At 39.1% G+C, this 72,089-nt stretch overlaps 2 protein-coding genes across 2 annotated transcripts; both read left to right on the top strand.

The window, feature by feature from the left end:
• The first annotated feature begins 21,150 nt into the window (after positions 1–21,150).
• On the top strand, positions 21,151–24,392 carry LOC121970152 (aldehyde dehydrogenase family 2 member C4-like). Its single transcript, XM_042520660.1, has 9 exons — positions 21,151–21,374; positions 22,339–22,481; positions 22,570–22,953; positions 23,040–23,129; positions 23,209–23,382; positions 23,463–23,600; positions 23,675–23,812; positions 23,894–23,955; positions 24,030–24,392. The coding sequence occupies exons 1-9, from the start codon at positions 21,266–21,268 to the stop codon at positions 24,301–24,303; spliced, it is 1,512 nt and encodes a 503-aa protein (XP_042376594.1). The 5' UTR covers positions 21,151–21,265; the 3' UTR covers positions 24,304–24,392.
• A 27,729-nt stretch (positions 24,393–52,121) lies between these two features.
• On the top strand, positions 52,122–55,365 carry LOC121970151 (aldehyde dehydrogenase family 2 member C4-like). Its single transcript, XM_042520659.1, has 9 exons — positions 52,122–52,345; positions 53,314–53,456; positions 53,545–53,928; positions 54,015–54,104; positions 54,184–54,357; positions 54,438–54,575; positions 54,648–54,785; positions 54,867–54,928; positions 55,003–55,365. Exons 1-9 carry the CDS (start codon positions 52,237–52,239, stop codon positions 55,274–55,276), a joined length of 1,512 nt encoding a protein of 503 aa, XP_042376593.1. The 5' UTR covers positions 52,122–52,236; the 3' UTR covers positions 55,277–55,365.
• Positions 55,366–72,089: the final 16,724 nt, after the last annotated feature.

Below are 72,089 nucleotides of genomic sequence, written 5' to 3'. Positions count from 1 at the left end.
CATGGGGATTGAAGATCATCCTAAGAATAACAAAATATTTGGTCAAGACTTTAGAATTTAAAATAATATTGATTCCTCAAACAATATCATTTAAATTCACCAACACCTCAAACATCATGAATTTTGTATGCCACGATAGTGTGGGTGTATACAAATTCAAACATTTGTAAGAGGAGGGTTTTACCCATTAATTATCTTGTAATCCTAATTTTATGACAAATAAAATTACCTCAAACGCCGTGAATTTTGTATGCAACGATAGTGTGAACGTATACAAATTCAAACATTTTTAAGAGGGGGTTTTACCCATTAATTTTATTATCTTGTCAACCTAACTTTATGACAAATTAATAGTTGGTTTTTCTTTGGTCACACAAATAATAGCAGTGACTCCGATGGGGAGGATACTATTAAATGCGCCTAAGTGTATACCATTACTTGATACTAAGTCCATTAAATAGAATTGTACCCCTTCAGATGGAGAAGATCACACACTCCTAAATAATTTCCTATAATCATCCATTAAGGAAGTTTGATTTAGTGATCCACAAACAAACTCATCCGATGTGGAGGAAGGCATACAGAGCCAACACATAAGTTTGAATGCATCACTTACAAACTAGTAATAGAGACCGTGGAATTTAAATAAAATTCCTCTCCCACTTAGTTATTAAGAGACGAGAAATTTTAACATGCACACAAGCACACAAACACAGCACATCACAGCATAAAAGGCAATAAATATGAAAACTAATTTTCCAACTATTATGGCTTCATCCATAGCTGTCCTCCGTGTGCCGCCGTCAATGGGTCATGTCGTCGCGTCTATCTTTCTTCCTTTTTCCGCTGCGCCTCTGGTCCTCATAATAGCACTATGCCTCGCAAAGATACGATCCGCGATAAAAATAAAATTTTACATTTATCGATCATATATTCCACGAAGGAATGTACATGTAATATAGATCAAACAAAAATATAAAATCCTAAAACTAATACAGCTCTTGTTGTATTTAATAATTACAATCATGCACACATATAAAATGCCCTCGACATGTCCGAGGGTCCAATCACACACAATCACAATAAGTCATAATAGTTGGAGCCTGCAACCACAAAGTTAATCTATTTGCACATCCTACCATTATCCTGCCTAAACTTATGTATGAAAAGTGCATAATTAACTGAAAACCAAATACACAGAGGCAAAAACGTAGTTCTGATACCAATTTTTGGTTGCTACACCTGGATTCCGTTCTATTTCCCCTGTAAAAAAATTTGTACAAGCACAGAACTTAACCTAGCTACCCATGTGCTCTACTGAAGCTAAACTTGGATTGCAAACGATTCTTAACATTATTAATCCAAGTTGCTTTTCAAAAGTTAAACTTGGATTGGAAACGATACTTAACATTTTTACTCCAAATTTAACCGATGTGATCTTCCTAAGTTAAACCATATTACAAAAGTTAATTAAATATTTATTTCAAAGATTGACTTCTAGGTTAAACATGGCGAGGCGCTTGGCCTTCTTGGTTATGGGATCATCCACCACTTCCTAAACAAAGTCTTTCAAAGAAATTGGATATTTAACTTCTTAAAGTAACCCTAGGTTTAACTATAGAGACCACAATAGAAACACAAGATCGAAACGCAAAATTGAAATACAAAATCGATAGCATGAAATTGAAACATAAAATCGTTAGCCTCTTGTGTTGGTGTTTCAGAATCCATGCAAAGAAAACTAACTAATTAATTTGAAGCGTAAACCATTAATTAGTTATACCTTTCTTTGTAGCTAATGACCTCTTGATCTTCTATTGTATTCCTCTCCTTCTCTTAGACGTCATGTGGGTGACGATCTACCAAGATAACTCCACCCGAACCACTTCTTTGCCTCCAAGAAAACCGAGCCACCAAGGAATGCCAAAATAAGAAATTTCCTTCTACTTCTTCTTCCCCTCTAAACAACCAGCCACCAAGGATCTCTTCTTTTCTTTTTAAGTTTAGTACACCAAGATGAGATAGGTGCCGACCTTAGAAAGAAGAAAGGGAAGAGAAGAAGATGGTGTCGCCGTCCTAAGAGAAGAAACAAAGTGAGAAGAGGAAGGGAGAGGGTCGGCCACAAGGAAGAGAAGAGAGGAGGTAAGGCTTAGGTTGTGTGTAACATGAGGCACCCTCTCCTTCTCTTTTATAATCCTTGGTCATGGCAAAAAATGGAAAGTTTTAAACATAATTAAAACCTCCTTATTTGTGGCCTCCCTTTAAAAAAGGGAATTTTAACAACAATTAAAATCTCTCTTTTCTAAATTTCCTATTGTACATGGCAATAAAGGAAAGTTTTAAAATTAATCTCTCTCTTTTAAAACATGTAGACAACTATAAAAAATGAAATATTAATTAAAACTTCTCCTTTTAAATCATGGTTACAAAAAAAAAAGTTTTATCAAAAATTAAAATCTTTCTTTTAAACATTATAGATATCTACAAATAAGGAAGGATTTTAACAAAATTAAAATCTCTCTTTAATCTTTTGTAGATAGCTATAAAAGGAAAGATTTTAAAATTTTAAAACTCTCTTTTAAAACCACAAGGATGGCTATAAAAGGAAATTTTAAAATTAAAATTTCTCTTTTAAATCCCTTCATGAATGGCTACAAAAGGAAAAATTTTAACAAAATAAACTCTCCCTTTAATCTTAGTGGTGTGGTCTGCCCCATGCTTGGACACCAAGCATGGTTTGGTCGGCCACCTCTTGGACTCCAAGTTGATGCTTGATCGGTCCCCTTACTCCAAGCAAGGATGTGTCCGACCCATTACTTGGGTAAGAAATGGATTTGGTGGATACAAGGATTTATAGAGGCTACAATAGGGACCGAGAGGAGGAATTGATTTTGGTCTCCGATGAGCTTGAGCTTCCTGTGTTCGCCCCAAACACCCAACTCAAGTTCATCAATAATATCTCATACCACTAAAGAGTTATTATTGAACTACCGCACCAATCTCATATTACATTATGGGCTCCTTCTTATTATGAGTGCGTTAATCTCCCTGTGTTTAAGATATCGAATGTCCATTAATCAAATGAGTTACTGACACTCACTTAATTAACATTTAGCTCCAAGAGTAGTACCACTCAACTTCATTGTCATGCCGGACTAGGTCCACCTACAGGGTTTACATGACAATCCTTATGAGCTCCGCAATGGGGCATCATCAACCTAGATTACTAGACACAGTTTCCTTCTATAATCAACAACACACCATATAAATAATATTATTTCCCAACTTATCGGGTCTATTGATCCAACTAAATAAATCTCACCCATTGATAAATTAAAGAAATAAATATTAAGTATATGTGCTTGTTATTATATCGGGATTAAGAGCACATACTTCCATAATAACAGAGGTCCTGTTCTTTTATGCAGTCAGTATAAAAGAACAACCTCAAATGGTCCTGCTCAATATACTCATAGTGTACTAGTGTAATTTTATAGTCAAGATAAACTAATACCAAATTACACTACAACAATTCTAATGGTTTGTCCCAATCCATCTTGGTTGTGAGCTACTATTTATAATTTATAAGGAACTGATAACATGATCTTCTGTCTGACACCACACACCATGTTATCTACAATATAAATTAAATGGGCAACTACATTTAACATAAATGCAGACATTTGATCAATGTGATTTTTATTTAAAAATAAATATTTTATACCAAAAGCTAGGCTTTTAGTATACTTCCCAACAAAGAGTACCTCTTAAGAGAGTTTAGGAGTTACTTATCAGAGGTCGGGATTCAATCCCAACTGTCTGCACCTGGTACACCCCAACAGAATGGTGTGGCTGAACGATGGAATAGGACTCTTATGGAAATAGTTAGATCAATGATGAGTTATTCAGAATTACCAAATTCATTTTGGGGATATGCTCTGGAAACGACAATGTACATTCTAAACTTGGTACCTTCTAAGTCAGTACTCTATACTCCCACAAAATTGTGGAATGAGCGTAAGTCTAGTCTGATGCATATTCAGATTTGGGGTAGTCCAGCACATGTGCTGAAGGGAGACACTAATAGTTGGAATCACGTACAGAAGTTCGCTTGTATGTGGTTTATCCTAAAGGAATGAAAGGCGGTTTATTTTATAGTCCTAAAGATCAGATGGTCATTGTTAGCATCAATGCCCGATTTTTAGAAGAGGACTATATAATGAACCATAAGCCCATGAGTAAAATTATTCTTGAAGAAATAAGAGAAAACATGTCTACCTTAGTACCAATGGTACAAGATGAGATACCACAAGAAACTGCAACACGTGTCACAAATGATGCACAATTACAAGCAGTATCACGTCATAGTGGGAGGGTTGTTCAGCAACCTGATAGATTCATGTTTTTGGGAGAGTCTTCAGACTTGATCCCTAGTAAACATGAACTTAATCCCTGCACATATGATGAAGCACTCCAAGATAAAGATGCAGCATCTTGGCAAAGTGCAATGAACTCTGAAATAGAATCTATGTATTCTAATCAAGTCTGGAAGCTTATAGAACCACCAAATGGTGTAAAAAGCATTGGATGTAAATGGGTGTACAAAAGAAAAAGAAGGCCAGACGGGAAGGTGGAAACTTTCAAAGCAAGGCTTGTTGCAAAAGGGTATACTCAGAAAGAGGGAATCGATTATGAGGAAATCTTTTCACAAGTAGTCATGCTTTAATCTATCTGGATTCTTTTATCTATTGTCGCTCATATGGATTATGAGATTTAACAAATGGATGTCAAGACAGCTTTCCTTAATGGAAGTCTTGAAGAAAACATCCATATGAAGCAACCAGAGAGATTCATTGTGAAGGGCAAAGAGCATCTTATATGTAAGCTCAATCGATCTATTTATGGACTGAAGCAAGCTACGAGATCTTGGAACATCCGGTTTAATGAAATGATTCAGTCTTATGGATTCATTCAGTGTCTGAATGAGTCTTGTGTATACAAGAAGAGTGACGGAAATGTGGTGGTATTTCTTGTAATATACGTAGATAACATTTTGCTCGTTGGCAATAATATCAAAGTGTTGTCAGACGTAAGGGTATGGTTGTCCAAACAGTTTCATATAAAGGACTTGGGAGAATGTGGACATATTCTTGGGATCAAAGTAATAAGGGATCGCAAGAAAAGAATGTTGTGTTTATCCCAAGTTTCATACATCGATACTATCCTAGTTTTAGCATGCATAACTCCAAGAAAGATTTTCTACTTTTTCGGCATAGAGTACCTTTATCTATAGAGATGTGTCCTAAAACATCAAAGAAGATAGAGGACATGATGAAGGCAGTTCCTTATGCTTCGGCTGTAGGAAGCCTAATGTATGTAATACTATGTACGAGACCGGATATCTGTTTTACCGTAGTCATGGTTAGCAGATATCAAAATAATCCAGGATAGGGACATTGGACTACCGTAAAGTATATATTAAAGTACCTGAGAAGGACTAGAGATTATATGCTAGTTTACTAGGCAGATGATTTGCTCCCTGTGGGTTACACGGATTCTAACTTCCAATCAAATAGGGGCAATAGTAAGTCTACATCAGGCTATGTGCTTACTTTAGGAGGTGGAGCCATTGCATGGAGGAGTGTTAAGCAGAAATACGTTTCGGACTACACCATGGAAGCTGAGTATGTGGCAGCCTCTGAGGCAGCCAAAGAAGCTGTATGGCTCAAAAACTTTTTAATGTACTTAGATGTGATTCCTGGTTTGCCCAAAATTATCACAATTTATTATGATAATAGTGGTGCAATAGCAAACTTGAAGGAACCACAAGCCCATAAGGCTAGTAAACACATTGAGCGCAAGTACCACCTGATACGAGACATCGTAAAGTAAGGAGAAGTTGTTGTCGCTAAGATTACATCAGAAGATAACCTGACAGATCCTTTCACTAAGGCCCTTCCGGCGAAAGCTTTTGATGGGTATGTTGAGAGAATAGGAATCAGATGTATAGCAGCATATATGGCAGCATAGTCTTTTAGTATAAGTGGGAAATTGTTAGGATGTATACTAAAAGCCTAGATTTTGTATGAATATTCATTGAATGAACATTTATTTTGTAATAAGAATCACATTGGTCGAATATCTGCATTTAGTTAACTGCAGTTGTCCATTTAATTTATATTATAGATAACATGGTGTGTGGTGTCACACAAAAGATCATGTTAAAAATTCCTTATAAATTATAAATAGTAGCTCACAACCAAGATGGATTGGGACAACCCATTGGAATGGTTGTAGTGTAATTTGGTATTAGTTTATCTTGACTATAAAATTACACTAGTACACTATGTGTGTATTGAGTAGAACCATTTGAGGTTATTCCTTTTATACTGACTGCATAAAAGAACATAACCTCTGTTATTATGGATGTGCGTACTCTTAATCCCAATATAATAACAAGTACATATACTTAGTATTTATTTCTTTAATTTATCAATGGGTGAGATTTATTCTTTAAATCAATAGGCTCGATAAGTTGGGAAATAATATTATTTATATGGTGTGTTGTTGATTATAGAAGAAAACTGTGTCCTAGTTATCTAGGTTGATGTCCCCTTGAGGAGCTCATAAGAATTGTCATGTAAACCCTACAGGTGGGCTTAGTCCAACATGACAATGAAGTTGAGTGGTACTACTCTTGGAGCTAGATATTAATTAAGTGAGTTGTCAATAACTCATTTAATTAATGGGCATTCGATATCTTAAACACAGGGAGATTAATGCACTCATAATAAGAAGGAGCTCATAATGTAATATGAGATTGGTGCGGTAGTTCAATAATAACTCTTTAGTGGTATGAGTTATTATTGATGAACTTGAGTTGGGTGTTCGGGTCAAATACAGGAAGCACAAGCTCATTGGGAGACCAAAACTAATTCCTCCTCTCAGTCCCTGTTATAGCGTCTATAAAGCCTTGTATCCAATAAGTCAACTTCTTACCCAAGTAATGGGTTGGACACATCCTTGCTTGGTGCAAGGGGGCCGACCAAGCATTAGCTTGGAGCCCAAGAGGTGGTCGGCCAAGCTTGGTGCCCAAGCAAGGGGTCGGCCACATAGGATTAAAAGGAGAGATTTTATTTTTTGTTAAAATATTTTCTTTTATAGCCATCCACATGGTTTTAAAAGAGAGTTTTAAATTTTAAAATCTTTCCTTTTATAGCTTTCTATAAAGGTTTAAAAGAGAGATTTTAATCTTTCCTTTTTGTAGTTATCTATAATGTTTAAAAAGATAGATTTTAATTTTGACAAAACTTTCCTTTTTGTAACCATGATTTAAAAGAGAAGTTTTAATTTTAATCTTTTTTTGTAGCCTTCTACATTGTTTAAAAGAGAGATTAATTTTAAAATTTTCCTTTTGTAGCCATCACAATAGAAAATTTAAAAGAGAGAGATTTTAATTATTATTAAAATTTCTTTTTTTGCCATAACCAAGGATTATAAAAGAGAGGTAGAGGGTGCCTTATGAAACATACACATATCTCTAGAATTTCTCTCCTCTCTTTTCCTTGGTGGTCGGCCTCTCTACCTTTCCTCTTCCTAAGGCCGGTAGCACCTTGTTTCTTCTCTCTTTTACTTCTTTCTAAGGTCGGCACCCATCTCTTCTTGGTGGTCGAAACTTGAAAGAAAAGAAGGAGCACTTGGTGGTCGGTTGCATGAGAGGAAGAAGAAAAGAAGGAAGTTTCCTATTTTATGGAATTTCTTGGAGGAGAAGAAGTGGTTCGGGTGGATTTCATCTTGGTAGATCGTCGCCCACACGACGTCCAAGAGAAGGAAAGGAATACAGCAGAAGATCAAGAGGTCTTTGTTTACTAAGAAAGGTATAACTAGTTCTTAATTTCGCAGTGAAACTAGTTTTTGTTTGTATGGATCCTGAAATACCAACACAAGAAGCTAGTGATTTCGTGTTTCATTTTTTGTATTTCGATTTAGTGTTTTGATCTTGTGCTTCTATTGAGGTCTCTATAGTTAAACCTAGGGTTACTGTAAGAAGTTTAAATATCCATTTTCTTTGAAAGACTTTGTCTAGGAAGTGGTGGATGATCTCATACCCAAGAAGGTCGAGTACCTCGCCATATTTAACCTGGAAGTCAATCCTTGAAATAGATATTTAATCAACTTCTGTAACATGGGATGAACTTGGATTAATAATGTTAAGTATCGTTTGCAATCCAAGTTTTAACTACTGAAGAACACATGAGTTGAACTTGAAGTAAAAATGTTAAGTTATGTTTCCAATTCAAGTTTAACTCATGAGGAACACATAGGTTGTTAGGAAAGTTCTGTGCTTGTACAAATTTTTGTATAAGGGAAATAGAATGGAATTCCAAGTAGCGACCAACAAGTTTACTTCTGATCGGTGCTTATATTCTCTTTGTTGCTTGCAGTACTAGGTGGAGAGTCTGGCCATGTGCCAAAAGCTCGCATTTTTAGAGGAGGAAGTGAAGCAAATGAAGGTGTTGAGTGGCCAATCCTCCGCCACTCAAGAACAAACAAACGCCGAGGTGGCCAAACTGCGGGTCGACCTGGAGAAGAGTAATAAACTGCTCAAGGATGAACGGGAAAAGAGTACCAGGCAGGCCACTATGTTGTCTTGGCTCAATAAGCAGGTCACCGCGTTCGATAATAAAATCGAGTCGGCCAATGCATGGAAGAATCGGGTCATCGAAGACCTCGAGCTGAAGAATAAAGAGGCCCGAGCCCTCGCCCAAAAACCCAAGGAAGCTGAGGACTTCCTGGTCACCGAGCAGAACAGTCGGGTGGCCGAAGAAACGACCCTTCGTGGCCAACTCGCCTCTAAGGATGCTACGTTGTCCACCGCCAAGGATGAGCTAGAGGCCTTCCAATCAGCCTTGAAGACCTACCAAGAAGCCAAGCCTAGTCGTTTTGAGGCTATGAAGAAAAATTACCTCCGCTCAGATGTTTTCAATGAGAAAGTCGCCAATCGGGCTCTAAGTCGCCAATCGGGCTCTGCGCCTCTTCGATCTGGCAATCGATGGGATGATCAACCAACTTAAGGAGGGTGGCTATCTGATAGCAGCTATGACTAGCAGCAGCATCAGTCGGGATAAACTCACTGCAGCGCTGCTAGATGACGTGTTGGACTACCTTAAGTGAGGCCTGTTAGAGTGTATACTAAAAGCCTAGCTTTTGGTATAAACATTTATCTAGAAATAAGAATCACATTGGTCAAATGTCTACATTTATGATAAATGTAGTTGTTCAATTAATTTATATTGTAAATAACATGGTGTGTGGTGTCACACACAGAGGATCATGTTATCAGTACCTTATAAATTATAAACAGTAGCTCACGATCATAATGAAAAGGAACAAACCATTGGAAGGTCGTAGTGTAATTAGATATCAGTTTATCTTGACTGTATAATTACACTAGTACACTCAGAGTGTATTGAGTAGGACCATTTGAGGTCGTTTCTTTTATACTGACTTTATAAAGAAACAAAGACCTCTGTTATTATGGAAGTGTGTGCTCTTAATCCTAATATAATAACAAGCACATATATTTGATATTTATTTCTTTAATTTATCAATGGGTGAGATTTAGTTCGATGAATCAATAAGCCCGATAAGTTGGGAAATGGTATCACTTATAGTGTGTGTTGTTGATTATAGAAGGAAACTGTGTCCTAGAGATACTAGGTTGATAATGTCCCCAAGAGGAGCTCATAAAGATTTTCATGTTAAACCCTGCAGGTGGACTTAGTCCGACATGACGATAAGGTTGAGTGGTACTACTCTTGGACTAAGATATTAATTAAATGAGTTGTCAGTAACTCACTTAATTAGTGGACATTCGATATCTTAAACACAGGGAGACTAACACACTCATAATAAGAAGGAGCCCAAAATGTAATTTGGGATTGGTGCGGTAGTTCAATAATAGTTCTCTAGTGGAATGAATTATTATTGATAAAATTAAGTTGTGTGTTCGGGGGGAACACGGGATGCTTAATTTTATCGGGAGACCAAAACTAATTCCTCCTCTCGGTCCCTATCGTAGCCTCTTATTTATAGAGTACTATACCCACTTATACCCACCTTCTATACCCAATAGGGGCCTAAGCTAGCTTGGGAACCAAGCTAGGCCTAGGTATAAAATTGGGTGACCTAGCTTGAACCCAAGCTAGTGGGGTGGCCAAATTAAATTAAAAGGATTTTAATTTTAATTTTTATTATGTGGAAGAAATAATTTATTAAAGAGAATTAAAATTAAAATATCTCTCTTGTAAAAGATCTACAAAAGATTAAAGAAAGAGATTAAATCTCTTTCCTTATTTGTAGATTGGTGAGATATTTTATTTTCTCTTTAAAATTATCCAAATGTTGATAAAATTAAAATTATAGAAATTTCCTTTTATCAACCATGAAGAGATTTTAAAGAGAAATTTTATTTTTAAAATTTCCGGAAACAAATTAGGAAGTTTTAATTTGTTGATTAAAACTTGTCTAATTTATTTCCTCTTGATGTGGCCAGCCATTAGAGATTAATTGGGGAAATATTATTTTATTTTTCTCAATTAAATCATGTTAAGGGAATTAAGGAAATTTTATTGTAATTAAATTTCCTAATTTGCCTAGGCCAAGGAATATAAAAGAAGGGGTGAGGGTGCCTTCACAAGACACAACAACCTCTATTATTCTCCCTCTCCTATTCTTTGGTGTGGCCGGCCAACATCTTCTCCCTTTCTTCCTCTTTGTGGTGGCCGAAATTCTCTATTGCTTGGAGCTCTTGTCGAGGCCGGATACTACTTGGAGAAGAAGAAGAAGAAGAAGAAGAGAAAGCTTGCATCTCTTGGAGCTTGGTTGGTGTTTTTCTTCTTCCTCGGTGAAGCTTTATTTTTTGTGGCCGAACCTAGCTAGGAGGAGAAGAAGGTGGTTGGTGGTTTCTCATCTTGGAAGATCGTTGCCCACACAACGTCCGAGATTAGAAGAGGAATACGGTAGAAGATCAAGAGGTTTTTCTACAAGGTATAACTAGTAATTTTTCTTTCCGCATCATACTAGTTATTTATGGAAATAATACCAAATACAAGAGGCTTACGATTCTAGAATTTCGAATATGTTTTTCGATGTTGTGTTCTTTTGTTTTTTCTTTTCCTTGTGATTTGATTGTTCTTTTCGGTTAACCTAAAGTTATTTTAGGAAATTAAATATTAGCTTTCTATAAAAGGTTTTGTCTAGTCGGTGGTGGTTGCTCCCATATCCAAGAAGGCCATGTGCCTCGCCACGTCAGTATTGGGAACCAATTATGGAAATTAATATTTAATGGAATTAATAACTTAAGGTGATTTGGGTCGAACGTGTTAAGTTCCGCAGGAGATCCAAGTCAAAACCTAAAAGAACAAATAGATTAAGTTTTGGATCAAACGTGTTAAGTTCCGCAGGCGATCCAAAATTTAATTTAAAAGAACACATGGTAGCTAGGAAAAGGTTCAGACCTTTGTACAAAATTTTTGTACAGTGGAACCTCTAGGTTTTCCGAGTAGCAACCAACACAGGTATCGAGCTAGGGTTTTGCCTCTGTATTTGGTATTAGTTTAATTATGCACATATCATACATAATTTAGGCAGGTTAATAGTAGGATGTGCTAACTTTGTGGATGCAGGATCCAACTATTATGGCTTTTAGTTATTATGTGTGTGATTGGACCCTTGGACATGTCAAGGGCATTTATATGTGTGTGCATGATTGTATTAAAATACAACTGGAGCTGTATTTAGTTTTATTAGGATTTTATTTTGATCTAGATACATGTGCATTCCTTTTATGGAATATAGGATCAAAAATGTAAAATTCTATTTATGTCGTGGATCAAATCTTGCAAAGCGTGAACCTTCTAAGGACCAGAGGCGCAGCGGAACTAGGAGCAAGATGGATGTGACAGCTAGACCCGGTGGCGTTGGCCAAATATGGCAGCAGCTTGGGATGACAACACACGGAGGACAACTAGAGATAAAAGTCATAATAGTTGAAAATTAGATTTTCTATTTATTGCTTTTATATTGTGCTGTGTGTGCATGTTAGTTTACTAGTTTAGTAGGCTAGCAAAGTTAAAATTCCTCATTTATAAATAACTAAGTGGGAGAGGGATTTTTAAGTAAATCCCATGGTCTCCATTACTGGTTTGTAAGTGATGCAAACAAGCTTGCGCGTTGGCTCTGAGTGCCTTCCTCCATAACGGATGAGCTTGTTTGTGGATCACTAGAACAGACTTCCATTTTTGGATGACTATAGGAAGTTAATTAAGAGTGTGTGATCTTCCCCAACGGAAGGGGCATAATCTTATTAATGGACTTAGTGTCAAGTAATGGTATACACTTAGACACATTTAATAGTATCCTCCCAACGGAGTCACTACTATCACTTGTGTGACCAAAGGGAAACCAACTATTGATTTGTCATAAAACTAGATTGGCAATATAATAAAATTAATAAACCCCTCTTACAAATGTTTGAATTTGTATACGTCCACACTAACGTGGCATACAAAATTCATGGTGTTTGAGGTAATTTAAAGTTGACAAGATAGTCAATGGGTAAAACCCTCCTCTTACAAATGATGAATTTGTATACGTCCACACTAACGTGGCATGCAAAATTCACGGTGTTTGAGGTGTTGGTGAATTTAAATAATATTGTTTGAGGAATCAATGTTATTTTAAATTTAAAGAGTTTTGACCAAATATTTGATCAAAGACCGATCAACTATTAATTTTATTCGTCATAAAGTAAAGTTGACCTAGATAATAAAATTAATGAATAAAATCTCCTCTTCGATTTTGTATACACAAAATTCATGGAGATTTTAAGGAGTTGATCTTGACCAAATATTTTTGTGATTCTTAGGATGTTTGTCAATCCCTAGTAGTCATACTATAGAAAAAGACTTAGTAGTCCCAATTGTAATGATTGGAAATAGGACTTGGACATTAAGGTAGACTGTCTTCTTAGAACTAAGAACAATTTAGGTGTATTTAATTCATTAGTTGAAACATGTCTAGTGGTGTTATCTACCAGAACCTGGAGTGTAGATACAAGATGCCATTAATCATGTCTGCAATTCATTGCAGGGTTCCAGGAAACCCGACAACTAAATGAAAGGTAAATTACCATCCACATGGGCACTACTGTAAAAGTGGTAGCTGTTGCAGTGGGAGATGTTTATCTTTTGATAAAATTTGGATTTTAAGTAATTATCTTTACGTACCAAGTTTAGAAAGAACCTGATTTCAGTTTCTAAACTATTATAGATATTGTGTCTATTTTGATAACAAAGTTGTTATCAAGAAAAATAGGGAAGTTATCTATTCTGGTATGATGGTTGACAATTTATAATCCAATAACTCCCATGATGCAACAAATGGAAATTAGTAACACATCTTCTAATTTTAAGAGAAAGCAACCTTCGGAAATGAACCAATTATATCTTTGGCATCTAAAAGCTAGGTTATACTTGAGTAGGATTCATTGGTAGCTAATGAACTTTTGGGTTCATTGGTAGTGGAAATATTTCCAACCTGCGAGTCTTACTTGGAAGGAAAATAACCAAGAAGCTTTTAAGTCCAAGGGGGTATGGAGTCAAAGATATGTTGAAATCGGTTCATTCTGATTTGTGTGATCCTATGACTATCCACGACTAGTCATTTACCCTATCGGCCCCCGGGACTATCCGTGGTAGAGCATTCTCCCATGAATGGTGACTAGTCATTTACCCTGACTGCCCACGGGACCATCCGTGGTAGAGCGTTCTCCTGCAGTCAGTGTTTATTATATACTTGCTATATATTGGTCATGTATTGGTTCATGCAGGTTTGGATGTACTGTATGTACTCCCGACTTGTTATTAATTATACTTTGGTTAGCTGATGGTTATGTTGGGACACCTACATTGGTTAGTAAGTATTTTACTTGAGATTGTATCTTTGATCTCCTATCAGTATATTATTATGCACTATTTCTTCTATCCACTGAGTATATTTTTATTATATACTCACTACCCGTTGTTCTTCTTTGATCCTCCAGGTTAGCAGATAGAGGATATGTGTCGCTCAGAGGTCCTGGTTGCCAGTCTCACTCCAGTTCAGATTTTTGAGTTTGGATTTCTATATGAGTGTTACTTTACTTTCCGCTGCTTATAGTTTGTGTTTCCTTTTTGTATCGAATGTTTATGTCATTAGTTATGTTTTTGGCTAATTTAATATGTTCACATGTGCATGCATACATATACGCATATGTCATTATGAGTTGTAATTTTATATTGCATCGATGCTTGTGTTGATTTTTATTGGTTTGATATCAATTATTTCTTATATTGTCACTAGGGGGTACCTTCCAATTTGGAGGACAAGTATACTCTCGGAGTGTGACAGGTGCAACTTGTGAAATGAGTAAAGGATGAACAAAAGTTCTTAATGATTCTTATATTATATCGTAAAGGGTATAATAAGGTATTGTAGGATACTCTTAATAGAAGATCACCTATATAAGTGTGAAGACGAGCCGCTTCAATGAAACACTTATGAATCCCAAGTTTTATCCATGGCCAAAATGGACACGATAGAGAACTAGTAAAAACCTAGGGGGCTATTGTGTGGATATGATTGTCTTGGTTTATACTAACGGCTGAACAATTCAAGACATAGTTCATTGGGCAGCTAAGTAAATCCGACCGTATTTCACTACGGAAGGTTCAAAGCCACAAACTACCTTTCCTGATGCAATAGTCTTCCAATGAAACTCTTGTTTAAGATTTGAAACTTATCCATAATTTTCATTCATGTGGGGATTGTTGAAAAATTGGTTTGGTGACCATTAGGGATAAGACAACTATTTCATGAGTAGATCGTCGTAAACCAATTTCTAAGTGAATGAGAAATTAATGTTTAATAAAGGGTTGCTCTGGTATGATCGGACGGAAATTTGATTCTCATATGAGTTGGATTTAAGGATGAACTCTAACTCGAGTATGTGGAACTATTGAGGGTATGAAATTATAATTAATTTATTGATTGATTAAAAGATTAATCATTGTGATATTAATTATTTGATTAATTAATATTTACAATAGATTAAGTAAATAGTTAATCATACTAATCAATTAAATTAATTATAATGAAAAGATTTAATGAAAAGGTTTAAGTGAAAAGGTTTAAGGGGAAAAACACATCTCATATCCTTTCACCTCTTGGAAGAAATCTTTCACCTCTTGAGAGTAACCCTTCATCCCTATAAAACAAACCTCATTCCTTCCACTCAAATCACTCAATTCTTACTCAATTTTCAAGTTGTGAATTCTCCTATTGAGTTCTATTCTTTCTCTCCTCTCTTAAGAATTTCAAGGATTCGAAAGTTCGACAGAGCTTGAAATTTAGAGTGCTCATATTTTGAAACGCAAGTCGTTGTATCTTGGGAGATGATTGCTAATAAACCGTAAGTATCTGGGCGAGACAATATTGTCTTAAGGAAATAAGGCCTAGCCTTCACCTCGACCTTAATACTCTTATCCTTAGGGATGAGTTTACCCAAAGGGGTTGTGTCGATATCCGAAGGGATGATTTGATGACCGAAAAGATTAGGTCGGTAGCGACGATACCCAAAAAGGTATGTCTCTTACCCGAAGGGGTACTTCGATAACCGAAAGAGGATGTCTAGAGTATAAATGGGACAAGGTCCGCATCGTCATACCAAGCTCCACCGATTAGAGTCATTGACTCATCGTCGAGATGACTAACCGGACCCAACTGTTGGATCTCAACATCGAAGATCCATATACCCATATTTTTCTTCGAAAAAAACATCCAACAGAAATTCTGACTCAAGTAGGGAAAAAATAGGTAAGATACCAAAATTAATAGCAAGTGCTAGTTACAGGATTCATATTCATCCAAAGGGGTTGCTTCCAACAGGGGCAAAGGAATTATGAGTGCTTGGTTGGTTGTAACTGAAAGGTTGATTCTGATCTGAAGTACCAAATGTAGTTCCATTACCATTACTACCAGATAAAACACGTTAATTTCTGCAACAATTGGTATCAGAATCTAATCGCGTCAGAGGGACTAACCACTGATTGAACCAACAAGCAATGGTCGGTTCAAGCATTCATCCACCGAAGTTCGAAGGAGAATTTGCATTTTGGAAGCGCAAAATGGAGGTATATTTTAAAAATAATTTTGATATATTTCTAATGTTAAAAATAGTTTTGAAGTACCCAGGGATGAAAGCGGAGAACAAAAAGAGGAACACCTATGGAACAAAAAGTAAAGACAGACTTTGTAGCCAACAACAAAGTAGAATTCCACCTGCTAACTATACTGCCACTGCCAGAAGTCAACTGAATTAGCACCTATAATTCCTCTAAATATCTCTAGGAGAAATTCTTGGAGCTCTATGAAGGCACCTTGGAGGTCAAACTAGCGAGATGGGACATCCTCCAGATGAACAAGGGAGAGAAGGTGGTTCAATGCGAAGATCAAGGAACTGGTCATCCAACTCAACAACCTTGGATAGTCGGTAACGAATCGGGACTTAATCCAATATGCCCTCAATGTCTTTCTAAGAACACAAGAATGATTGTCCTTAGTAGATGCATACTACATCTCTAATGACTTGGAAGTAAGTACGCTAGAAGAATTATTTTTGACTTTCGAATTACATGAGTCTTGATGTGCAGAAATTACAAAAGAAATAGAGTCAAGTCAGAACCTAGCTTTATAAGCCAAGCAGGATGAACTGGATTTCAACACATCACTCAACGAAGACGAAACAACTTTTGTGATAAGGAAGTTTTTAAAAAATTTTAAGCCTAATAATTTTGGTATGAAATAGACCAAAAAGCTAACAAGGGGAAGAAAAAATGTTCGGTGCTATAACTGTCAAGAAGAAGAGCACATCAAGGACAACTGCCCAAAATTGAAGGAGAAAGACAAGGATAAAAGGCCAACACGAACAAAGCATATGAACCTTAGAGCAACATCGGATGAGTCATCATCCGAATCTAAGCTAGAAGCGTATATCGGACTAGCACTGATAGAAGATCGCCAGAAAAATGACGAAAGTACCTCTAAGATGAGCATCAATAAAGGGGGAGATAATTCAAAAGAAAACAGCGATGAAGGAGGAGCGCCAAATAACGAGATCGATTCGATAAGTGAGGTATTACGCTCTCTACCTCTCGATAAATTGTATCAATTTATTAAAATGCTTTCAAAAAATTCATGTAAACTAGAAGCAAACATTAAACAATTAAAAGGAGAGAATTTAGAGTTAAGAGTTACATTAGTAAAATCATGTCTATTAGAAGATTTGATAAATTAAAGTTGAAGGATCAAATAGAAAAATTGAAAAATAATTATTCATATTCAAATGTTCAAAATTTTAAAAATTTTCAAAAGCTTAATTGATATTTTAGATATCACAAAGGTCAAATTACAAAAGTGTCATAAAATATATTCTAAAAAATATCTTATTAATCTAGTAGGTAAGAGGAACCTATATTGGGTTTCAAAAGCATGTCTAGATTTAATTTGTTTATTTTAATTGATTTACTAAGTTAAAATTTCATTACTTAGAAAAATACTTTTTTCTGCAAAGTTTATGTTAGAATTTTCTGTTCAAAATTTTTATAATAATAAGATAGTAAATATTCTACCAGAATATTTTTTTTAAAATTTTTTTTACCGTTAATAAAATTTTTACCAAAAAATTAATTTTTAATATTAAAAATTCTTGAAACTTTGAATTTTGATTTTTATTTTTTTTTTGCAGATATACATTCAATTTTACATACTAAAACTTAGTAGGTTTTTTAGATCAAAATCTATTTTTAATATTTTTTTCTAAAAATACATATTTCTGTATTAAATGAATTATATCTATTAAGATATATTTATATTTTTTTTGTTTGTTGTTGAAATTTTTTTGTGTTGTAAAAATGGATAATTTGTTAGTATAAAATTTTTGAAAATTTTCAATGATTATATAATTTATTATGAATTTTTGATTTAAAAATATAATTTAAAATATAATTTTTTGTGGAGATAAATTTTTGACAAACCTGATTTTTGGATAATTACCATTGTATTTTGAATGTTTTAAAAAATAAGTCAGATTTTTAGGATTGTAAAACTATTTTTAAATATTACTTTCAAAAATAATTTTATCCATTTAAAACATTTTCTACGGTCAAAATAAAAATATTCTGCACTTAAATTTTTTATTATGTTATCAAATTATTATTATTATTATTGAAAAAAATTTCAAGATATTTTTACACTTTAAAAAAAAAATTAAATTATTCTTTGACAAATTTGGTTTTTAATTTTTAGAAATTTAGATATTCAAAAAATAAATCTTAAAAAATTTTCTCAAACTTTCTATCATCCTTAGAAAAATTTATGGATTGTTTTGATATATGCCCCTATTTTTTTTTATGTGATCAAAGGGGAAGGAGGATAAGTTTAGGGGAGATATAAGTTTTAGAGTTTTAACTTTTATTATTTGTTATAATTGCCAAATTATTATAGTAAATTGTAAAATCAATATTTACTTATGTTATTGTTTGTTATCATTACCCTAACTTAATCTGGGGTTGATGCATATCAAAAAGGGAGAGATTATAAGCATCTCAGATAAGTTTTGATGTGATCAACTGGGTTAAGTTAGGTCCTATTGTATTTGATACTTGTGTCTAAGTATACAAGAACTTAGGAAGATAAGAAGTCGAGCGAAAGACACAACTATCGAGAATGATGGTATTGGAAGTAGGTCGACAAGCTCGGTGTATCAGAAGGATGAAGTGCTGCAGAAGAGTACGCGCGACGGACGAGAAGGATGTGTGTGATGCTTCTGAGGGACGAGAAGTCGGAGCAAAAGTCTACTCGAGGAGAAGACCGGAATTGGGTTCGGGTAAGCTCAACTCTGGATAGCCGAAAAATCACTCAAGCGACCGGAGCAGCAGTCGGACAAAGTCAACTCTATGTTAACTTTGTCTAAGCACCTGGACCAAGTCTAGGCGCCCATACTCCAGGCGCTCGGACCAGAAATAGTCCAAGCACCCGAACTGGTCCAAGCACCCGAACTGGTCCAAGCGCCCGGGTACCAATAAAGATTTATCTTCGCGCCATTGAAGAACTGTTGTGAGTAGATAAAGTGTACCATTGGGGGTGCCCAGACCCACTTCAGGCGCCTGAAGATGCCACGTCAGCCAACAAATATTTTTGACTAGTAGGTTATAAATAGAGCCCTGGTCCTCTTCATTTTAACTACACTTGACAACGAACACTATATTATCATTTCCTCATTATGTAGTTTCCTTTCTGAGCTTTCAACATCTGTAAAAGGTTACTCCACCTTCATTGAATGAGTCATTTAGTGAGCTTACTTTGCTTTGGATTAGCAACCTCCTCGATTGCAAATCAAATAAATCTTCAACCTCTTATTCTTTATTTTATGTTTATTTTTATTAATTAAACTAACGTGTGTTTTTGCTAAAACTGGAAAGCAAAAGAATTTGGTAATCTAACTTGCAGGCTATTCACCCCCCTTTAGTCGGCCAAGGGTCTCACAGCTGTAACATCTAGAACTCTCAACTCTTCTAATACATATAATCCCTTTGCCTACGGTCTATCCCAATATGCTTTTGGGATCGCGGATCCTACACATAACAAGAAGATGAAGTAAAAGAAACTGAGAAATCAAAATCACATAATTGACCGACTGAGACAAGATTCAAAGTAAGATTAGAAATATGATATACATTAGACAAAGACAAATTAAATGTACAAATAAAGCCAACACCAACTAATGACATGAGAGAATCATCAGCTGTCATGATCGACGTAGAAAGAGATGAATTGTGGATACAAAAAAAATTTGATATTAGGTGACATATGATGCAAAGCTTCAGAATCAAAGATCCATATAAGGGAAGGTATACCTGAGATACCACTAGAGGGCAAACTTATGTGACAAGAGGTAGACATGACATGTGGCAGAGATGCACAGAACTTTTGAAACTATTCGATAAGAACAATATGATCACGACATTGGATGATTGAGTCACTCTAGAGTATGTAGGAGAAATTGTTACTGCCATGTTGGGTACTCCAAGTTTAAGTAATTATTGTTATTGTTTATCAGATTTCCAATGAAAAGACAGAATCAACTATCACATTTTTCAGTCGTTAGGTGGACTTAAAAATTCAAAATCCAATCTCCACCATTCACAATGTAGCTCTGGATGCGAGGAACATTCTCTCAAAATTTCAAAGCAATCCAACGGTTAAAACTCAAGAGAATGAAATTCTTCTACAACTACAATGGATAAATTTTCTCAGTAAACCAACCATGGCATAGGAATCGTTGAAGAAGCCTCACAATGATTGGCCTTCAAACATCTTGAAATCACAAATATTGACGACAACGTTGAAGTTCTTCGAAATCTAAACTTTTCAGTTGAGTAGGACTGTACTTTGATACCATGTGAACAATGAAAATAGACGATACAAAGAGAATGAGAAAAAGATTAGAGAAAAAAGAGAACTAATAGAGGCTAATAGAGGCTGGATTAATATTAAAAATTTAGGGTTTATAAAGGAAAAGGAGAAATAAATAGACAATAAAAGTAAAAAAAAAAGATTAATTACCTTTATATAAAATAATTTAATATATACTAACAATACATATATCAAAATCCAAAACATTAAATATATACCTAACAAAAATCTAAACTTATTTTTTTATTAAACTTTACATAAAAGAATTCTGAATTAATGGCTTAATCCGGGAAACATTAAATATAGAAATTAACTCCAAAATTATCAGAGAAAAAGGAAACAAATCAAGAATCAAATAATTAAAATCACAAACAAAAACTAAGAATAGAAACTATTTCATCTCTTTATTATTATTATTATTATTATTATTTCAAAAGGAAATTGAAATATTAAAATGCATTTCTTTCTACTTTTGTTTCGTCCCTTGGTTATTGTGGCTAGAATTGTTTACTCAGCGCAGAAAATCCAAAAAATGACAGCTTTTTACCATTTGTTTAATCCACAAGTTCCATGGAGATTCGCCCAAGTATGAAGACCTTATGGCTCTCAGATTTGTGCTCTGCTCTATATAACAAATGCTCGAGGAGCATCTTCTGTGTTGTGTGGCCTGGTCCAAGAAGCATCAGCAGCCATGGCGAGTGAGGAGGACTGCAGTGGTACCGCAGAGAACGGGTTCATGTTGCCGGAGGTCAAGTTCACCAAGCTCTTCATCAATGGCAGCTTTGTGGACGCTGTCTCAGGTGAGCAAAAACCAGTCGCAGACATTTCCGTGGTTCTTCAAATCGATAGCTTTCTTTTCTTTTCGTCTTCTTGTTTTTGTTTTTGATTGCAAACATGCTGAATAATCAATTGTTGATTGTAAACATTTTATCTTTAAACACAAGAGATGTGTTGTTCAATTATCTTTTTGCTCCTAGTTCATCTTTGGAGACTGTTCTACTCTCAAGGCAAACTTGCAAGCAGATGGAAGAGGAAAGCCTAATTCCTTTGTTCCAATTATTTTGGTAAAAGATTTAAAGAAACTTTTGTTGGTGGGAAATCTGATGGATAGTGCTTCGATCAGGAAATTTGTTATTGATCTTGATTGATTGTTATAACATTGTGGGAACTGCAGTCATCAAGTGATTCCTTAAATCTTTCAATAAATTAGATAATGAATTCAAAACATATACACTTACTTTGCTTAAGAAATTATTTGCTTGCATCAGACTAAGTAAATATTCTTTCAGGATACCACAGATTCCTTAGTAATGTTGTTTCCAAAATGTACGCTTGAAAATAATCCTAAATACTTTGGATTTATTCAAGCTCGATAGTTGAATGTTTGTATATTATTATTGCTATAGTACAATAGTATACAACCAACACTTTGAAAAGCAACCAATTTTGAGAGAGGAAAGATTTTTGTTATAAAGGATGATGGATTGTGTGTGTATAGTGATATTTTATAGTGTTTGAAACATTATCTACAAAAGTACATATCTTTTAGATGATAACCTTTTATTTAAACATCAAGACACCAATACATAAGAAATACAAGTTCCTTATTCCTCCCTTCTTTTCCATTTTATGGAAATTACAGCAACTTTAGCAAAAGACAACAAATTAATCTCGCATGAGCAAATCATATATGTCTGTTCTTTTACTTTTTATCTTTTACACATCGAAATGGTTCACAGAGTGGTTGCCTTGTTTTTCTTACAGGGAAAACTTTTGAAACAATAGATCCTCGCACAGGAGATGTGATTGCAGAGATTGCTTCCGGTGACAAGGAGGATGTAGACTTGGCAGTTGCAGCAGCCAGAGATGCCTTCGACGACGGAAAGTGGCCTCGCTTGCCGGGCTATGTATGTCTCGCCTCTCCCTTGTCACTTGCATCCATTGATGGACTTGTAAAACCAATCTACCTTGTTTTCCTTTTTCATTTTTCATCAGCAAAGGGGGAGGATCATGATGAAATTTGCAGACCTGATTGAGCAACATGTAGAGGAATTGGCTGTACTGGAGTGCATTGATTCAGGAAAGCCTCTTTTGGTTAGCAAGTTGGTTGATTTTCCATCAGTTATAAGTATGTTCCGGTACTACGCCGGTGCAGCAGATAAGATCCATGGCGAGACGCTAAAGTTAGCGCAAGAACTTCAAGGATACACATTGAAGGAGCCTATCGGAGTAGTTGGCCTTATAATTCCATGGAACTACCCGATGCTCATGTTTGCTTTAAAGGTTGCCCCAGCCCTGGCAGCAGGTTGCACAATGATAGTTAAGCCAGCTGAACAGACCCCACTCACAGCTCTCTACTGTGCTCACTTGGCTAAACAGGTTTTTGTGTTTAGATATTTCGGTATCGATATCTGAATGTCGATATGCGAGAAGTTCTCTGACGACATTGCATTCTGATATGGCAGGCAGGGATTCCTGATGGAGTTCTCAATGTTGTGACTGGTTTTGGCCGTACAGTTGGTGCAGCAATCAGTTCCCATATGGATGTGGACAAAGTATTGTTTTTCTGATCAATGAAAGTTCTTTAAAATTTCCTGATCTGCACTACTGATTCAGTTCCCTCTTTGATCGCAGGTCAGTTTTACTGGATCTACTGAAACAGGACGTGTTGTGATGGAAGCAGCGGCAAGAAGCAATTTGAAATCGGTGTCTCTAGAATTGGGCGGCAAGTCACCACTTCTGATCTTCGACGATGCAGATATAGACATGGCGGTCGAACTAGCTCGTCAAGCAGTATTCTTCAACCAGGCAAGGATGGTCCCTCCAACCCAATCCTTAGTTCTTAGTCCTTACTGCCACTGATATGGATGTTGGTTGCAAAATCACAGGGTGAAATTTGCGTGGCCGGATCGCGAGTCTTTGTTCAAGAAGGCATCTATGATGAATTTGTGAAAAAGATAGCATTGAGTTCGAAAGAGTGGATTGTCGGAGACCCTTTCGATCCTCGAGTCAATCAAGGACCTCAGGTAACCATCCTCGAAGCATTTTACTTCCACATGTTGTTGGTTGTTGTTCATGAATGCCTTCCTTCTATATCAAGGTCGACAAGAGGCAATTCGATAAAATTCTCAGCTACATTGATCATGGAAAGAGAGAAGGAGCAACCTTATTGACAGGAGGAAAGCCTTGCGGCGAGAAAGGATACTACATTGAACCTACAATCTTCACAGATGTTAAGGTAAACATGTACTGTTTTTACACAATATCAGATTCTTTGAGGTTGTTAATTCTCTCATGCCAGTTCTTTTCCTTTTCATAGGACGATATGCTGATAGCGAAAGATGAAATCTTTGGACCTGTAATGTCCCTCATGAAGTTTAGGTACTTCATACTGATTCCCCCTAACTCTTCATGATTGATTCATAAACATCTTGTTCGATTATCTCTTTTGTTAGTACGGTCGAGGAGGCAATTCAGAGAGCCAACTATACGAAGTATGGGCTTGCGGCCGGGATTGTGACAAAGGACTTAAACATTGCAAACCGGGTTTCAAGATCGATTAGAGCAGGCATCATCTGGGTCAATTGCTACTTTGCGTTTGATAATGATTGCCCTTTTGGTGGATATAAGATGAGTGGGTTTGGAAGGGACAGTGGACTGCATGCTTTGGAGAAGTATCTCAAAGTCAAGTCTGTAGTTACTCCAATCTATGGTTCTCCATGGCTGTAGTAGTTCTAAGCTGCTGGAAACTATTGAATGACTGTAGTAGTTCTAAGCTGCTGGAAACTATTGAATAAATACTGAACTATTTTTTATCTTGTTTGGCTTATGGCTTGCTAGATTCGAAATATTAAGAGGGGTGTATTCAGTTAATTTTAAAATTTTAAAATCTAGTGGTATTCAAATTAAATTTTTATAAAATTTTAAAAAGTCATGTGGTATTTAAATTTGACCTTTTAAAACTCTATGAAAATCTTTTAGTATCTAAAATTTACGTAGATTTTTATGGATTCTCTTAGAATTTCTTGGATATAAATTTTAATTAATAAGAATTTTCCAAAACACTTCTACAACTTTAAAAATAAAATAAAAAGTCTTTTCTTCACCTTCTAGATTTTAATAGACTTCAAATCGTCTTAATTTTTTATGAATAAGTCCTTTCACTTTTCTCTCCTCGATTTTGATTATTTCTTTGATAAAGATCGTATCCTTATTCAACCTCTCGGCGGCATGCATCAATTTCTCAGCATGCATTTCATGTGAAGCTGAGAGTCCCCTGAAGCATTTTGTCGAGTGCTCTCGTCATGGTTCGTCGGAACGGAAGTGGAACGGCTGGAACACCTCACATCGTTCCAAAGTTCCGGTAAATAGCATGACTTTCTTTGAAACGTCGTTCTCCGATGTTATAACGACAAAAGAATAGATTTAAACGATCGTTGCTTGTAGCCTTTTCTCTGGCGACGTCTCACGGCGGCAAGTTGTCGGTGGAGATTTTTCTCCGGTTGTTTGTGATGAAAAAATAAAGAGTGTCATCCGGTGAAGCCTGCGATGCGCTAGAAAGGCGGAAAACAAACAGAAAAATTATTTGAGGAGACCAGTGATGCTCCGTCAGCTACTCGCGAGCAAGTCGAAGTCGATTTGGATGGCAGCGCTATGCGTACAAAGAAGAGAAACTTGAGACATTAGATTTTAATATAAAATATATATTAATAAATCAAATTAATTCTCAATTTAATTAATAGATAATTTAATAAAGTCTAATGAAATTAGACTCTAAAAATATTCTATAAAATTTATTTAAATTTTAAAAATTTCTAAATAAATTTTATATATTTATATTTATTTATTTTAATAATATTATTACTAATCAAATAAATAATATTATCATTAATTTTATTACTAATCGATCTTATTAATTCAACACTTTATTAAAAATTTGACCATGATAATTTGGATTAAATTTGTAAATAAAAATATTTAAAATTATTATAATAGTGTTGGATTTAAAATTATATTATTATTATTTTTTTAAATTATAAAGTGAAATGTTATCCTCTCTTTATTTTTAGGCAAAATAAAATAAAAATATAAAAAGTTGAAAAAAATTTTATGGACAAGTATACTATCTATTATTTATTAAAAAAATAATTTAATTAGGTATTTTATGTTTTATTCAAAGATAAATATTGCACCTGATGAAGTGATAAAGGAGGCCCACTAAGTGTGGGTTAAAGGAGGAAGATAATAATCTACGTGGAGGTCAAAGTCAAGGATGTCAATGGTCAAAGTCAAGGATGTCAATGTTAGAGGACCAACAACCCCACCAAAGGGTGGTCGAACGGAGCCCCCTACGTTAGGGGCCGACCGACATATGTTGCTCGACCGGAAAAGAGGTGGGTTAAGCGAAGCACCCGTGCAACCAAGATCACCGAAGTTCGTCACGGAGCAAAATGAGCTTGAAGATGACCAAACGTTATTCCGGTCGTGTAAGAATGTACCATCGAAACTTGTCGCCGTATAGAAAAGCGGTTGAGTCCTTCCGAGTGGAGGAGTACTTGATTGATTAGAGGAGTACTTAGCCGAGCGGCTATCCCACTCGACCAATCAACAAGAACGTTGACGTATCTTTGGATATACTTTTGGGAGATGATGCTACCAACATGAGGCATGGTCAACAGGCGAATTATACGACAGACAAATTGGAGGGCATGCCCACGACCAATTGGAGAACGTGTCCATGACCATGTGTTTAGGACCAATTAGGGAACATGCCCACAACCAATTGGAGAACGTGCCCACGCTTCGAAAAATTCACACGTCACCCGCTAGGGCATTATATAAAGGACACCAACACAGGTACGCATTATTTACTATTTTACGCTTGTGCTACTATTGCTCCACCTTCTTCTTCATGTCGGTGATTAACTTGAGCATCGGAGGGTCAACGTCGGGAACCCCTTCCCTGGCTCGGCACTAACGTTTCTTGTGCTTGCAGATCGAAGCGTAATCTACATCCAGTCAATGTAGTAGCCTCATTCCCAGCTTTCCGTCTCCATGATTTTCGAACATGATCATATTGGTGTCGTCTGTGGGAATGTAGCCTGAATCTGAAATGCGAAGATGGCGGACGTTGGACGACTTACCATGGTTACTTTAACAAAGGAGGAGCTAGATGCACTAATACAAGCCCGAGTGGCAAAAATAGTGGAGCAACAACAGCAACAGGCGTTGGCCGATCGCCAGTTACAGGAGCCTGCGACCTCAGCAGCGGGTCATCTAGCCGGATATGGAGATCGAGCAGATCATGTATCCATTCAGGGACAGAGTAAGAAGTCGACCGTCACATACAGAGACACACCCCATGCACCGATCCCCTCCCATTGAGCACTGTTCCACACTCCAGCAGAGGAGCAAGGCCAAGCAGATAAGGAACTAGGATCCTCCTCGGATGATGCGTCCGTTCGAGACGTATGTAAAGGGAAAGCACCAAGGAATGATGATTTGCCCAAGCAGATCAATCAACAGTTTCTCAGGGAATCTTGGACGACCCTCTTCCAAAGCACTAAACCTCGTTAACGATTGTTGAATACAACAGAACAATCGATCCGGACGACCACCTAGCCCAGTTTGATAATGCGGCCACACTTCATCAGTACACCAATAGGGAGAAGTGTCGGGTCTTCCTCACTACACTTTCTGGGTCAACGCAGTGTTGGTTTAGATGAATGTCGATCGGCTTGATTCATAGCTTCAAAGACTTTCGAGCGGCATTCTTACACCACTTCGCCAGCAGCCGCCACTACCAGAAGACGAGCGTCAACCTATTTTCCATGAAACAAGGGTCCAAGGAGACGCTGAGGGCCTACATCAAGCGCTTCAACCAAGTGACCATGGATATTTCATCAGCCTCCTTGGAAATATTGGTGAACGTCTTCTCCCAGGGGCTCACCGAAGGAGAGTTCTTCTGCTCACTCATCCGGAGGTGGTCGAAGGACTTCGACCACCTACTCAGGAGGGCCACAGAGTACATAAATATGGAAGAGACCCAAGCTGCAAGAAGAAAAGAGTGACGGTCGAGCTCATAGGAGCGCCTGAATGGTGACCACCTAGCAACCATCAACCACATAAGGGGCCCTGAGCAGGAGGTGCACAACAACACTAGGAGTCCAGAACACAAGCCGTACAACATGTGGCAGCCAGTCGCCCAATGGCGGCGAAGGGAAAGGTATGGATGTCAATGTTTTGCTCGTTCCATCAGTCGATAACGCATAACACACATAATTGATAGTCGACCGGCTCCTCGAGGATATCGCCGTCAGTCACCATCACCCGATCGACATAAGAGTCATCGATCAGCGGGGCAGTGAGATGAAGATCGAGTGGCATCTAAGCAGCATCATCATCAGTCTCAAAGGAGAAACAACACAAGTCCCGCCCGAGCTTTTGCTAAGCGGACTAGAACCTCGGCTTGGGAGGAGGAGAACCGAAACACCACCGCTCGGGGAGAGATTGGAATGATCGTAGGTGGGTCGACCGGAGGTGACTCAAATCGAGCAAGGAAGTCGCATGCCCTGCGCCTAGAGATACATGTTGTTGGATACAGCAAGGAAAAGGTCGAGGGCCTGAGATTAGTTTCGACCCCCGAGACCTAGAGGGAGTGGAGATCCCTCATGACGATGCCCTAATCATCCGAGTGGTAATAACTAATTATAATATTCACCGGACCTTTGTTGATAAAAGAAGTTCGGTGAATATTATATTCAAGAGGGCATTCGACCAGCTGCAAATTGACCGGAGCGAGTTGCAGCCAATGATGACCCCACTCTACAGGTTCATAGGAAATGAAGTATTGTCGATCGGCGAGATTCGTCTGGCCATATCGCTCGGAGAGGAGTCGCTCAAGAGGATAAGGACCACAAACTTCATTGTGATAGACGGGTCGTCTGCCTACAATGTTATATTGGGCCGACCGACCCTTAATGAGTTTCCAGCGGTGGTGCCCACATTCTACCAGAAGATCAAGTTTCATGTGGACAACAAGGTGGGCGAAGTAAAAGGTGATTAGCTAGCCGCTCGGCGATGTTATTTCGAGATTTCAAGTCTGAAGCAAGAGCCACACAGAAGGCCCCTCGCTTGGAAGTGAATGCCATTAGGGAAGAACCTCCCGTGTTAGTCTACAAGGAAAAGGAGGAAGTCTAGATTCATCCTAGCCAATCAGAGGCTACCACCTTCATCGCTGCCGACTTGACAGAGGAAAAGAAGGCAGAGTTGGTCAGCTGCCTTAGGCAAAATCATGACATGCTCGCCTGATCAACCCACGAGCTCCCAGGCATCTCGCCAAGTGTAGCTTAGCATGAGCTTCACGTCCGACTCGACGCTCGCCCTATGAAACAAAAGAAGAGGAACTTCAGTGAAGAGCAGAACCAGATCATCCGGGCGGAGATAGAAAAATTGCTTAAAGTTTGTCACATTCGCGAGGTTCAGTTTCCCAGCTCGCTCGCCAACATCGTGCTGGTCTCCAAGCCGAGCAACAAATGGCTAGTCTGCATCGACTTTCGTGATCTAAATAAGGCTTGCCCAAAGGATTTTTATCCACTACCCAGGATAGACCAGATGGTGGACTCTACGGCGGGTTGCACGCTAATCTGTATGCTCGACACATATTAATGTTACTACTAAGTGCACTACTAAGTGCCGCTCACTTGAGAGAATCAAGAAAAGGTTAGCTTTATCACTGCCCACAGAACTTATTGTTATAATGTCATGTCGTTTGGACTGAAGAATGTCGATGCCACCTACCAGAGACTGATGAACAAGGTGTTCTAAAGCCAGATCGGCCACAACATGGAGGTATATAGTGATGACATATTAATAAAATCTCTCTGAGCTACTGACCTTTACGCAAACATCGAAAAAACTTGTGATACTTTGAGGGTGTATGAAATAAAGTTGAACTTGAACAAGTGCTTGTTCAGAGCAAGGAGTGGCCGCTTCCTCGGATACATCGTCACTGAATGAGGGATCGAGGTGAATCCGAGCAAGGTGAATGAATTACAGGACAATCCCCCACCCCATAACTTGAAGGAGGCCCAACGGCTAATCGGACGGATCACCGCGCTATCAAGGTTCATCTCCAAGTTACCCGACCGGAGTCACCTATTCTTCAAGATACTGCGCCGAGTGACTAAGTTCTAGTAGGACGCAGAATGTGACAAGGCGCTAGAAGAGCTCAAAGAGTACCTTATCTCCTTACCTGTATTAGCCAAGCCCATTGTCGGCGAGCCGTTAATGATTTACTTATCATCAATTGAGTATGTGGTTGGCTCGACGTTGGTCCGCCTGAATGGCTCTGAGCAATAACTTGTATATTTTTTAAGTCATATTTTAAAAGATGCAGAGTCCCGCTACACTTATCTCGAAAAATTGGCCTATGTGCTAATATTCGCCGCTCGGAGACTCCGTACGTACTTCCTATCACATCCGATCATCGTGATGACCAACAATGCCTTGGGAAGAGTCCTTCTCAACCCAGAGGCATCCGGACAGCTGATCAAATGGACAACCGAGATGAGTGAATTCAACATACAATATCAACCCAGGACGGCAATCAAGGCCCAAACCTTAGCAGATTTTGTCATTGAGGTCTAGAACATTGAGCCAGACGCGACTTGAAAAATATACATAGATGGATCATCCACTCGGCTAAGTAGAGGGATTGACATTCTCTTGATTTTGCTCGAGAGAATATGATGCAACTGTCCGTGCAGCTAGACTATCGGGCTACAAACAATGAAGCCGAGTACAAGGCCTTAATAGCTGGTTTATAGGTGGCTCGACACGTCGAAGCTGCAAAAGCCATCATCCACTCAGATTCTCAGCTAGCCGCTCAGCAGCTATTGGGGATGTTCGAAATAAGCAGCTCCCGATTCAAACTATATATAGAAACTTTCGAGAAGTTGAAGGCAAACTTCCAAAAAGTTGTTATATAGAAGATCACCCGCTTAGACAACCAGACCGCGGATGAGTTGGCTAAGTTAGTCAGCTCATTGTCACCGATCGCGATAGAGCAGCCGATCAAGCAAGTTTCACTCGTGCCGCACATCGACAGGATGGATAAAATAAACTTCTCGAACGACTGGAGAAGCCCGTTGATAGAGTTCCTCCGATCATGTAGCATTCCAACCGGTCAGGAAGAAGCTCGCCTATTGAAAAAGAGGGTTGAACGATTCACTCTGATCGGAGACCAGTTGTATAAAAGAGTTTTCTCAAGACCATTGCTCAAGTGTGTCGGATCGGAGGGCGTCGAGTACATCCTTCAAGAAGTACATCATGGCTCATGCGGACGTCACCCGGGCGGCAGATCGCTGGCCCAAAAAATCTTGTTGGTGGTATATTTTTGACCCACACTTCAAGAAGATGCCGCTCAGATAGTGGTCACCTGCTTGTCGTGTCAAAAATATCACAACATCCAACACCGACCAACCGAGGAGATGAAGACATCTAATGTGTCTTATCCATTCAACCAATGAGACATGGATATCGTTGGACCATTTCCAATGGCGACTGGTCAACAAATATTCCTACTCATCGTAGTAGACTACTTTTCAAAGTGGGTGGAGGCCGAGCCGATAATCAAGATAACCGAACACATAGTCATCAAATTCATATGGTAAAATATCCTATGTCAGTTCAACATCCCTCACAGGCTTGTCTCAGATAACAGGAGGCAATTCGTCAGACGGAGACTCAAGGAGTGGTGCGAGGGTTATGACATTGCGCAGGCTTTCACCTCAGTGGCCTACACTCAGAGTAACGGCAAGGCGGAAATCACCAACCAGGAGATCCTTAGAGGATTACGGGCTCAGCTCGACCACACTGGAGGAAGCTGGTGTTGGGGGTCTTGTATAGCTAGCTAGAAGGGGGGTTGAATAGTTGGTGCCCCCAAATCGTAGCTTCCTACACTTGTTAGTTTGCGCAGCGGAATAATACAAAAAAAACAAGCTAAAGACTAAGAAAGAATAAGCAAACCAATACATGTCGATGTAATGTGGTTCGGAGATTAGGGCTCCTACTCTACGGCTATCCTTGAGGTAGACGATCCTTATCCGTCGGTGATTAGTCCCCGAAAACTCCGGCTAGCACAATCCTCCTTATCGGTGGAGAAACCTCGCCATAACTTGATCAAGATCACACGGATTGCTAGGGCACTAGTTGACTACTAATTAGGATTAACCACCACTAATTTCATTAACGTTAACTAAGCTCCAAAGCCTTGGTTATATAGACCATGGGTAGGAAAACCTCGCCTACCAGTCGACTGCCCTTTGCGGATATTTGACTGTTACAATCCAACGGCTCGATACCAGTTGACTGGTGAAAGTACCAATCGACTAATCTATACTGGCCGAGTGAACAGAAGCATTATGTTCGCTCCCAGTCGACTGCCTAGTCAACTGAACCATTCGACTGATGAAATCACCAGTCGACTAGTACCCGAGTATAATCTCTCTGCACTCGGATCCTCACCCTTACAACTCACTTGACTCTTCGTTGTAGCCTTGACCTCTTGCCTTCAAGCCTACTTCCTTTGACTCTCGTCCCTCGGATGCATTCAAGTCAGCAGCTCATCCCCAACGTCATCCTTCGCGTATGCCTCAAAGTTGCTTCCCTCGGCCCTTGTCATTGCTGCCTTGTGTATGGTCCCTCGGATGCTCCATCTTTCACCGAACCCGAAGTCATCAAGCTGAGTCATATGTGTATCTTGAAAACCTGCACACTCACATACACATATCAAGTACAAGGGTGAACCTAACTTAAACCCTTTGTCCAAATACCAAAACACATGGTCGCGCGGACCATTGGAATTGCTCCAACAATCTCTCCCTTTTTGATGTTTGACAATAGGTTTAAGTTAGGGAAAACATAATAGCAAATAAACATGCTAAAAACAATGAACTTACGTTGCCAAGGATACACACTTGGACTTACACCGCCGAATGGACTTACGTTGTCAAGCCTACACACTTGGACTTACACCGCCGAATTGACTTACGTTGCCAAGGCTATACACTTGGGCTTACACCGCTGAATGGACTTATGTTGCCAAGTCTACACACTTGGACTTACATCGCCGAATCAAAAATGAAAACATGCATTGGAACCTATAACAAGGCTCCCCATACACCTATGCTCCCCATTGAGTTAGGAATTTTACCACAGGGCTATTTAAGAACCTATCACAAGGCTCCCCCTACACCTATGCTCCTCCTTAAGCTAGGAATTTCATGCAAAGACATTTAAGGGTTTTCCAACTAAATCTTACTTCTCCCCCTTTGCCTAACATCAAAAAACTCCAACAATATCTCAATTGTTGAAACTTATCATCCAGACTGGCCCTAAACTCGTGTATTTATCCCACTAGGATCTCATACACCTATACAAGCTGACCCGGTCAATATTCAGTGCTGAAAATAATTTCAGACTGGTATCAGTCAACTACTAAAATCATCAGTCGACTGCCCCTATTGATTTCAACAAATAAAATCATTCTGTGGTCGAAAAACACTGTTATTAGTTAACTGGTAACTGCACCAGTCGAATGGTACTCTTTTTCAGTCCATTTCAGTATTTTTGACCTAATTTTAGAAATGCACCAGAAATTCCACAGACATCCAAAAAATTCTCAAATTTTGTAGAGAGATCTGTTTTACCCATGTCTACTTGGAAAAAATACATTCAAAAATGTATCTATCACCAATCCCAAGATTCACACAAAGCTCAAAACTAGCTAAATGGTTCAATTGAACCTTGATCTAAAGTGCTAATTTTGGCTTCCTCTTAATATATTTGCTCATACTAAACCACAATGCATCCCTAGCATTATTTATATGACATCTATACATCCAAAATCAATTATCATGCAATATGACTCCATTGTCATATTTCTTTGCATGAAACACAACCCAATTGTGTCAATTCTCTAAGGTTGAGACTCAAATCCATCTCCAAACCTTTTGGCACATTTCATGACCCAATCTAGACTCCCAAGTAAAACCCACTTGAGATTCATTTATCATGGGTCCCAAATTGACTCTTTGAACTCCCCCTAGAGCTCTTAACCTTGGTTATCTCCCTAGGTGACTTATCCATAATTGCTAGGCCACATCGATGCCCCTCCAGTGACACTTGGCCTACAAACCTAACCTTCTTAACCTTAGACAGCTTGTCCTTGGTTAGCTTCTCTTTACCTTTAAATGGCTTTCCCTTGCCATTTATTGGCTTCTCCTTACTATAGTCATATGTAACTCTAGCATAAGACTTTCCCTAAGTCTTGGAGACATTAGATCGATATCCCAAACCTGATTTATCATTGTTGGATCTTTGACTACCCAACACCATATCTAATCCTCTAAATCCAACATTGAATCTCTCTAGGATTTTCTCCAATTGATCAAGCTTTTCCTTTAAAAGTTGATTCTCCCTTTCTAGGTTCTTAAACCTAGAGTCAACATGTCCATCATGAACATTCCTAGACCTAACTATTTTTCTAGGCATATATCTTTCATTCTTGGGATTGATGCCTAAGTTCTCCATTACCTTCTTCTCCTTAAGTAATGAGAATTTAACGTGTCTAGGTCTATCATGAATTGATCTCCTAGGGTTATGATTTACATTGACCCTATTCCTATCATGATATTTAAAATCAAAATTTTGCATGGTTAAATAATGACAATTATTCCTAGCATGCATGGGAGTATAAGAATTTAAATTTGAATTACACTTTAAATTAGGATATACCTCCCTTACCTTTGAAGCTCCCCCTTGACTTGAGCTCTTCTTCTTCTTCTTCTCCCATTTCTTCAAATGCTCCAACTTCTTGAGCTCTTCCTTCTTGGGTCATTTGGTGTGGTAGTGCCCCTTCTCCCCATACGTGAAACACACAATGCGCATTTTCCTTCTTTTGGCTACTTCATTCCTACAACCCTTGTTAGTATTTAAATTAACTTGAATGAGTTTAGGAGTTACATTCTTCTTACCCATTGGACACCTACTCTTGTAGTGTCCCTTTTCATTGTACCCAAAGCACATAATGTGGTCTTTTGACTTCACTTCGGTGAAGGTGCTTGCTAAGTTGACTTCCAAGACCTCTTCCTCTTTTTCACTTGTCTTGGATTCTTTTTCAATCCTTAACAATGTTGATGATACTTCCTCATCTTTCTTTTCCTCCTCGGATATTGAACATTGCTCCAATTCCAGTTGCTCCTCCTCTACTTGAGCTTCTTCATCTGTTTCTTCGGATTTTGCTTCTTCTTGTGCAGGCATGAGTTATTTTCTTAGAACCTTCTTCACTTTGCTCCACAATTTGTGAGTGTTCTTGTATTCACCTACACAACTCATCACATTAGAAGGCAACATATCTATTAAGATTAATATTACCTTATCATTTGCCTTCGATCGCGAGGTTTGCTCCTCCGTCTAATAACGTGGTCTGAGTCTTTTCCCTTTCTTGTCTCTTGGGACTTCGAATGAATACTTGACCATCATCATGGTGTCCTAATCCGTATTGAAGAAAACCTCCATCTTCATCATCCAATACGTGATGTCCCATAAGCCTCCTCCTTCAAACTTTGGAGGTGCATCAAGTCGGCCATCTTCTTGCTTCCTCGGTGATTAGTCCGAAGAAGAGCGTCCTCGCTCTAATACCATTTGTTGGGGATCTTGTATGGTCTATGATAACCATGATTTTCATTGCATTATTTTGATTCATATATGCATGGTTTGATGTTGATTTCATAGTTTAAATCATGGCTACATCACATTTTGTATATTGTGTGTATTTTTGGGCATAATTGTAAATTATCTTATTTTTGGTGTTATTTGGTGCTAATATTTAATTCTTATTTTGTAGGCATCAAAGGATCTTGGATTTGGATCTATTTGGACTGAAATTGGGTTCGAATTGGAGTTCAAACAAGAAGATCAAGCTTTGGGTCGTTTGGGCCGTTCATCAAGAATAGGACAGATCTGGACCATCCGTTGAAGATCTGGCCGATCCAACTTAATGGGGAGTAGATCCGAGCCATTTATGAAGATCTAAGTTTTGATCCAGATCTGAGTTCATCCAGCCATTGACCCAGCCGGATTAATCTGGACCGCTCATTGAAGACTGGTCGGATCTGGACCATCCAGTGATGATCTGATCGATCCGACCTACAGGAGAGTAGATCCAGACCCTAGATTAACATCAGTACCTTCAGATCATATTTTGGGCAAACTTTCACCGTTGATCAAGCACCGAGAATCCTCAGCCGTCCGATCAGAACTGAAGTGATTTAAAACCTGCGTGAGAAGCTACAGTGTTCGGGCTCGGCTTCGCGATTTTGGCACTGTTCCTCTTCTTCTTCGCGCGACGGTCGCAGCTCCCGTTCCACTATTCCAGATCTGAGAGTGAGTTTTCTTCATCGGCGGCGATTCCCTGAGCTCCGGCGATCATTGTCCGAGGGCACAGCAGTGGCAGGGGCGTTCTCCAGTCCACGCAGCGGATGTTCTGTCCATTTTCGCAATCCGGATGCAGGGGCGTTCTCCGATCCGCGATTTACATCATCACCGGAGCTAGAAGGGCGTTCTCTGAGGCTCCGACGACTCTTCCGTTTCCTCATTCCATCAGCAACTCCAGAATCGATCTGATCAATCGATTGGTGTCGCAATTCCCAGAACTCAGCGTTGTTTCCTTATGCATTGTAAACTCCAGCCGGTGTGAGCTAGAAGGGCGTTCTCTGAGGCGATGAACATCCGGTTGGATTAGTCGAAAGCTTAGGATTCAAAACCGATTACCAGAAGGGCGTTCTCTGCGGTGGTTCTGTAGTGACATCAGGGTGAAGAAGCTTGTGGCAAGGTCTTGGGTTTGTGGAATGTTTAGGTTTTTGTTTCCTTTTGTTTTTGTCTTTGAATTGTTTCTGAAAATGCTCAGATCAACAGATCTGATTCAATTCTTATTATTTCGTTTCGTTTGAATTTACCTTTTTGCAATTTCATTTCTGATCCTCTACTTTTAATCCTGTCCATATTGAACTTCAGCAATCCAAATTAAATTCAGCTTTGTAGTGTAGTGACAATCTATTTTTGAGTTTTGTTAAATCGGAATAAGATCTGCAATATTAAACATTACATTCATAAGTTTAGTTTGCATTAGTTTATTACAAGTAGTTACTAACTTTTAGTTTATGGATTTAGAAAACCCTTGTTCGGATTATTGGATTTGTTGTGAACATGTTCATGCTTGAATGTAAATGAATCACTTGAGCTTTAATATTGTTTACCTTTATTGAACAGTGTTGATAAGTGGGTTGTTATTGAAGCTAATTGTAGTTATGAATTGGAACAAGTTCTGGTTTCTACAAGTGAATGTGGGGATAAGAGTATTTCTTTTACTGATATTATGATTAAGGATGTGGAAATTGTTTGAACTTCATTGATTCTAGATGTTGAAATGAGTTTAATCATGTTTAGTTAAGAAGGAACCTTCTTTGGTTTTATTCTTAATTATAGAAGAATTCAATGTGCAATGTGAATTAAATGGAGATTTGTTGTTTGAGCTACCGTGATAGAATGGAAGAGCTTAGTAGAACTTGTTGATGTAATAATTTGATTGGAACCAATTCTAGGATACACACCTACTAGTTATCCTTGGAAAAATACGACTTGGGACTCCATACTACATCTCTTATTTTTAGTTTTGAAATGTTCCAATATTAATTAATTTGATGCACCACGTGACATGTAATATGGTTGACACCAGTCTACTAGAAGAGGGGTTGAATATTCAGTGCCCCCAAATCGCTAGCTTCTTACACTTGTTAGTTTGCGCAGTGGAGTAATACAAAACAAACAAACTAAAGACTAAGAAAGAATAAGCAAACTAATACACTCGATGTAACATGGTTCGGAGATTAGGGCTCCTACTTCATGGCTGTCCTTGAGGTGGATGATCCCTATCCATTGATGGATTAGTCCCCAGAAACTTCGGCTAGCACAATCCTCCTTGTCGGTGGAAAAATCTCGCCGCAACTTGATCAAGATCACACGGATTGCTAGGGCACTAGTTGACTACGAATTAGGGTTAACCACCACTAACTTCGTCAACCTTAACCAAGCTCCAAAGCTTTGGTTATATAGACCATGGGTAGGAAAACCCCGCCTACCAGTCAATTGCCAAAACCATCAGTCGACTGCCCTCTACGGATATGTGATCGTTACAATCCAACAACTTGATACTAGTTAACTGATCTACACTGACCGAATGAACAGAAGCATTTTGTTCGCTCTCAGTCGATTGCCTAGTCGACTGAACCAGTTGACTAATGAAACTACCAGTTGACTGGTACCCGAGTACAATCTCTCAGCACTCGGACCCTCACCCTTATGACTCACTTAACTCTTCGTTGCAACCTTGACCTCTTGCCTTCAAGCCTACTTTCTTTGGCTCTCATCCTCGGATGCATTTAAGCCCGCGGCTCATCTCCAATGTCATCCTTCACGTATGCCTCGAAGTCGCTTCCCTCAGTTCTTGTCCTTGTAACCTTATCCATGGTCATTCAGATGATCCATCCTTCACCGGACTTGAAGTCATCAAGCGGAGTTATATGTGTATCCTGCAAACCTGCACACTCACATACACATATCAAATACAAGGGTGAACCTAACTTAAACTCTTTGCTCAAACACCAAAACACATGGTCGCACGAACCATTATGATTGCTCCAACAGCTGGGTCGATGAGCTCCCGAGCGTCTTGTGGGCTCATTGTACCACACCAAGAGTGGTGACCAGCGTCACACCATTCCACCTGGTGTACGACAGTGAGGCGGTGGTTCCAATGGAAGTCGGAGTAGAGTCCGATCGGGTGCAGCTCTACGACGATGGAAATGTCGAGAGGAGGCTCATGGAGCTAGACCCGGTGGATGAAATGTGGTACAAGGCCGTCGTCTGGCTGAGGGTGTACAGATAATACTTGAAGTAGAACTACAATCGAAGGGTGATCCCACGGTCATTTCAGGTCAGTGGCCTGGTTTGGAAAAAAGTGAAGTCGGTCGGCAACGTCACCAAATTGGAGGCTCCATGGTGAGGACCATTTAAAGTTATTCAGAAGTTCCATTCAGGAGCCTACTACCTACAATATGAGGATGGGCGAAAGCTCGAGTGACCTTGGAGCACGAATCATCTCCAGCCATATAGGGTCGGGTGAGAGGTGTATGGTTATATCTAAATGTACTTGTGTAAGTGTAGGTCTTGTGGATGCAAGAAGACAATGAATAAAAATCCTAAGTGTTCTAAACTCTTGTGTCATTCAGTCAAGTTAAAAGTTGAGCGACGACTATAAACTCCAGTCTTTACCAACAATCGATGGACGACTATAAACCCTAGTCTTCACCAACAGTCGAGTGGCGACTATAAACCCCCGTCTACGCCTTCAACGGTTAAGCAACGACTATAAACCCCTGTCTATGCCTTTAACAGTTGAGCAGCGACTATAAACTCCTGTCTACTCCTTCAACAATCGAGCGAAAACTATAAACTCCTATCTTCATCAACAGTCAAGCGGTGACTATAAACTCATGTCTTCGTCAACAGTCGAACGGTGACTTTAAACCATAGTCTTCGTCAACAGCCGAGCGACGACTATAAACCCGAGTCTATGACGAATATCACCCGAGCGGTAACTCTAAAACCAAGTATCCGACAAATAAATCCGATCGACGAATATATAAGCCGAGAATGAGTTTGGCAAGGAAACATGTGGCTCCTAGAAGCAACAATTTTTCTCTAAAATAACGTCATTCGGCTGGGCTGAAATAATGTAACGACCCAAATTTCCTTAATTAGAGTCCTAAAAGTAATTTAAAAATATTTAAAAATGCTATAGAAATATTTTAGGGAATTTTAGAAATTTTTAGAGTATTTTTATGTAATTTTTGGAGGTCGTTTGATATTTTTACTAAACGAAGGAAGTTTCGACAAAAATGTCCAAGCCGAGAATTAAACCCACGACCTTTGACTCGGTCTAAACCCGGCTGACCAGGTGGGCAAACGGATTTTTCTATTTAGAAAAGGTAGCGAATTTATTTAAGATAGTTAACAGAATATTGGATTATAAAAGGGATAAGTTGATCTTGGATTTGTTTGTTTAGAAAAGGTAGCGAATTTATTTAAGATAGTTAACAGAATATTATAAAAGGGATAAGTTGATGTTGGATTTGTTTGCTTAGAAAAGGTAGCGAATTTATTTAAGATAGTTAACAGAATATTATAAAAGGGATAAGTTGATGTTGGATTTGTCTGTTTAGAAAAGGTAGCAAATTTATTTAAGATAGTTAGCAGAATATTGGATTATAAAAGGGATAAGTTGATGTTGGATTTGTCTGTTTAGAAAAGATAGCGAATTTATTTAAGGAGTTAACAGAAATATTAAGTTATAAAAAGGGATAAGTTGATGCTCTGTTTTTCCGTGACTTAAACCATTCTCTCCTTCTCTTCTGCGTACGATGGCGGAGCTCGGGCAGAAAACGAAAGGGAGTTAGGGCATCATCTCCGGCGGCCGGCCAAAGTCCTAGAAGCCCTTTTTGTTCGGTTGTGAGTCCAAGAATCAAGGTAAGTGCTTCTCACCTGCAGTAGGAGTAGTTTCGGACCTTTGTTCTTCTTGAATTCGAAGCATAAGAAGCGCTTATAGTGCATATTTTTAATTAAGCATATAGTGCATATTTTAATTAAGCTTATAATGTAGATTTTTATGTAGAGCTTATATTGCAGATTTTAATTAAGCGCTTATAGTGCAGATTTTTAATTAAGCCTATAGTGCAGATTTTAATTAAGCTTATAATGTAGATTTTATGTTTGCATAGTATACAGAAATAGTGTAGCATAGAATGCAGAATCTTGATTAGTATAGTATGCAGAATTTTGATTAGCATAGTATGCAGATTTTTGTTTATGCATTTCAAAGTTAGAATTTGTTTAAACATTTCAGTTTTTAAAGAAGCATTCTTTTATTAAAAGTATTAACTGTAGGACCGTTGGGCCGGCTAGGAGGGGGTTGTTGGATATCCTGCTAACACAAAAAGGAAAACAAACCCTCCTCGAACTCTTTAGGCTAACACTTGCATAAATAAACTAAGCAGTAAATTAAAAGCATAAAGAAAAGCGAGGCACAAAAGATTTACTTGGTTACAACCGATGTGGTTGTTAATCCAAGGAAGATTAAGCTCAATAAAACTCCTTCTGGCGGAGAAGCCTCGTACAACGTTGAAGTGCAGAAAACAGAAGCTTAGACTAAAAGAGAGTGTGCAAGCACTGGATTTACAATCAGTGAGTTCCGTTTAAGCTTCTGGACCAAGGCTATATTTATAGTCTTGGTCCCGCACTGAAGGGTTACGCATACAGGATAAATTTTATCCCCAGCGGTCGGATCGAGTCAAACTCGATCCTGTTGAAAGTCCATTCCGGCGCCGGATGGTTTCGGCGCCGGACGACTCCGGCGCCGGATAGTTCCGGCGCCGGGCCAAAAGTCAACCAGCTTGACTTTGCTCTCTTCTGGTTCACTCCTTTATGGTCCGGGTCTTTTCAGCTTGGGTGATCTCGACATCATAGGGCTCACCGAACCCATCTTCCGGTCTTCTCGGCGTGCTTCCTCGGCTTCTCGTCCCTCGGAATTACTGCGCGTGTCCTTCTCGTCCACAGCGTACTCATCCGCAGACTTGGTCCCTCAGTCGCACCCTCGCTAGCTACGTCTCTTGCTCCCGAGCAATCTTCGCCCGGCTTCGGACCTCGGACCCCGCACTTCCTTCTCGCATGTACTCTTCATGACACCTCGTCCCTCGGACGTATCAGCTCGCGTCTTCCGCTCGAGTACCTGTGCTCCTAAGCTCCTGCACACTTAGACACAAGGTTAGAAACAACGCAGGACCTAACTTAACTTGTTGATCACACCAAAACAACCTTGGGGTTCCAACAATCTCCCCCTTTTTGGTGTGATCAACCCAAGTTAAGATAGGGTCAACAATAGATATGAAATTAAACAGTTTATTGCAATAACATGCAACATGATAGAAAAAATTAAATTTCAAACATTTTAATTTTTAATTTTTTTCTACCTCCCCCTAGACTTATACTTTCCCTTCTCCCCCTTTGATCACAATAAAAATGGGGTACTAACGAAATCTAAGGGTTGACATTAAAAAAAATTTTGAAACTCTATTTCAATAATTTTCAGGGAAATATTTCTAAGTCAAGATGAATTTCTAAGTCATTCGACATCAAGATTAAGAAGTTTCTAAACAGAAAACTTTATGCAAGAAAATTTCAGAGAATTAACATAAAGAGAAATTTTCTATGCATTTATTTATTTATATATTTTATGCTTTAATCAGAAGGTTTAAATTTCCATTTTAATTTATCAGAAATTCTTAAGTCACACTTTTTCAGATTTAAAGCAAACAATATTAAACATGCAACAATTTGTATCATGTTAATTTCTATTATTTTTTGAATTTCAAGTTCACAAAAATATTTCGATAGCATAGATTCTAACTTGATAAAAATTTTCGACGCTATAAAAAATTCTTTCGATAATGTGCAAAATTCGTTTGAAAGAATATTTTGTAATTTGCAAGAATTTTTTAATAAAAATTCTAATTTGCAGGAATTTATTAATAATAGATTTCTTAATCCGAAACACTTTTTCGATGACTCATTTTCTGAATTGCAAAACTCTTTCGAGAGAGAAATTTGTAATTCGAAAAATTCTTCTGATTTGCATAATTCTTTTGTCAAAATATTTTTAAATTTGCAAATTTCTTTTGATAATATTTCTAATTTGTAAGAAAAATTTGACAATTGATTTTCTAATTCAAAAAACTTTTTCGATAATTCAATTTTTAAATCACAAAAATCTTCAGGCAATTTTTCTATTGAATTAACCGGTTGTTCAGAAGGTAGAGACCATACCTTACTTACCTCGTCGGTCGTTGATTCTCCCCCTGTTGAGTTGCTTTCTTCCAATATCTCTCCCCCTTCATTGATGCTCACTTGGGATGAGCTTTCTGTGTCCTCGGGATGGAGATCGACTATCTCGACAGTTTCCTCATTCTCGGACTGTTCTGGCGTTGAATCGGTGTTGGATTCATCCTCGACATTGGCTGGTTCTTCGTAGATCTTCAAGAACTTTTCCCACAGTTCTTTTGCATTTTGTACTCTCCGACTCTGTCGAGATCTTCTTTTCGTATTACGGTTAGAAGATGGAATTCAGCTCGCCCGTTTGCCACAAACTCGTTGCATTGCTTCTTGTTCCAGAAGCGTAGATCGAGTTCTTCTCCATTCGTTGTCTTTGGTGTTTCATAGCCAGATTTTAATATGAAAGAAATACCAACATCAGAATTAAGATATACCTCCATTTGTTTCTTCCATGAAGAAAACTCTAAATCTTTGGTGGATATTCGCTAGCTCCGCCATTTACTTGCTTTGTGGTTATATATCCGGCGTGCTTGCCTCGATACCACTTGTAGGACCGTTGGCAGGCTAGAGGGTTGTTGGATATCCTGCTAACACAAAAGGAAAACAAACCCTCCTCGAACTCTTTAGGCTAACACTTGCATAAATAAACTAAGCGATAAATTAAAAGCATAAAGAAAGGCACAAAGATTTACTTGATTACAATCGATGTGGTTGTTAATCCAAGGAAGATTAAGCTGATAAAACTCCTACGGTGGAGAAGCCTCGTACAACTGGCGTTGAAGTGAAAGCTTAGACTAAAGAGGTGTGCAAGCCTGGATTTACAATCAGTGAGTTCCGTTTAAACACGGACCAATGCTATATTTATAGTCTTGGTAAGCGCTGAAGGGTTAAAGGCCCAGGAGATAATTTTATCCCCATCGGTCGGATCAGAGTCAAAACCCGATCCTGTTGAAAAATCCATTCCGGGCGCCCGGATGCAGCGCCGAGCCGAGCCCGGGCCAAAAGTCAACCTGTTGACTTTTGGGCCGTGCTCTCTGCTCGGTTCTTCCGTTTCCGCTCCGCTTGCTTGGGTGATCTCGACATCGAATAGGGCTCACGAACCCATCTTCCGGCCTTCTCGGTGCGCCTCCTTCTCGTCCCTCGGAATTACTGCGTGTCCCTTCTCGTCTGTACTCATCAGGACTTCGTCCCTCGGTCCGACCTTCATGCCATTGCGTCTCTTGCTCCCGAGCAATCTTAGCTCAGGCTTTCGTACCTGGACCCACCGCGCACTTCCTTGTGTACTCTTCAAGACACCTCGTCCCTCGGACGCCGGGCACGTCCTTCTCGCCAGCCGAGTCCTCAGTACACAGTGCTCCTAAGCTCCTGCACACTTAGACACAAGGTTAGAAACAGCGGACTAACTTGTTGATCACACCAAAACAACCTTGGGGTTCCAACATTAACAAGTGTAAGAAAGATAAAGAAAGAAAAAGGCCAAGGCCTTAAGTAGATCCCAAAGTCAAGACTTTAGGGATTTTGGCACACAAGGTGCTTAAAGAAAATGCCGAGGCATTATATATTAGAAGTAATAAAAGATAACAAGTATTTTACTTTATTTAAGAGGCTAGTACCCGACTTCCGAGGTTGTCGTTAAACAAATCCAGGTGTCCAATTCCGAGGTCTTCGCCCTGAGCTATCTCGGCTACCTATTAGGGAGCAGCATAGCAAGTACAGTACGGGCCCAAGAAGAAAGTTGATTATTATTTTGAAGTATTAAAGTATAAGTTTTTAAACAAGTGAAATAAGATTCAGAAAGTGTTTAAAATTCAGCAAGATTATGCTAGCATGATTGTATAGATTTGTTTTACACGTTTAGCATTTCAGTATGTTTCTTTTGCTTGTAGATGAGCATGAGTAGTTTTCCTTTTGAGCATTCAGCTTTTAGATTTCAGTATATTCACATGCATATTCGAGTTTTGTGAGTTAGATAGCGCTTACTAAGCAATTTTGCTTATAGATGCATTTTCCTCTTACTGCAGATAAAGTTATAGCAAAGGAAGGCGACAAGGAGGTGCGGATGGATGTGTGATGCCTGGACTATAGAAGCCTTAGGACCTAGCATAAGAATTTATTAAGATTGTCATTTATTAAGAATGTATTATATGAGTCATTTAGTCTTCCGCTGCTAGTTAATTGTATGTTTTGAGTTCTCCGAGAGTTTTAGGAATTTCTATCAACATGTGAACAAGGATAGCTAAGTAAAGTTAGTAGTCCAGTAGCGCTCCAAAGGTGAGGAGGGTGGGGTGTTAAATAATTATCCGCCAACATATCAAGCCATTACATTGACGATCGGGAGGACATGGAACCATACTTAGAGATTTTCGAAAGTGATAAGTGGTTCGTAGTCCCACTCAAACCGAGTGGCAATGCATTCATTAACAAGTGCAAAATAGAACAAAAGGAAGAAACGTTGAACGACGAAGCATAATGAAATACTGTTAAAACCAATTAAACAAAGATTATCCGGATGGGCGATCCGACATTAACACTTGAAAAATTTTACAAAATAACTAGAGGCAGTACAAAAGGAGGCTAGCTTCCTAGCGGGCGGGGGTCACTCAAGATAATCTAGCACGTTGTCAGGCAGCGAATCATTCAACTTGTCCTGACTGATGATCTTATTGGTCAATGAGCTTGGGATATAGCCGCCGCCCTTCAGCTGGTCAAGCATCTCGTCAATGGCGAGGTTGAAGAGGAAGAGCGCCCGTTCGGTGAGCCGATCATTAAAGGGGTCCAATCGGAGGTAATCCAGCTTCAAAATCTCGAATCGGCTAGACTCTACGCCTTTATAAACTTCTAAAGCTGTTTGGGAGGCCTCCATGTCAGCCTTCATAGAAGCCAACTCGACATCCTTAGTGGTGAGATGCTCTTGCGTCACTGCTTGCTCAGTCGATCGGGTATCTGCTCGGCATTCAGAGCTGCCTCTGCCTCCTTCAGGTTCTAGGCCAGGACCCGAGCCTCTTTGTTCTTGATCTCCAAGTCCTCAATGACTCGAAGCTTCCTAGTATTGGTTGAATTGACCTTCACCTCAAAGGAGCTAGCCTGCTTATGAGCCTCGCTAGCTGCGAAGCCTGCTTGGCGCACTTGCTCCTCTCTGCCTTCAGCAACTCGAACCTCCACTGCAGATCGACCTTGAGTTGGGCCCCCTCACCAGTCAGTTGCTCTAAGCGCACCTGAGAGGCCTCCGACTGGCCACTCGAGGTGTGCATCTGTTGGACTTCATGCTCCAGAAACGCTAGCCTCTAGCACATGGCTAAGCTCTTAACCCAGTACTGCAACGACAAGGAGATCGTAAAGGCCGAGCGAGTGAAAATAAGTAAATATAAAGGCAGTAAATATACCCTAGTGGTCATCTAGGTATGGTTGTTCGCTAGTTCCCCAAGAGAGATAATCAGTAGCACGGCCCTGGTATCGCCCATATTTGCAAGCGGCCTTTAGATTTGAATTTAGCTCCTAAAAGTAGATGCGACGGGTTGTCCGGGTCACAACATTCTTCAATTGTCAAATGAACACCAGCGTTATTTCAAGGCTACCGAATCCTGATGTGGGTCGAGGTCGCCTCTCCCATTGGGACTGGGATGCAGAGCTCACCGTATGATGGATACTTCTCTTGAGAGTAACCTTCATCCCTATAAACAAACTCATTCCTTCCACTCAAATCACTCAATTTTACTCAATTTTCAAGTTGTGAATTCTCCTATTGAGTTCTATTCTTTCTCTCTCTTAAGAATTTCAAGGATTCGAAAGTTCGATGAGCTTGAAATTTAGAGTGCTCATATTTTGAACAAGTCGCTGTATCTTGGGAGATGATTGCTAATAAACCGTAGTATCCGGGCGAGACAATATTGTCTTAAGGAAATAAGGCCTAGCCTTCACCTCGACCTTAATACTCTTATCCTTAGGGATGAGTTTACCCAAAGGGGTTGTGTCGATATCCGAAGGGATGATTTGATGACCGAAAAGATTAGGTCGGTAGCGACGATACCCAAAAAGGTATGTCTCTTACCCGAAGGGGTACTTCGATAACCGAAAGAGGATGTCTAGAGTATAAATGGGACAAGGTCCGCATCGTCATACCAAGCTCCACCGATTAGAGTCATTGACTCATCGTCGAGATGACTAACCGGACCCAACTGTTGGATCTCAACATCGAAGATCCATATACCCATATTTTTCTTCGAAAAAAACATCCAACAGAAATTCTGACTCAAGTAGGGAAAAAATAGGTAAGATACCAAAATTAATAGCAAGTGCTAGTTACAGGATTCATATTCATCCAAAGGGGTTGCTTCCAACAGGGGCAAAGGAATTATGAGTGCTTGGTTGGTTGTAACTGAAAGGTTGATTCTGATCTGAAGTACCAAATGTAGTTCCATTACCATTACTACCAGATAAAACACGTTAATTTCTGCAACAATTGGTATCAGAATCTAATCGCGTCAGAGGGACTAACCACTGATTGAACCAACAAGCAATGGTCGGTTCAAGCATTCATCCACCGAAGTTCGAAGGAGAATTTGCATTTTGGAAGCGCAAAATGGAGGTATATTTTAAAAATAATTTTGATATATTTCTAATGTTAAAAATAGTTTTGAAGTACCCAGGGATGAAAGCGGAGAACAAAAAGAGGAACACCTATGGAACAAAAAGTAAAGACAGACTTTGTAGCCAACAACAAAGTAGAATTCCACCTGCTAACTATACTGCCACTGCCAGAAGTCAACTGAATTAGCACCTATAATTCCTCTAAATATCTCTAGGAGAAATTCTTGGAGCTCTATGAAGGCACCTTGGAGGTCAAACTAGCGAGATGGGACATCCTCCAGATGAACAAGGGAGAGAAGGTGGTTCAATGCGAAGATCAAGGAACTGGTCATCCAACTCAACAACCTTGGATAGTCGGTAACGAATCGGGACTTAATCCAATATGCCCTCAATGTCTTTCTAAGAACACAAGAATGATTGTCCTTAGTAGATGCATACTACATCTCTAATGACTTGGAAGTAAGTACGCTAGAAGAATTATTTTTGACTTTCGAATTACATGAGTCTTGATGTGCAGAAATTACAAAAGAAATAGAGTCAAGTCAGAACCTAGCTTTATAAGCCAAGCAGGATGAACTGGATTTCAACACATCACTCAACGAAGACGAAACAACTTTTGTGATAAGGAAGTTTTTAAAAAATTTTAAGCCTAATAATTTTGGTATGAAATAGACCAAAAAGCTAACAAGGGGAAGAAAAAATGTTCGGTGCTATAACTGTCAAGAAGAAGAGCACATCAAGGACAACTGCCCAAAATTGAAGGAGAAAGACAAGGATAAAAGGCCAACACGAACAAAGCATATGAACCTTAGAGCAACATCGGATGAGTCATCATCCGAATCTAAGCTAGAAGCGTATATCGGACTAGCACTGATAGAAGATCGCCAGAAAAATGACGAAAGTACCTCTAAGATGAGCATCAATAAAGGGGGAGATAATTCAAAAGAAAACAGCGATGAAGGAGGAGCGCCAAATAACGAGATCGATTCGATAAGTGAGGTATTACGCTCTCTACCTCTCGATAAATTGTATCAATTTATTAAAATGCTTTCAAAAAATTCATGTAAACTAGAAGCAAACATTAAACAATTAAAAGGAGAGAATTTAGAGTTAAGAGTTACATTAGTAAAATCATGTCTATTAGAAGATTTGATAAATTAAAGTTGAAGGATCAAATAGAAAAATTGAAAAATAATTATTCATATTCAAATGTTCAAAATTTTAAAAATTTTCAAAAGCTTAATTGATATTTTAGATATCACAAAGGTCAAATTACAAAAGTGTCATAAAATATATTCTAAAAAATATCTTATTAATCTAGTAGGTAAGAGGAACCTATATTGGGTTTCAAAAGCATGTCTAGATTTAATTTGTTTATTTTAATTGATTTACTAAGTTAAAATTTCATTACTTAGAAAAATACTTTTTTCTGCAAAGTTTATGTTAGAATTTTCTGTTCAAAATTTTTATAATAATAAGATAGTAAATATTCTACCAGAATATTTTTTTTAAAATTTTTTTTACCGTTAATAAAATTTTTACCAAAAAATTAATTTTTAATATTAAAAATTCTTGAAACTTTGAATTTTGATTTTTATTTTTTTTTTGCAGATATACATTCAATTTTACATACTAAAACTTAGTAGGTTTTTTAGATCAAAATCTATTTTTAATATTTTTTTCTAAAAATACATATTTCTGTATTAAATGAATTATATCTATTAAGATATATTTATATTTTTTTTGTTTGTTGTTGAAATTTTTTTGTGTTGTAAAAATGGATAATTTGTTAGTATAAAATTTTTGAAAATTTTCAATGATTATATAATTTATTATGAATTTTTGATTTAAAAATATAATTTAAAATATAATTTTTTGTGGAGATAAATTTTTGACAAACCTGATTTTTGGATAATTACCATTGTATTTTGAATGTTTTAAAAAATAAGTCAGATTTTTAGGATTGTAAAACTATTTTTAAATATTACTTTCAAAAATAATTTTATCCATTTAAAACATTTTCTATGGTCAAAATAAAAATATTCTGCACTTAAATTTTTTATTATGTTATCAAATTATTATTATTATTATTGAAAAAAATTTCAAGATATTTTTACACTTTAAAAAAAAAATTAAATTATTCTTTGACAAATTTGGTTTTTAATTTTTAGAAATTTAGATATTCAAAAAATAAATCTTAAAAAATTTTCTCAAACTTTCTATCATCCTTAGAAAAATTTATGGATTGTTTTGATATATGCCCCTATTTTTTTTTATGTGATCAAAGGGGAAGGAGGATAAGTTTAGGGAGATATAAGTTTTAGAGTTTTAACTTTATTATTTGTTATAATTACCAAATTATTATAGTAAATTGTAAAATCAATATTTACTTATGTTATTGTTTGTTATCATTACCCTAACTTAATCTGGGGTTGATGCATATCAAAAAGGGAGAGATTATAAGCATCTCAGATAAGTTTTGATGTGATCAACTGGGTTAAGTTAGGTCCTATTGTATTTGATACTTGTGTCTAAGTATACAAGAACTTAGGAAGATAAGAAGTCGAGCGAAAGACACAACTATCGAGAATGATGGTATTGGAAGTAGGTCGACAAGCTCGGTGTATCAGAAGGATGAAGTGCTGCAGAAGAGTACGCGCGACGGACGAGAAGGATGTGTGTGATGCTTCTGAGGGACGAGAAGTCGGAGCAAAAGTCTACTCGAGGAGAAGACCGGAATTGGGTTCGGGTAAGCTCAACTCTGGATAGCCGAAAAATCACTCAAGCGACCGGAGCAGCAGTCGGACAAAGTCAACTCTATGTTAACTTTGTCTAAGCACCTGGACCAAGTCTAGGCACCCATACTCCAGGCGCTCAGACCAGCATGGTACCGAGCATGTGCCCTATTGTCGAGATGTTGCTACAGAGTTTGGATCCACGTTAGTGACAGTCCAAGCACCCGAACTGGTCCAAGCGCCCGAGTACCAATAAAGATTTATCTTCGTGCCATTGAAGAACTGTTGTGAGTAGATAAAGTGTACCATTGGCGGTGCCCAGACCCACTTCAGGCGCCTGAAGATGCCACGTCAGCCAACAAATATTTTTGACTAGTAGGTTATAAATAGAGCCCTGGTCCTCTTCATTTTAACTACACTTGACAACGAACACTATATTATCATTTCCTCATTATGTAGTTTCCTTTCGAGCTTCAACATCCGTAAAAGGTTACTCCACCTTCATTGAATGAGTCATTTAGTGAGTTTACTTTGCTTTGGATTGCAACCTCCTCGATTGCAAATCAAATAAATCTTCAACCTCTTATTCTTTATTTTATGTTTATTTTTATTAATTAAACTAACGTGTGTTTTTGCTAAAACTGGAAAGCAAAAGAATTTGGTAATCTAACTTGCAGGCTATTCACCCCCCTTTAGTCGGCCAAGGGTCTCACAGCTGTAACATCTAGAACTCTCAACTCTTCTAATACATATAATCCCTTTGCCTACGGTCTATCCCAATATGCTTTTGGGATCGCGGATCCTACACATAACAAGAAGATGAAGTAAAAGAAACTGAGAAATCAAAATCACATAATTGACCGACTGAGACAAGATTCAAAGTAAGATTAGAAATATGATATACATTAGACAAAGACAAATTAAATGTACAAATAAAGCCAACACCAACTAATGACATGAGAGAATCATCAGCTGTCATGATCGACGTAGAAAGAGATGAATTGTGGATACAAAAAAAATTTGATATTAGGTGACATATGATGCAAAGCTTCAGAATCAAAGATCCATATAAGGGAAGGTATACCTGAGATACCACTAGAGGGCAAACTTATGTGACAAGAGGTAGACATGACATGTGGCAGAGATGCACAGAACTTTTGAAACTATTCGATAAGAACAATATGATCACGACATTGGATGATTGAGTCACTCTAGAGTATGTAGGAGAAATTGTTACTGCCATGTTGGGTACTCCAAGTTTAAGTAATTATTGTTATTGTTTATCAGATTTCCAATGAAAAGACAGAATCAACTATCACATTTTTCAGTCGTTAGGTGGACTTAAAAATTCAAAATCCAATCTCCACCATTCACAATGTAGCTCTGGATGCGAGGAACATTCTCTCAAAATTTCAAAGCAATCCAACGGTTAAAACTCAAGAGAATGAAATTCTTCTACAACTACAATGGATAAATTTTCTCAGTAAACCAACCATGGCATAGGAATCGTTGAAGAAGCCTCACAATGATTGGCCTTCAAACATCTTGAAATCACAAATATTGACGACAACGTTGAAGTTCTTCGAAATCTAAACTTTTCAGTTGAGTAGGACTGTACTTTGATACCATGTGAACAATGAAAATAGACGATACAAAGAGAATGAGAAAAAGATTAGAGAAAAAAGAGAACTAATAGAGGCTAATAGAGGCTGGATTAATATTAAAAAATTTAGGGTTTATAAAGGAAAAGGAGAAATAAATAGACAATAAAAGTAAAAAAAAAAGATTAATTACCTTTATATAAAATAATTTAATATATACTAACAATACATATATCAAAATCCAAAACATTAAATATATACCTAACAAAAATCTAAACTTATTTTTTTATTAAACTTTACATAAAAGAATTCTGAATTAATGGCTTAATCCGGGAAACATTAAATATAGAAATTAACTCCAAAATTATCAGAGAAAAAGGAAACAAATCAAGAATCAAATAATTAAAATCACAAACAAAAACTAAGAATAGAAACTATTTCATCTCTTTATTATTATTATTATTATTATTATTTCAAAAGGAAATTGAAATATTAAAATGCATTTCTTTCTACTTTTGTTTCGTCCCTTGGTTATTGTGGCTAGAATTGTTTACTCAGCGCAGAAAATCCAAAAAATGACAGCTTTTTACCATTTGTTTAATCCACAAGTTCCATGGAGATTCGCCCAAGTATGAAGACCTTATGGCTCTCAGATTTGTGCTCTGCTCTATATAACAAATGCTCGAGGAGCATCTTCTGTGTTGTGTGGCCTGGTCCAAGAAGCATCAGCAGCCATGGCGAGTGAGGAGGACTGCAGTGGTACCGCAGAGAACGGGTTCATGTTGCCGGAGGTCAAGTTCACCAAGCTCTTCATCAATGGCAGCTTTGTGGACGCTGTCTCAGGTGAGCAAAAACCAGTCGCAGACATTTCCGTGGTTCTTCAAATCGATAGCTTTCTTTTCTTTTCGTCTTCTTGTTTTTGTTTTTGATTGCAAACATGCTGAATAATCAATTGTTGATTGTAAACATTTTATCTTTAAACACAAGAGATGTGTTGTTCAATTATCTTTTTGCTCCTAGTTCATCTTTGGAGACTGTTCTACTCTCAAGGCAAACTTGCAAGCAGATGGAAGAGGAAAGCCTAATTCCTTTGTTCCAATTATTTTGGTAAAAGATTTAAAGAAACTTTTGTTGGTGGGAAATCTGATGGATAGTGCTTCGATCAGGAAATTTGTTATTGATCTTGATTGATTGTTATAACATTGTGGGAACTGCAGTCATCAAGTGATTCCTTAAATCTTTCAATAAATTAGATAATGAATTCAAAACATATACACTTACTTTGCTTAAGAAATTATTTGCTTGATACACTCAGACTAAGTAAATATTCTTTTAGGATACCACAGATTCCTTAGTAATGTTGTTTCCAAAATGTACGCTTGAAAATAATCCTAAATACTTTGGATTTATTCAAGCTCGATAGTTGAATGTTTGTATATTATTATTGCTATAGTACAATAGTATACAACCAACACTTTGAAAAGCAACCAATTTTGAGAGAGGAAAGATTTTTGTTATAAAGGATGATGGATTGTGTGTGTATAGTGATATTTTATAGTGTTTGAAACATTATCTACAAAAGTACATATCTTTTAGATGATAACCTTTTATTTAAACATCAAGACACCAATACATAAGAAATACAAGTTCCTTATTCCTCCCTTCTTTTCCATTTTATGGAAATTACAGCAACTTTAGCAAAAGACAACAAATTAATCTCGCATGAGCAAATCATATATGTCTGTTCTTTTACTTTTTATCTTTTACACATCGAAATGGTTCACAGAGTGGTTGCCTTGTTTTTCTTACAGGGAAAACTTTTGAAACAATAGATCCTCGCACAGGAGATGTGATTGCAGAGATTGCTTCCGGTGACAAGGAGGATGTAGACTTGGCAGTTGCAGCAGCCAGAGATGCCTTCGACGACGGAAAGTGGCCTCGCTTGCCGGGCTATGTATGTCTCGCCTCTCCCTTGTCACTTGCATCCATTGATGGACTTGTAAAACCAATCTACCTTGTTTTCCTTTTTCATTTTTCATCAGCAAAGGGGGAGGATCATGATGAAATTTGCAGACCTGATTGAGCAACATGTAGAGGAATTGGCTGTACTGGAGTGCATTGATTCAGGAAAGCCTCTTTTGGTTAGCAAGTTGGTTGATTTTCCATCAGTTATAAGTATGTTCCGGTACTACGCCGGTGCAGCAGATAAGATCCATGGCGAGACGCTAAAGTTAGCGCAAGAACTTCAAGGATACACATTGAAGGAGCCTATCGGAGTAGTTGGCCTTATAATTCCATGGAACTACCCGATGCTCATGTTTGCTTTAAAGGTTGCCCCAGCCCTGGCAGCAGGTTGCACAATGATAGTTAAGCCAGCTGAACAGACCCCACTCACAGCTCTCTACTGTGCTCACTTGGCTAAACAGGTTTTTGTGTTTAGATATTTCGGTATCGATATCTGAATGTCGATATGCGAGAAGTTCTCTGACGACATTGCATTCTGATATGGCAGGCAGGGATTCCTGATGGAGTTCTCAATGTTGTGACTGGTTTTGGCCGTACAGTTGGTGCAGCAATCAGTTCCCATATGGATGTGGACAAAGTATTGTTTTTCTGATCAATGAAAGTTCTTTAAAATTTCCTGATCTGCACTACTGATTCAGTTCCCTCTTTGATCGCAGGTCAGTTTTACTGGATCTACTGAAACAGGACGTGTTGTGATGGAAGCAGCGGCAAGAAGCAATTTGAAATCGGTGTCTCTAGAATTGGGCGGCAAGTCACCACTTCTGATCTTCGACGATGCAGATATAGACATGGCGGTCGAACTAGCTCGTCAAGCAGTATTCTTCAACCAGGCAAGGATGGTCCCTCCAACCCAATCCTTAGTTCTTAGTCCTTACTGCCACTGATATGGATGTTGGTTGCAAAATCACAGGGTGAAATTTGCGTGGCCGGATCGCGAGTCTTTGTTCAAGAAGGCATCTATGATGAATTTGTGAAAAAGATAGCATTGAGTTCGAAAGAGTGGATTGTCGGAGACCCTTTCGATCCTCGAGTCAATCAAGGACCTCAGGTAACCATCCTCGAAGCATTTTACTTCCACATGTTGTTGGTTGTTGTTCATGAATGCCTTCCTTCTATCAAGGTCGACAAGAGGCAATTCGATAAAATTCTCAGCTACATTGATCATGGAAAGAGAGAAGGAGCAACCTTATTGACAGGAGGAAAGCCTTGCGGCGAGAAAGGATACTACATTGAACCTACAATCTTCACAGATGTTAAGGTAAACATGTACTGTTTTTACACAATATCAGATTCTTTGAGGTTGTTAATTCTCTCATGCCAGTTCTTTTCCTTTTCATAGGACGATATGCTGATAGCGAAAGATGAAATCTTTGGACCTGTAATGTCCCTCATGAAGTTTAGGTACTTCATACTGATTCCCCCTAACTCTTCATGATTGATTCATAAACATCTTGTTCGATTATCTCTTTTGTTAGTACGGTCGAGGAGGCAATTCAGAGAGCCAACTATACGAAGTATGGGCTTGCGGCCGGGATTGTGACAAAGGACTTAAACATTGCAAACCGGGTTTCAAGATCGATTAGAGCAGGCATCATCTGGGTCAATTGCTACTTTGCGTTTGATAATGATTGCCCTTTTGGTGGATATAAGATGAGTGGGTTTGGAAGGGACAGTGGACTGCATGCTTTGGAGAAGTATCTCAAAGTCAAGTCTGTAGTTACTCCAATCTATGGTTCTCCATGGCTGTAGTAGTTCTAAGCTGCTGGAAACTATTGAATGACTGTAGTAGTTCTAAGCTGCTGGAAACTATTGAATAAATACTGAACTATTTTTTATCTTGTTTGGCTTATGGCTTGCTAGATTCGAAATATTAAGAGGGGTGTATTCAGTTAATTTTAAAATTTTAAAATCTAGTGGTATTCAAATTAAATTTTTATAAAATTTTAAAAAGTCATGTGGTATTTAAATTTGACCTTTTAAAACTCTATGAAAATCTTTTAGTATCTAAAATTTACGTAGATTTTTATGGATTCTCTTAGAATTTCTTGGATATAAATTTTAATTAATAAGAATTTTCCAAAACACTTCTACAACTTTAAAAATAAAATAAAAAGTCTTTTCTTCACCTTCTAGATTTTAATAGACTTCAAATCGTCTTAATTTTTTATGAATAAGTCCTTTCACTTTTCTCTCCTCGATTTTGATTATTTCTTTGATAAAGATCGTATCCTTATTCAACCTCTCGGCGGCATGCATCAATTTCTCAGCATGCATTTCATGTGAAGCTGAGAGTCCCCTGAAGCATTTTGTCGAGTGCTCTCGTCATGGTTCGTCGGAACGGAAGTGGAACGGCTGGAACACCTCACATCGTTCCAAAGTTCCGGTAAATAGCATGACTTTCTTTGAAACGTCGTTCTCCGATGTTATAACGACAAAAGAATAGATTTAAACGATCGTTGCTTGTAGCCTTTTCTCTGGCGACGTCTCACGGCGGCAAGTTGTCGGTGGAGATTTTTCTCCGGTTGTTTGTGATGAAAAAAAAATAAAGAGTGTCATCCGGTGAAGCCTGCGATGCGCTAGAAAGGCGGAAAACAAACAGAAAAATTATTTGAGGAGACCAGTGATGCTCCGTCAGCTACTCGCGAGCAAGTCGAAGTCGATTTGGATGGCAGCGCTATGCGTACAAAGAAGAGAAACTTGAGACATTAGATTTTAATATAAAATATATATTAATAAATCAAATTAATTCTCAATTTAATTAATAGATAATTTAATAAAGTCTAATGAAATTAGACTCTAAAAATATTCTATAAAATTTATTTAAATTTTAAAAATTTCTAAATAAATTTTATATATTTATATTTATTTATTTTAATAATATTATTACTAATCAAATAAATAATATTATCATTAATTTTATTACTAATCGATCTTATTAATTCAACACTTTATTAAAAATTTGACCATGATAATTTGGATTAAATTTGTAAATAAAAATATTTAAAATTATTATAATAGTGTTGGATTTAAAATTATATTATTATTATTTTTTTAAATTATAAAGTGAAATGTTATCCTCTCTTTATTTTTAGGCAAAATAAAATAAAAATATAAAAAGTTGAAAAAAATTTTATGGACAAGTATACTATCTATTATTTATTAAAAAAATAATTTAATTAGGTATTTTATGTTTTATTCAAAGATAAATATTGCACCTGATGAAGTGATAAAGGAGGCCCACTAAGTGTGGGTTAAAGGAGGAAGATAATAATCTACGTGGAGGTCAAAGTCAAGGATGTCAATGGTCAAAGTCAAGGATGTCAATGTTAGAGGACCAACAACCCCACCAAAGGGTGGTCGAACGGAGCCCCCTACGTTAGGGGCCGACCGACATATGTTGCTCGACCGGAAAAGAGGTGGGTTAAGCGAAGCACCCGTGCAACCAAGATCACCAGAAGTTCGTCACGGAGCAAAATGAGCTTGAAGATGACCGAAACGTTATTCCGGTCGTGTAAGAATGTACCATCGAAACTTGTCGCCGTATAGAAAAGCAGCTGAGTCCTTCCGAGTGGAGGAGTACTTGATTGATTAGAGGAGTACTTAGCCGAGCGGCTATCCCACTCGGCCAATCAACAAGAACGTTGACGTATCTTTGGATATACTTTTGGGAGATGATGCTACCAACATGAGGCATGGTCAACAGGCGAATTATACGACAGACAAATTGGAGGGCATGCCCACGACCAATTGGAGAACGTGTCCATGACCATGTGTTTAGGACCAATTAGGGAACATGCCCACAACCAATTGGAGAACGTGCCCACGCTTCGAAAAATTCACACGTCACCCGCTAGGGCATTATATAAAGGACACCAACACAGGTACGCATTATTTACTATTTTACGCTTGTGCTACTATTGCTCCACCTTCTTCTTCATGTCGGTGATTAACTTGAGCATCGGAGGGTCAACGTCGGGAACCCCTTCCCTGGCTCGGCACTAACGTTTCTTGTGCTTGCAGATCGAAGCGTAATCTACATCCAGTCAATGTAGTAGCCTCATTCCCAGCTTTCCGTCTCCATGATTTTCGAACATGATCATATTGGTGTCGTCTGTGGGAATGTAGCCTGAATCTGAAATGCGAAGATGGCGGACGTTGGACGACTTACCATGGTTACTTTAACAAAGGAGGAGCTAGATGCACTAATACAAGCCCGAGTGGCAAAAATAGTGGAGCAACAACAGCAACAGGCGTTGGCCGATCGCCAGTTACAGGAGCCTGCGACCTCAGCAGCGGGTCATCTAGCCGGATATGGAGATCGAGCAGATCATGTATCCATTCAGGGACAGAGTAAGAAGTCGACCGTCACATACAGAGACACACCCCATGCACCGATCCCCTCCCATTGAGCACTGTTCCACACTCCAGCAGAGGAGCAAGGCCAAGCAGATAAGGAACTAGGATCCTCCTCGGATGATGCGTCCGTTCGAGACGTATGTAAAGGGAAAGCACCAAGGAATGATGATTTGCCCAAGCAGATCAATCAACAGTTTCTCAGGGAATCTTGGACGACCCTCTTCCAAAGCACTAAACCTCGTTAACGATTGTTGAATACAACAGAACAATCGATCCGGACGACCACCTAGCCCAGTTTGATAATGCGGCCACACTTCATCAGTACACCAATAGGGAGAAGTGTCGGGTCTTCCTCACTACACTTTCTGGGTCAACGCAGTGTTGGTTTAGATGAATGTCGATCGGCTTGATTCATAGCTTCAAAGACTTTCGAGCGGCATTCTTACACCACTTCGCCAGCAGCCGCCACTACCAGAAGACGAGCGTCAACCTATTTTCCATGAAACAAGGGTCCAAGGAGACGCTGAGGGCCTACATCAAGCGCTTCAACCAAGTGACCATGGATATTTCATCAGCCTCCTTGGAAATATTGGTGAACGTCTTCTCCCAGGGGCTCACCGAAGGAGAGTTCTTCTGCTCACTCATCCGGAGGTGGTCGAAGGACTTCGACCACCTACTCAGGAGGGCCACAGAGTACATAAATATGGAAGAGACCCAAGCTGCAAGAAGAAAAGAGTGACGGTCGAGCTCATAGGAGCGCCTGAATGGTGACCACCTAGCAACCATCAACCACATAAGGGGCCCTGAGCAGGAGGTGCACAACAACACTAGGAGTCCAGAACACAAGCCGTACAACATGTGGCAGCCAGTCGCCCAATGGCGGCGAAGGGAAAGGTATGGATGTCAATGTTTTGCTCGTTCCATCAGTCGATAACGCATAACACACATAATTGATAGTCGACCGGCTCCTCGAGGATATCGCCGTCAGTCACCATCACCCGATCGACATAAGAGTCATCGATCAGCGGGGCAGTGAGATGAAGATCGAGTGGCATCTAAGCAGCATCATCATCAGTCTCAAAGGAGAAACAACACAAGTCCCGCCCGAGCTTTTGCTAAGCGGACTAGAACCTCGGCTTGGGAGGAGGAGAACCGAAACACCACCGCTCGGGGAGAGATTGGAATGATCGTAGGTGGGTCGACCGGAGGTGACTCAAATCGAGCAAGGAAGTCGCATGCCCTGCGCCTAGAGATACATGTTGTTGGATACAGCAAGGAAAAGGTCGAGGGCCTGAGATTAGTTTCGACCCCCGAGACCTAGAGGGAGTGGAGATCCCTCATGACGATGCCCTAATCATCCGAGTGGTAATAACTAATTATAATATTCACCGGACCTTTGTTGATAAAAGAAGTTCGGTGAATATTATATTCAAGAGGGCATTCGACCAGCTGCAAATTGACCGGAGCGAGTTGCAGCCAATGATGACCCCACTCTACAGGTTCATAGGAAATGAAGTATTGTCGATCGGCGAGATTCGTCTGGCCATATCGCTCGGAGAGGAGTCGCTCAAGAGGATAAGGACCACAAACTTCATTGTGATAGACGGGTCGTCTGCCTACAATGTTATATTGGGCCGACCGACCCTTAATGAGTTTCCGTGGTGGTGCCCACATTCTACCGGAAGATCAAGTTTCATGTGGACAACAAGGTGGGCGAAGTAAAAGGTGATTAGCTAGCCGCTCGGCGATGTTATTTCGAGATTTCAAGTCTGAAGCAAGAGCCACACAGAAGGCCCCTCGCTTGGAAGTGAATGCCATTAGGGAAGAACCTCCCGTGTTAGTCTACAAGGAAAAGGAGGAAGTCTAGATTCATCCTAGCCAATCAGAGGCTACCACCTTCATCGCTGCCGACTTGACAGAGGAAAAGAAGGCAGAGTTGGTCAGCTGCCTTAGGCAAAATCATGACATGCTCGCCTGATCAACCCACGAGCTCCCAGGCATCTCGCCAAGTGTAGCTTAGCATGAGCTTCACGTCCGACTCGACGCTCGCCCTATGAAACAAAAGAAGAGGAACTTCAGTGAAGAGCAGAACCAGATCATCCGGGCGGAGATAGAAAAATTGCTTAAAGTTTGTCACATTCGCGAGGTTCAGTTTCCCAGCTCGCTCGCCAACATCGTGCTGGTCTCCAAGCCGAGCAACAAATGGCTAGTCTGCATCGACTTTCGTGATCTAAATAAGGCTTGCCCAAAGGATTTTTATCCACTACCCAGGATAGACCAGATGGTGGACTCTACGGCGGGTTGCACGCTAATCTGTATGCTCGACACATATTAATGTTACTACTAAGTGCACTACTAAGTGCCGCTCACTTGAGAGAATCAAGAAAAGGTTAGCTTTATCACTGCCCACAGAACTTATTGTTATAATGTCATGTCGTTTGGACTGAAGAATGTCGATGCCACCTACCAGAGACTGATGAACAAGGTGTTCTAAAGCCAGATCGGCCACAACATGGAGGTATATAGTGATGACATATTAATAAAATCTCTCTGAGCTACTGACCTTTACGCAAACATCGAAAAAACTTGTGATACTTTGAGGGTGTATGAAATAAAGTTGAACTTGAACAAGTGCTTGTTCAGAGCAAGGAGTGGCCGCTTCCTCGGATACATCGTCACTGAATGAGGGATCGAGGTGAATCCGAGCAAGGTGAATGAATTACAGGACAATCCCCCACCCCATAACTTGAAGGAGGCCCAACGGCTAATCGGACGGATCACCGCGCTATCAAGGTTCATCTCCAAGTTACCCGACCGGAGTCACCTATTCTTCAAGATACTGCGCCGAGTGACTAAGTTCTAGTAGGACGCAGAATGTGACAAGGCGCTAGAAGAGCTCAAAGAGTACCTTATCTCCTTACCTGTATTAGCCAAGCCCATTGTCGGCGAGCCGTTAATGATTTACTTATCATCAATTGAGTATGTGGTTGGCTCGACGTTGGTCCGCCTGAATGGCTCTGAGCAATAACTTGTATATTTTTTAAGTCATATTTTAAAAGATGCAGAGTCCCGCTACACTTATCTCGAAAAATTGGCCTATGTGCTAATATTCGCCGCTCGGAGACTCCGTACGTACTTCCTATCACATCCGATCATCGTGATGACCAACAATGCCTTGGGAAGAGTCCTTCTCAACCCAGAGGCATCCGGACAGCTGATCAAATGGACAACCGAGATGAGTGAATTCAACATACAATATCAACCCAGGACGGCAATCAAGGCCCAAACCTTAGCAGATTTTGTCATTGAGGTCTAGAACATTGAGCCAGACGCGACTTGAAAAATATACATAGATGGATCATCCACTCGGCTAAGTAGAGGGATTGACATTCTCTTGATTTTGCTCGAGAGAATATGATGCAACTGTCCGTGCAGCTAGACTATCGGGCTACAAACAATGAAGCCGAGTACAAGGCCTTAATAGCTGGTTTATAGGTGGCTCGACACGTCGAAGCTGCAAAAGCCATCATCCACTCAGATTCTCAGCTAGCCGCTCAGCAGCTATTGGGGATGTTCGAAATAAGCAGCTCCCGATTCAAACTATATATAGAAACTTTCGAGAAGTTGAAGGCAAACTTCCAAAAAGTTGTTATATAGAAGATCACCCGCTTAGACAACCAGACCGCGGATGAGTTGGCTAAGTTAGTCAGCTCATTGTCACCGATCGCGATAGAGCAGCCGATCAAGCAAGTTTCACTCGTGCCGCACATCGACAGGATGGATAAAATAAACTTCTCGAACGACTGGAGAAGCCCGTTGATAGAGTTCCTCCGATCATGTAGCATTCCAACCGGTCAGGAAGAAGCTCGCCTATTGAAAAAGAGGGTTGAACGATTCACTCTGATCGGAGACCAGTTGTATAAAAGAGTTTTCTCAAGACCATTGCTCAAGTGTGTCGGATCGGAGGGCGTCGAGTACATCCTTCAAGAAGTACATCATGGCTCATGCGGACGTCACCCGGGCGGCAGATCGCTGGCCCAAAAAATCTTGTTGGTGGTATATTTTTGACCCACACTTCAAGAAGATGCCGCTCAGATAGTGGTCACCTGCTTGTCGTGTCAAAAATATCACAACATCCAACACCGACCAACCGAGGAGATGAAGACATCTAATGTGTCTTATCCATTCAACCAATGAGACATGGATATCGTTGGACCATTTCCAATGGCGACTGGTCAACAAATATTCCTACTCATCGTAGTAGACTACTTTTCAAAGTGGGTGGAGGCCGAGCCGATAATCAAGATAACCGAACACATAGTCATCAAATTCATATGGTAAAATATCCTATGTCAGTTCAACATCCCTCACAGGCTTGTCTCAGATAACAGGAGGCAATTCGTCAGACGGAGACTCAAGGAGTGGTGCGAGGGTTATGACATTGCGCAGGCTTTCACCTCAGTGGCCTACACTCGGAGTAACGAGGCGGAAATCACCAACCAGGAGATCCTTAGAGGATTACGGGCTCGGCTCGACCACACTGGAGGAAGCTGGTGTTGGGGTCTTGTATAGCTAGCTAGAAGGGGGGTTGAATAGTTGGTGCCCCCAAATCGTAGCTTCCTACACTTGTTAGTTTGCGCAGCGGAATAATACAAAAAAAACAAGCTAAAGACTAAGAAAGAATAAGCAAACCAATACATGTCGATGTAATGTGGTTCGGAGATTAGGGCTCCTACTCTACGGCTATCCTTGAGGTAGACGATCCTTATCCGTCGGTGATTAGTCCCCGAAAACTCCGGCTAGCACAATCCTCCTTATCGGTGGAGAAACCTCGCCATAACTTGATCAAGATCACACGGATTGCTAGGGCACTAGTTGACTACTAATTAGGATTAACCACCACTAATTTCATTAACGTTAACTAAGCTCCAAAGCCTTGGTTATATAGACCATGGGTAGGAAAACCTCGCCTACCAGTCGACTGCCCTTTGCGGATATTTGACTGTTACAATCCAACGGCTCGATACCAGTTGACTGGTGAAAGTACCAATCGACTAATCTATACTGGCCGAGTGAACAGAAGCATTATGTTCGCTCCCAGTCGACTGCCTAGTCAACTGAACCATTCGACTGATGAAATCACCAGTCGACTAGTACCCGAGTATAATCTCTCTGCACTCGGATCCTCACCCTTACAACTCACTTGACTCTTCGTTGTAGCCTTGACCTCTTGCCTTCAAGCCTACTTCCTTTGACTCTCGTCCCTCGGATGCATTCAAGTCAGCAGCTCATCCCCAACGTCATCCTTCGCGTATGCCTCAAAGTTGCTTCCCTCGGCCCTTGTCATTGCTGCCTTGTGTATGGTCCCTCGGATGCTCCATCTTTCACCGAACCCGAAGTCATCAAGCTGAGTCATATGTGTATCTTGAAAACCTGCACACTCACATACACATATCAAGTACAAGGGTGAACCTAACTTAAACCCTTTGTCCAAATACCAAAACACATGGTCGCGCGGACCATTGGAATTGCTCCAACAATCTCTCCCTTTTTGATGTTTGACAATAGGTTTAAGTTAGGGAAAACATAATAGCAAATAAACATGCTAAAAACAATGAACTTACGTTGCCAAGGATACACACTTGGACTTACACCGCCGAATGGACTTACGTTGTCAAGCCTACACACTTGGACTTACACCGCCGAATTGACTTACGTTGCCAAGGCTATACACTTGGGCTTACACCGCTGAATGGACTTATGTTGCCAAGTCTACACACTTGGACTTACATCGCCGAATCAAAAATGAAAACATGCATTGGAACCTATAACAAGGCTCCCCATACACCTATGCTCCCCATTGAGTTAGGAATTTTACCACAGGGCTATTTAAGAACCTATCACAAGGCTCCCCCTACACCTATGCTCCTCCTTAAGCTAGGAATTTCATGCAAAGACATTTAAGGGTTTTCCAACTAAATCTTACTTCTCCCCCTTTGCCTAACATCAAAAAACTCCAACAATATCTCAATTGTTGAAACTTATCATCCAGACTGGCCCTAAACTCGTGTATTTATCCCACTAGGATCTCATACACCTATACAAGCTGACCCGGTCAATATTCAGTGCTGAAAATAATTTCAGACTGGTATCAGTCAACTACTAAAATCATCAGTCGACTGCCCCTATTGATTTCAACAAATAAAATCATTCTGTGGTCGAAAAACACTGTTATTAGTTAACTGGTAACTGCACCAGTCGAATGGTACTCTTTTTCAGTCCATTTCAGTATTTTTGACCTAATTTTAGAAATGCACCAGAAATTCCACAGACATCCAAAAAATTCTCAAATTTTGTAGAGAGATCTGTTTTACCCATGTCTACTTGGAAAAAATACATTCAAAAATGTATCTATCACCAATCCCAAGATTCACACAAAGCTCAAAACTAGCTAAATGGTTCAATTGAACCTTGATCTAAAGTGCTAATTTTGGCTTCCTCTTAATATATTTGCTCATACTAAACCACAATGCATCCCTAGCATTATTTATATGACATCTATACATCCAAAATCAATTATCATGCAATATGACTCCATTGTCATATTTCTTTGCATGAAACACAACCCAATTGTGTCAATTCTCTAAGGTTGAGACTCAAATCCATCTCCAAACCTTTTGGCACATTTCATGACCCAATCTAGACTCCCAAGTAAAACCCACTTGAGATTCATTTATCATGGGTCCCAAATTGACTCTTTGAACTCCCCCTAGAGCTCTTAACCTTGGTTATCTCCCTAGGTGACTTATCCATAATTGCTAGGCCACATCGATGCCCCTCCAGTGACACTTGGCCTACAAACCTAACCTTCTTAACCTTAGACAGCTTGTCCTTGGTTAGCTTCTCTTTACCTTTAAATGGCTTTCCCTTGCCATTTATTGGCTTCTCCTTACTATAGTCATATGTAACTCTAGCATAAGACTTTCCCTAAGTCTTGGAGACATTAGATCGATATCCCAAACCTGATTTATCATTGTTGGATCTTTGACTACCCAACACCATATCTAATCCTCTAAATCCAACATTGAATCTCTCTAGGATTTTCTCCAATTGATCAAGCTTTTCCTTTAAAAGTTGATTCTCCCTTTCTAGGTTCTTAAACCTAGAGTCAACATGTCCATCATGAACATTCCTAGACCTAACTATTTTTCTAGGCATATATCTTTCATTCTTGGGATTGATGCCTAAGTTCTCCATTACCTTCTTCTCCTTAAGTAATGAGAATTTAACGTGTCTAGGTCTATCATGAATTGATCTCCTAGGGTTATGATTTACATTGACCCTATTCCTATCATGATATTTAAAATCAAAATTTTGCATGGTTAAATAATGACAATTATTCCTAGCATGCATGGGAGTATAAGAATTTAAATTTGAATTACACTTTAAATTAGGATATACCTCCCTTACCTTTGAAGCTCCCCCTTGACTTGAGCTCTTCTTCTTCTTCTTCTCCCATTTCTTCAAATGCTCCAACTTCTTGAGCTCTTCCTTCTTGGGTCATTTGGTGTGGTAGTGCCCCTTCTCCCCATACGTGAAACACACAATGCGCATTTTCCTTCTTTTGGCTACTTCATTCCTACAACCCTTGTTAGTATTTAAATTAACTTGAATGAGTTTAGGAGTTACATTCTTCTTACCCATTGGACACCTACTCTTGTAGTGTCCCTTTTCATTGTACCCAAAGCACATAATGTGGTCTTTTGACTTCACTTCGGTGAAGGTGCTTGCTAAGTTGACTTCCAAGACCTCTTCCTCTTTTTCACTTGTCTTGGATTCTTTTTCAATCCTTAACAATGTTGATGATACTTCCTCATCTTTCTTTTCCTCCTCGGATATTGAACATTGCTCCAATTCCAGTTGCTCCTCCTCTACTTGAGCTTCTTCATCTGTTTCTTCGGATTTTGCTTCTTCTTGTGCAGGCATGAGTTATTTTCTTAGAACCTTCTTCACTTTGCTCCACAATTTGTGAGTGTTCTTGTATTCACCTACACAACTCATCACATTAGAAGGCAACATATCTATTAAGATTAATATTACCTTATCATTTGCCTTCGATCGCGAGGTTTGCTCCTCCGTCTAATAACGTGGTCTGAGTCTTTTCCCTTTCTTGTCTCTTGGGACTTCGAATGAATACTTGACCATCATCATGGTGTCCTAATCCGTATTGAAGAAAACCTCCATCTTCATCATCCAATACGTGATGTCCCATAAGCCTCCTCCTTCAAACTTTGGAGGTGCATCAAGTCGGCCATCTTCTTGCTTCCTCGGTGATTAGTCCGAAGAAGAGCGTCCTCGCTCTAATACCATTTGTTGGGGATCTTGTATGGTCTATGATAACCATGATTTTCATTGCATTATTTTGATTCATATATGCATGGTTTGATGTTGATTTCATAGTTTAAATCATGGCTACATCACATTTTGTATATTGTGTGTATTTTTGGGCATAATTGTAAATTATCTTATTTTTGGTGTTATTTGGTGCTAATATTTAATTCTTATTTTGTAGGCATCAAAGGATCTTGGATTTGGATCTATTTGGACTGAAATTGGGTTCGAATTGGAGTTCAAACAAGAAGATCAAGCTTTGGGTCGTTTTGGGCCGTTCATCAAGAATAGGACAGATCTGGACCATCCGTTGAAGATCTGGCCGATCCAACTTAATGGGGAGTAGATCCGAGCCATTTATGAAGATCTAGAAGTTTTGATCCAGATCTGAGTTCATCCAGCCATTGACCCAGCCGGATTAATCTGGACCGCTCATTGAAGACTGGTCGGATCTGGACCATCCAGTGATGATCTGATCGATCCGACCTACAGGAGAGTAGATCCAGACCCTAGATTAACATCAGTACCTTCAGATCATATTTTGGGCAAACTTTCACCGTTGATCAAGCACCGAGAATCCTCAGCCGTCCGATCAGAACTGAAGTGATTTAAAACCTGCGTGAGAAGCTACAGTGTTCGGGCTCGGCTTCGCGATTTTGGCACTGTTCCTCTTCTTCTTCGCGCGACGGTCGCAGCTCCCGTTCCACTATTCCAGATCTGAGAGTGAGTTTTCTTCATCGGCGGCGATTCCCTGAGCTCCGGCGATCATTGTCCGAGGGCACAGCAGTGGCAGGGGCGTTCTCCAGTCCACGCAGCGGATGTTCTGTCCATTTTCGCAATCCGGATGCAGGGGCGTTCTCCGATCCGCGATTTACATCATCACCGGAGCTAGAAGGGCGTTCTCTGAGGCTCCGACGACTCTTCCGTTTCCTCATTCCATCAGCAACTCCAGAATCGATCTGATCAATCGATTGGTGTCGCAATTCCCAGAACTCAGCGTTGTTTCCTTATGCATTGTAAACTCCAGCCGGTGTGAGCTAGAAGGGCGTTCTCTGAGGCGATGAACATCCGGTTGGATTAGTCGAAAGCTTAGGATTCAAAACCGATTACCAGAAGGGCGTTCTCTGCGGTGGTTCTGTAGTGACATCAGGGTGAAGAAGCTTGTGGCAAGGTCTTGGGTTTGTGGAATGTTTAGGTTTTTGTTTCCTTTTGTTTTTGTCTTTGAATTGTTTCTGAAAATGCTCAGATCAACAGATCTGATTCAATTCTTATTATTTCGTTTCGTTTGAATTTACCTTTTTGCAATTTCATTTCTGATCCTCTACTTTTAATCCTGTCCATATTGAACTTCAGCAATCCAAATTAAATTCAGCTTTGTAGTGTAGTGACAATCTATTTTTGAGTTTTGTTAAATCGGAATAAGATCTGCAATATTAAACATTACATTCATAAGTTTAGTTTGCATTAGTTTATTACAAGTAGTTACTAACTTTTAGTTTATGGATTTAGAAAACCCCTTGTTCGGATTATTGGATTTGTTGTGAACATGTTCATGCTTGAATGTAAATGAATCACTTGAGCTTTAATATTGTTTACCTTTATTGAACAGTGTTGATAAGTGGGTTGATTATTGAAGCTAATTGTAGTTATGAATTGGAACAATGTCTGGTTTCTACAAGTGAATGTGGGGATAAGAGTATTTCTTTTACTGATATTATGATTAAGGATGTGGAAATTGTTTGAACTTCATTGATTCTAGATGTTGAAATGAGTTTAATCATGTTTAGTTAAGAAGGAACCTTCTTTGGTTTTATTCTTAATTATAGAAGAATTCAATGTGCAATGTGAATTAAATGGAGATTTGTTGTTTGAGCTACCGTGATAGAATGGAAGAGCTTAGTAGAACTTGTTGATGTAATAATTTGATTGGAACCAATTCTAGGATACACACCTACTAGTTATCCTTGGAAAAATACGACTTGGGACTCCATACTACATCTCTTATTTTTAGTTTTGAAATGTTCCAATATTAATTAATTTGATGCACCACGTGACATGTAATATGGTTGACACCAGTCTACTAGAAGAGGGGTTGAATATTCAGTGCCCCCAAATCGCTAGCTTCTTACACTTGTTAGTTTGCGCAGTGGAGTAATACAAAACAAACAAACTAAAGACTAAGAAAGAATAAGCAAACTAATACACTCGATGTAACATGGTTCGGAGATTAGGGCTCCTACTTCATGGCTGTCCTTGAGGTGGATGATCCCTATCCATTGATGGATTAGTCCCCAGAAACTTCGGCTAGCACAATCCTCCTTGTCGGTGGAAAAATCTCGCCGCAACTTGATCAAGATCACACGGATTGCTAGGGCACTAGTTGACTACGAATTAGGGTTAACCACCACTAACTTCGTCAACCTTAACCAAGCTCCAAAGCTTTGGTTATATAGACCATGGGTAGGAAAACCCCGCCTACCAGTCAATTGCCAAAACCATCAGTCGACTGCCCTCTACGGATATGTGATCGTTACAATCCAACAACTTGATACTAGTTAACTGATCTACACTGACCGAATGAACAGAAGCATTTTGTTCGCTCTCAGTCGATTGCCTAGTCGACTGAACCAGTTGACTAATGAAACTACCAGTTGACTGGTACCCGAGTACAATCTCTCAGCACTCGGACCCTCACCCTTATGACTCACTTAACTCTTCGTTGCAACCTTGACCTCTTGCCTTCAAGCCTACTTTCTTTGGCTCTCATCCTCGGATGCATTTAAGCCCGCGGCTCATCTCCAATGTCATCCTTCACGTATGCCTCGAAGTCGCTTCCCTCGGTTCTTGTCCTTGTAACCTTATCCATGGTCATTCGGATGATCCATCCTTCACCGGACTTGAAGTCATCAAGCGGAGTTATATGTGTATCCTGCAAACCTGCACACTCACATACACATATCAAATACAAGGGTGAACCTAACTTAAACTCTTTGCTCAAACACCAAAACACATGGTCGCACGAACCATTATGATTGCTCCAACAGCTGGGTCGATGAGCTCCCGAGCGTCTTGTGGGCTCATTGTACCACACCAAGAGTGGTGACCAGCGTCACACCATTCCACCTGGTGTACGACAGTGAGGCGGTGGTTCCAATGGAAGTCGGAGTAGAGTCCGATCGGGTGCAGCTCTACGACGATGGAAATGTCGAGAGGAGGCTCATGGAGCTAGACCCGGTGGATGAAATGTGGTACAAGGCCGTCGTCTGGCTGAGGGTGTACAGATAATACTTGAAGTAGAACTACAATCGAAGGGTGATCCCACGGTCATTTCAGGTCAGTGGCCTGGTTTGGAAAAAAGTGAAGTCGGTCGGCAACGTCACCAAATTGGAGGCTCCATGGTGAGGACCATTTAAAGTTATTCAGAAGTTCCATTCAGGAGCCTACTACCTACAATATGAGGATGGGCGAAAGCTCGAGTGACCTTGGAGCACGAATCATCTCCAGCCATATAGGGTCGGGTGAGAGGTGTATGGTTATATCTAAATGTACTTGTGTAAGTGTAGGTCTTGTGGATGCAAGAAGACAATGAATAAAAATCCTAAGTGTTCTAAACTCTTGTGTCATTCAGTCAAGTTAAAAGTTGAGCGACGACTATAAACTCCAGTCTTTACCAACAATCGATGGACGACTATAAACCCTAGTCTTCACCAACAGTCGAGTGGCGACTATAAACCCCCGTCTACGCCTTCAACGGTTAAGCAACGACTATAAACCCCTGTCTATGCCTTTAACAGTTGAGCAGCGACTATAAACTCCTGTCTACTCCTTCAACAATCGAGCGAAAACTATAAACTCCTATCTTCATCAACAGTCAAGCGGTGACTATAAACTCATGTCTTCGTCAACAGTCGAACGGTGACTTTAAACCATAGTCTTCGTCAACAGCCGAGCGACGACTATAAACCCGAGTCTATGACGAATATCACCCGAGCGGTAACTCTAAAACCAAGTATCCGACAAATAAATCCGATCGACGAATATATAAGCCGAGAATGAGTTTGGCAAGGAAACATGTGGCTCCTAGAAGCAACAATTTTTCTCTAAAATAACGTCATTCGGCTGGGCTGAAATAATGTAACGACCCAAATTTCCTTAATTAGAGTCCTAAAAGTAATTTAAAAATATTTAAAAATGCTATAGAAATATTTTAGGGAATTTTAGAAATTTTTAGAGTATTTTTATGTAATTTTTGGAGGTCGTTTGATATTTTTACTAAACGAAGGAAGTTTCGACAAAAAAATGTCCAAGCCGAGAATTAAACCCACGACCTTTGACTCGGTCAAAACCCGACTGACCAGGTGGGCAAACGGATTTTTCTATTTAGAAAAGGTAGCGAATTTATTTAAGATAGTTAACAGAATATTGGATTATAAAAGGGATAAGTTGATCTTGGATTTGTCTGTTTAGAAAAGGTAGCGAATTTATTTAAGATAGTTAACAGAATATTATAAAAGGGATAAGTTGATGTTGGATTTGTCTGTTTAGAAAAGGTAGCGAATTTATTTAAGATAGTTAACAGAATATTATAAAAGGGATAAGTTGATGTTGGATTTGTTTGTTTAGAAAAGGTAGCGAATTTATTTAAGATAATTAACAGAATATTGGATTATAAAAGGGATAAGTTGATGTTGGATTTGTCTGTTTAGAAAAGATAGCGAATTTATTTAAGGAGTTAACAGAAATATTAAGTTATAAAAAGGGATAAGTTGATGGTCTGTTTTCCCGTGACTTAAACTATTCTCTCCTTCTCTTCTGCGTACGATGGCGGAGCTTGGGCAGAAAACGAAAGGGAGTTAGGGCATCATCTCCAGCGGCCGGCCAAGGTCCTAGAAGCCCTTTTTGTTCGGTTGTGAGTCCAAGAATCAAGGTAAGTGCTTCTCACCTGCGGTAGGAGTAGTTTCGGACCTTTGTTCTTCTTGAATTCGAAGCATAAGAAGCGCTTATAGTGCAGATTTTTAATTAAGCCTATAGTGCAGATATTAATTAAGCTTATAATGTAGATTTTTATGTAGAGCTTATATTGCAGATTTTAATTAAGCGCTTATAGTGCAGATTTTTAATTAGGCTTATAGTGCAGATTTTAATTAAGCTTATAGTGCAGATTTTATGTTTGCATAGTATACAGAAATAGTGTAGCATAGAATGCAGAATCTTGATTAGTATAGTATGCAGAATTTTGATTAGCATAGTATGCAGATTTTTGTTTATGCATTTCAAAGTTAGAATTTGTTTAAACATTTCAGTTTTTAAAGAAGCATTCTTTTATTAAAAGTATTAACTGTAGGACCGTTGGGCCGGCTAGGAGGGGGTTGTTGGATATCCTGCTAACACAAAAAGGAAAACAAACCCTCCTCGAACTCTTTAGGCTAACACTTGCATAAATAAACTAAGCAGTAAATTAAAAGCATAAAGAAAAGCGAGGCACAAAAGATTTACTTGGTTACAACCGATGTGGTTGTTAATCCAAGGAAGATTAAGCTCAATAAAACTCCTTCTGGCGGAGAAGCCTCGTACAACGTTGAAGTGCAGAAAACAGAAGCTTAGACTAAAAGAGAGTGTGCAAGCACTGGATTTACAATCAGTTGTTTAAAGCTTCCGGACCAAGGCTATATTTATAGTCTTGGTCCGGACCTGAAGGGTTCCGGCACTGGGGAAATTATCCCCATCGGTCGGATCGAGTCAAAACTCGATCCTGCTGAAAGTCCATTCCGGCGCCCGGATGGTTTCGGCGCCGGACAGCCCGGCGCCCGGATAG

The sequence above is a fragment of the Zingiber officinale genome, chromosome 4A (genome assembly GCF_018446385.1).
Source record: "Zingiber officinale cultivar Zhangliang chromosome 4A, Zo_v1.1, whole genome shotgun sequence".
NCBI lineage: Eukaryota > Viridiplantae > Streptophyta > Magnoliopsida > Zingiberales > Zingiberaceae > Zingiber > Zingiber officinale.
This window is presented reverse-complemented; position numbering and strand designations above follow the sequence as displayed.

What these genes read in the sequence shown, in the direction of transcription:
- LOC121970152 (XM_042520660.1), top strand. Translation starts at nt 21,266, where the DNA reads ATGGCGAGTGAGGAGGACTGCAGTGGTACCGCAGAGAACGGGTTCATG. An exon ending in GTGCTCACTTGGCTAAACAG is followed by an intron (nt 22,954 to 23,039) that starts GTTTTTGTGTTT and finishes CTGATATGGCAG; the next exon opens with GCAGGGATTCCTGATGGAGT. An exon ending in AAGCAGTATTCTTCAACCAG is followed by an intron (nt 23,383 to 23,462) that starts GCAAGGATGGTC and finishes GCAAAATCACAG; the next exon opens with GGTGAAATTTGCGTGGCCGG.
- LOC121970151 (XM_042520659.1), top strand. Translation starts at nt 52,237, where the DNA reads ATGGCGAGTGAGGAGGACTGCAGTGGTACCGCAGAGAACGGGTTCATG. An exon ending in CAATCTTCACAGATGTTAAG is followed by an intron (nt 54,786 to 54,866) that starts GTAAACATGTAC and finishes TCCTTTTCATAG; the next exon opens with GACGATATGCTGATAGCGAA. An exon ending in ATGTCCCTCATGAAGTTTAG is followed by an intron (nt 54,929 to 55,002) that starts GTACTTCATACT and finishes CTCTTTTGTTAG; the next exon opens with TACGGTCGAGGAGGCAATTC.